This window comes from Haliotis cracherodii, unplaced genomic scaffold, assembly GCF_022045235.1.
Source record: "Haliotis cracherodii isolate W230 unplaced genomic scaffold, xgHalCrac1.p SCAF_4, whole genome shotgun sequence".
In the NCBI taxonomy this organism is placed as follows: domain Eukaryota; kingdom Metazoa; phylum Mollusca; class Gastropoda; order Lepetellida; family Haliotidae; genus Haliotis; species Haliotis cracherodii.
This window is the reverse complement of record NW_027266297.1, coordinates 17,436,150-17,508,238: the sequence shown is the minus strand read 5'-3', so window position 1 is coordinate 17,508,238 and position 72,089 is coordinate 17,436,150. Positions and strand designations below refer to the sequence as shown.

Sequence of the window (72,089 nt, the reverse complement as noted above, 5' to 3'; positions counted from 1 at the left end):
TTTTAATAAGCTCCTTACATCAATGCACTGTTTATTTGCTGAAAAAAGTATTACTTATTTTCCCAATGCAATGTGTTTCATGGTGTATGGGTGTTTAAACAAATATGGTTTCAAGTCATTTTGCACTGTATGATAAATGATACTTTCCACATTGTATTAATACGCTGTTCCTAAAGTAATTTCAGTGAGTGAAATTATACCATTAACATCGATTATTTAAGAACACATTTTATGAAAAAGAGATTATTAACCTCGTGATTTTTCCGATTTGCACATATCGTATATCAGGAATAAACGCCTTCTGAGTAATCTGGTTATTGCAACGAAACATGCGGATCCAGTATATTCACTCTCCAACATTTACTGTAATAAAGGTTACATGAGATGTGTAAGCGATACCCCAGCAAGTTGATGACATTTAGATTGGCATGAAAATCAAACCGTATCACTGTTGCGTCGTCAAATGTATCTTGGGATTGACGTCAGAGTATTGTTCTTTGCATGGAGTGGTCAAAATCCAATTATTGTGCTGCCCGTGTGGCCTTTTACATGAAAATGAGACATGTTTCGAAAACGTAACCCAAAGCGTAAACGCGGCATGAGACTTCCTTTCTGAGCGTACTCCGAAATGTATTCCTTCGTATAGTAAGACCACGTTATATTGTTTTAATATAGTTGTCAATTCTGTCAGCTTCAGAAAGGAAACTTGATTCATTGGCGAGAGCTGTTCTCAGGCCCTAACTAAATACCCTATCACTCATGCCATCGCCTATTGTTATAATATTACTGACACTACTGACATTGCTGACGATTTCAAAACTGTGCTCATATGACAAATGATGCAAAACGCTCCCTTCGTTTTGAACAATATGATATTACTATTGTTGGGAAAAGAAGGGACCCCCTCCTTGGTCTAGTGGTAGAGCGTCCGCCTGCAGATCGGATCGAAGGTCCGGGTCTCGATCCCCGGCTGCGTCATACCAAAAGACGTTAAAATATGGTACTTGTTGTTAGTTGGCGCTCGGCATCAAGGGGCTAAAACAAAGGCTGGTCGTTTCGGAGTCAGTATACTGAGTGGGGTATTCGTGTTAAACTGCGGCATAGTATCTCAGTGAACTTGCACTATAAATCGGCATCAGTCGGGACTAGTACAAGCACACATGTGCATGCACGTCGCTATATAACTGCAATAATTTTAGACGCGACGTTTAACTCAATTTCACTTCACCTCACTTGTGAAGAGAAGGTTTGCAAAGTGTGTATATTACGTTCGAGAAAGATACTTAACCACAGAAACATACAGGGTAACCAAAATCCAAAACCGCAGTACATGATAAACGACCTGTCGCAAACTAATCAATATACTCTCCGATATGTTAAAACGTGAAAGTTTTGACCTTTCTGATGGATCCTGGCTCTGCGGGAGGATAACTGTGTGTACATTTTAGCGTAGCTTTCTTGTGGTTATCGAAATGGTTTTGATGTTTTTGCTGTTATATTATATGCTATGCCTCGTAGATCATTATTAGTGTTGATACTCCAAAGCGATTTCATGATCACACAGCCTAACCAGCACTTTAAAGAAGTAACATAAATAAGTGTTCATGGTTGTTTGTTTCGAAGAGCAATTCTGTGTGTATGACAGGACACAAAAACATCATGTATCATGGCGTTTCATAGGCCATGATATTTTATTCATTTTCGAGTTCCAGGCTAGAAATGCGTTAGGTATAGAAATGGCACGTTGTTGATGTTTTATAGCTCAACTTTGATAACGGCATCAACATTCTGTTTCTAATGAAACGAAATAAGTAAATTTAACATTACATTTCTACACAGGACACGCGATCCAAAGTGATAAACGAAAATAATAACAACTTATTTTTGCACTTTAACAGACACTCAAATTCTGCCGTTTTAAGTACTGTTACAAAAAACATAACATTTGACATTTGGAGTTCCTTTCAGTAAACTTAATTATCTGCAATCATGTACATTAAGCGATAACTGAAAATTAATTATGATGGTACCCCGATGGACTCTATGGTTACAATATTCCTCTGTGTGTGTAAACAGCAGACCATCTGTCAAAGTGAGGAGAGGTGGAAAGGGGATTAGCATCGTCCCGTTCAAGAACTTTGCACTTATATAGCGACATGCATACATGTACATGTATGAATGTGAGTGTGAGTGTGAGTGTGAGTGTGTGTCTTGCTAAAAATCATAAAGTGATAACTGATCAATGACCATATTTCACTTATACAACACTAGCTGACCATCGTAACAGTTTCTGAACGTTTGTAAACTAGGGCCTACATAATACCCTTCCTTTCATATGTGTGTGTGTTGCTTCACATTTGCTATTCGCTTCTGCAATACACAATGTGACCGAGCTAAGCAACAAAGACGTTGACTGCCAAGCGCAGTTGCTCCGAGAGGATCATAATGATTACATTTTCTGTTCAAGTCACAGCGCTTGTTATGGGTTGCAGCTTTCCAAATAAATCACCTACACGGTTAAACTGACAGTGACCTCATGGCTGTGAACGAAAATGCCATGATAACGCTGTGCTCAAGGTAACAACATTCAAGGCCTCAGCGAAGCTTTCAAAAAGTTTTATGGTAGACATGTGAGGATAATTTCCAAATTTGACGCATCAGTGACAAAAATGATGTCCGATGCAATTCCCAATTTTGACTTGTACCAAATGATCCCGTGTTTTTTCAGGGGAACAATTGATTTGCCTTTGCATGTGTTTCTGACGGGTCCCACCGGTGGGGAAGGATACGCTCACTTTTTTTGCGAATACCTAGTATCATCACTATTTGATAGAGATTCATTAGCAAATGGTCATGATATAGTCGGAATCGTATTTTTACTTTCATTTTTACTCTGTATGTTAGCACGTATGAACGATAATTTCAGATCAAAACTTTTAGCTCCAATAGTTCCGGTAATTCCCGCAGAACGAATTCTTCTTTCATATGTCAACAGTTCTTAACTGTCTAATCCTCCTCTATACAACCTTACTCACCAGGACCATCTACTGAGTGAATGAGTGAGTACAACAGATTCAGGAGATGTTTTATTCTTATCTGCAGTGTAGGTAAACTAATCTCAGTTCAGACCTTGGGATCTTCGTTTGGAATGCCTCATCGTCATGGCAATAATATGACTCGGCTCGTAATATGGTGCTGTTGGACTTACCAATGTTAAAGTCTGAGAAAGGCACTTACCAGTCTGAAAAGTTATGACATTAAAACTTGACGAGTGTTAATTTTTATATATTCAATATATAAGGCTACATCAATTAAGGAAAACATAATAGGGTGAGATTAACAAGAATGACAAGACATAAACAAAGTGTTTTCTAAAGGTAAAAAGTTCAATATAAGCTAAATTATAGGGCAAAAGGGTATGAATTATTACACATGTTTCGTAACAAAGTTGGAATTATTTTTATTTATTATTATAAAGCGACAAACCCTTTCAATGTCCAATAGAAATCACATTTCATACCATAATGTGGTAATTAACCAAATAAAAGCCACCCAGCTTCCATAATGATAAGAAATATCCTCTTTAACAGAGTCCATTGTACGATTCCGACTATATCCAGCCACCAATGGAGAAGGAGACACTCCCCTTTCCGCGAATACCTGGTGTCATCGTTATTTGATAGAGAATCAAAACCACATGCTCATGATATACAGTCGGAATCGTACAATCGTCTCTGCCTTTTGACAAGCATTTCTTATGAATATGGAAAGGTTTTTGTAGCTTTTATTTACATATCTAACAACTTGGTCTATGTTGTGGTTATCGGCGAAACCGGATTATAGTGATATACTATATACTGATAATATGTATGTTATTCGTATCTTCCTGTTGGATTGCATAAACAGACAGGCCTTGTTCGCAACTTGATTCTTATTGTTAGAGAACGGCATTAAAAAGCCGCCAGATAAAAACCCCTTCTTTATCTGATCACACAGGTAGGAACTAGACCTGAGTGACAATCTGTGATTCTGTAATTGGGAATTCTTACTTCCGTCACTTACGGGCCTGACGGATGCGTCATTACCGTCTTAAGGAAGGTATTACGATATCGAGCATTTGACAGACGAGTGCTCAAGTTACTAGTCCCTTTCTGTCACAAGTTTGACCCTAATTGTGTCAATCGTGTCGTTGTACTAATATCCACACTTTTCTCACCCAGCATATGTAACCTTGACATTTAAGTTGTAAGTCTACGATGATAAATATCAATTCTATAATAAGTATATACTTTACTAAGGTATCAATATGCTAACTACATACCTATTCAAATATATAAAGGATCGCACGAGGGGCGAGTAGTGCCTCATTAATGCCTCACAATCACGAACAAGTCTTTGTCGCCATGCAAGAGGAATGGCTCTGAATCTCAAGAGATCTTCAACTACCACAGTCCATCCGACAACCATGCACTGGCTGCAGCAGTCCATTCGACTGTCATCCCTCTGAATGGGGCACTGGATGGGGCGCTGGATGGGGCGAAGCAATCCATCAGGCTGTCATCCTGTCTTCCTTGTGGAATTTGCCAGTCCAACCACCTGTGAACTGAAATAAAGTTCATGCAATTGACACAGTTACACATTACACAGAAGAGGTACACTGTTGTTACAATGAAACACACAATACATGCAATATATCTTGAAAACTACTTTCACATGTCAGCATGACAGGAAAACTTTACAAGTTCATGTTCAATTAATATGTTTAAATAATACTACGTCTATAATAAGCAACGGTAGCAGTGCATTTAAATATTTCCACTCACGTTCAAATTGTGATTATACCAGGTGTCAGTTGTTTACCTGAAAAAGACAGGTAGGCTATACTAGTGGTTACAGTTTTCACCCATCGAGCCGCAGGCCCGGATTCGATTCTCCACACGGGCACATTGTGAGAAACTCATTTCTGGTGTCTCTCACCGGGTAAATGCTTGATTATTAATGAAGGAGGAGAAAATTCAACTCACTCACTTACTCATCTAGTACAAATTCCAAGATTAAAAATAGTAGTGGTTACAGTTTTCACCCATCGAGCCGCAAGCCCGGGTTCGATTCTCCACACGGGCACATTGTGAGAAATTCATTTCTGGTGTCTCTCACCGGGTAAATGCTTGATTATTAATGAATGAGGAGAAAATTCAACTCACTCACTTACTCATCTAGTACAAATTCCAAGATTAAAAATAGTAGTGGTTACAGTTTTCACCCATCGAGCCGCAAGCCCGGGTTCGATTCTCCACACGGGCACATTGTGAGAAACTCATTTCTGGTGTCTCTCACCGGGTAAATGCTTGATTATTAATGAATGAGGAGAAAATTCAACTCACTCACTTACTCATCTAGTACAAATTCCAAGATAAAAAATACAATTTCTTATGAATATCTTTGGCATCGCGCGTATCCCTTTCACGGGAACATCCAACGATATCACGTGGTTCGTGCATGTGATATAAGGCTTTAAATCATATACCATTGCCATGGAATAGTTTTATCACAGATCAATAGCTTGACTAGCCAAAAGGTGATCATTTACACGGCTGGTGATAGCTAAATGTAATTCCCAGTGTCTAACAATGTACTGCAATTACAATGGCAATTCCATGAAGGAAATTAACTGTTGCATGCCGAAGCGCAGACACAATAACCAGTACGCCATGTGATGATTGTTTGTTTTCGAAAGTAGAAAAGGGAAAATGGATATGACAATGACAGGAAATGAACGAATGATCAAATACCAAAGTACTATAAGCGATAAGTGTTTTGTGAATACTGACCATAGAAAGATAAATGTTTTCCACATCCAAGGCACCACAGGCTAGTTTAGATGAGACCGACGTAGAGAGGTAAGTGTTGTAATATCCATGAAGCAAACGTGAAATAGAATAACATACTGTCGTTGCATTATTTAGAAAAAGTTTGCTGTTGGAAAATATATTGATTGGATTTTGCATTTTAATTTGGTTTCACTTAACAGGTCTGTCTGTTACCCAAACCTATTTTCAAATGTTTGTTAATGCTGATATACTAGCGGGAAAAATAAAGGTGCTTCAATATAAAGTGGTGTAAATGTCATGTTACTGTAAACTATCAGTATGGTATTTGGTCATATGTCTCATCAATGTTTTATCATAACAAATTCATTGACAAAACCCTTGCCTGGTAGCAGGAGACAGAGCGACACGACAAAGAGGGAGGCTGTAACTACTCATTTAACAATGTCAATATCGGCTGTGATCACTACTTTGGGTTGTCCATCGGCGGCGCAATGAAGACACCGGACGACTGAAAACTGCCCAGGAGACATTGTTCGAAATGCCAACCAAAGACCGGCCCGCTTGGGCTTGCGTTATTGGCTGATTCTGCTCCTGTCGTAGGCGTCCTTCCATCTCATCGGGGAGGGGTATGGAGGAACAGCCGACCATGGTAGTACAGCAATGTTATCCTGCCTCAAAAGAGTATGTTACGACACGTTCAACATGTGGGCGGGCATTATCCTGCTGCGACGTGACGCTAAGTCCCTGCATTGGCGCAAGGGTAGAACATGATCTCGAACGATGTCGTCCCATTAGCGTACGCCATTCAAAATGATATAAACAATGATGAGCTGTGTTTCCCCATGAGTTTTGATGCCGCCCTATACGTTTACACTTCCACCCCAAACCGACGACGTAAAGTAACACAAGCGTCACTGAAACGTTCATCTGGACGCCTGTAGACCCTTGCACAACCACCAGAGCTGTCCAGATGAAACCAAGACTCATCTGTGAACTGTATGCTGTCCCACTCCCTCAGATACTGACTACACCAACCTTGGCATGCCTGACGGTGACGTCGAAATAAAATTGGGCGTATCGCTGGACGTCGGGACTGGACGAGTTGTGCTCCCCAAACCGGTTGCATACAGTCTGCTACTAATTGTTCCGAGCTCTTGATGTGTCAGTTTGGTATCGATTCCGTAGATGCATCAACCGCAGATGGTTGTCTTGTTTTCGTGACGACATGAGTGTTGCCCTGCTGCTAGTGTCACAGCACCTGATAGCTAAACAATCAATGTGTGCTGTTCAAATTCAAAACCCACGTGTTTGAGAATCATGTTTCTAACAAACACGCATACGTCCAAATAATGCGCCCTGCATGAACATGTACGTGCACATTGTGAATAACTGGGAAAGTCGAGGAGATATCTTAAATATTTATTGAAAGATGCATTATTTAATTTCAGAATAAAATTATTTTTATTGCGTTTTATATCAAGCACAGTTACATTTTTGTATATATCATATTTTACGTTTGTAATGAAACGCTGTGTACACGACTGTAAATATAAAAAAGTCAACGCCAGAGAATGCCACTGGACGTAAAATGCAATATAGTGGTGAAAATGGATCATTGACAAATCAGTGAAAATAAGAGTTTGTTTGTTGTTTAACGCTGCACAGCGGTACTCCTGACATAAGACGGCGGCCTGTAAACGATCGAGTCAGGACCAGACAGTCAAGTGATGGATCAGGCAATCAAGTAAGACGATAACTCCTTCACTGACTCTGTTAAGACTTAAACCGATACGTTCATTTTGAATTACGTCTGCTGCGTAAAAGTGCAGAGATTCTGCTTACAGTAAAGAGAAACACTAAAGAAACATGTTTTGGAAACACAGTGATGGGAAGTAGGGGGTGGGGGCGTTTAATGTCTTGATCCATACATTTCTTTTGAAGTTGACATAATTGAGTTCATAATAGACCTTAGTCCAAAAGCAGAGACATCGACCCAGTTCAGGGAAATATATAACGTCAACGAAAGATAATGATCAGCCTTCACCATCTTCCGAAACCGATTCCACGGGGTAAGGTAAGGTAAGGCTCTTTGTGAATCTGATATACCGATTGATACGGCAGTAGATCTGCTGTTAACATAATTATCAACATTCTGTTCCTGCAATGGAATGCCAAAAGTAAATTTACTGCCAGTATGTTTTTGTGAACGTATTAAAGTTGTAAACACATTTAGATTATGAACATGTTTAGCTTTTGAACGTATTTACATTAATACGTATTTACATGGTTAGATTTTTTGGGTGCCATTTGTATGTCGTGAGACTGATGCCCATTTCACGTGGTCAGATTCGTAAGGCCTTTAAACATAATGGGCAAAAACGGTTGTTCCGTTTGAGATTTAACAAATCAGCAGAATTCTAAACACGTTTAGAGCTAAAAATGGCAAGCATATGACTAATTACTAAACGACCCTTGCTCAAACGTTGTGATAATCAAGGTTACAACATTCAAAGCCCAGGCAAAAGGTTTAATAATAGTTATGTTGAGGACATTTCCAAATCTGACACATCACTGACAAATCGTATGTCCGATGCAATTCCTTATGTTAACGTTACGTTCCCGTGTTTGTTCAGGTGATGGTGCCACTGGGAGCAAACAGTCCCCTTTTCCAGAGCCCCTTGTGTCATCACTTTTTGAGAGTGATTCAATAACATGCTTATGGCAGTCGGAATCGTTCAATAATTTTCTCATGCTTATGAAAATATGTTTGCTGTTTTTATTTAAACATAAACATATGCTTTAGGTTCGAACAGTGTATAGATTGTAGGTCCTACAAATATACGTCAACATAACATGTGTGAAAGCCATTGATTACCCAGACTGTTAAAGTACCGGACCATCATGCCATTGACTAGTGTTTGAGATCGGTGATCTGTAAACTATTTGTACAAGCCCCTAGTACTAATAGCACCAACAATAAATGTAAATTTGTGCAGAGCCTATTCCTCGTATGCAAAATGTGCGTACAATTATTGCTCCAGTCAACATATCAGTGTTAATTCAATTTGCGTTCTCAGCACCCTGGGAATCATTCAACCTGAGCTGCCTGTTTTGCCCACTGTGTATTGTTGCTCACCACAAAGGATGTAAGATGGTTTAAGGGCGGTTACATCCTGATCGGTCAAATTCCTAGAATGAATTTCAGCTGATCGGTCTATAAACGCTTGAGTGCATTCGATCCTAATCGGTCGTATCGGTGCAGCTGGCCAGGCATAACGGCCGTTTAGAATTTACTTAATATTTATTTTGTTGAGGGTGTAAAACAAAGGTGAATGGGTGGAGACTGGTGAATGTACATCTTTGCATATATTGTATTGTATGTATTATGTAATATATGCTGACATCCAAACACTATCTTCTTTTATCTTTACACCACTACAAGATAAATAGTGAACTGCTCTCCAGGTGCTGATCCATCGAATGTGCTTGAATAGACAGTGCTGGTCGGTCGAACACTCTTTTCTTCTTCTTAAACATATATTCGATCTGTCAGGATGACACCATCAGGAATGCTCAGTCTGATCTACTTAATGAAGAGAAACCCAACCGAATCGAAGTGACTTTGTGAGCGCATATGAACAGATTATTTAAGCTGTATCACCGTTACGATATGAAAGATACTTTAACTGGTTTTGTTGCGAAGTAGATGATGTGTTGCGAATAGAACAATCGTGTATGGTCACACGCGAAACGTCCATTAATAGCTTTGCCCCACGTGGAACCTCACCTTTGTTAACAATAATATATTACTCGCCGGTTGAATGTACAACTGTAAGTAAACTACCTTTTACCTGGGATTTTATCGAAGAAAATAAAATAGTCCTCGTAAATTCTTGAAAAAAATAATTATACTTCAAACTGTTGAAAACAAATTGCCTGGCACAAACTTTACATTGTTGCAAGGTGTATTTCGTTTTTAAAAATTAGGCTCTATCAAATTCTGTCCCCTTTATGCAAGTAACTGCCTACCTGAATTAATTCAATTTAATTCTAGCAGCCTTTTTAACGATGGAGATATGACAGACCACTGAAGGTATACAATACGCTAATTGCAATAAACTATTAAGTTTTCAATTCATCATAACACATGAGAGGATTTACTGTCTAGGGGATATCGAATCCATTATTCGGTGTTTTGTATTTTAGTAAGCACCAACCCTAGACGACTCAATGTTTTCTGTGTACATTCCCGTTGACAGAAATCGCACCACCTTATAAATCTATATGATGTTGTAGGGTCCCGGGACATATTACGAAGTCTGTAGTTGCAGCAGACAAATAAAATTATCGTATTTATTTGATGGTTCATCCACTGAGACCCAAACTGCTAATGGAAATCAGGCTTCTTCATCGTAAACAACCTATTCCTTTAATTTGTTTTTGCTCTCTTGCCTGTGTCTTGCTTGTGCTGGTATGAAATCAAACTGTACCCCGTGGACCGACAATAACTAATCTTGTCAGTCACCGTAGTACTAAATCTTAATTTAAATAAATTTATTGTAAACACAGGGCTAAATCATTCATTTACTTTTTATGCCTTTCTGTATTCATTCACATAGTTAAATCCATATTTTATGATTATTTTAGCATTTCCCCACATAGTAAATGCATAAAAAGAGAGCATGAAATAATCATAGTTTGATAGGTAATTTTAAAGGGGTACCAGCCAAGGATGATAATGGAGTTCAGTCTAAAGTTACAGTACAAAACTGAATAGTCAACCACTGACATGTAAGATATCACCTTGGACTGTTTACAGACAGTGTGGCTCGGACATCAGGAAGATCATCTGATATTTTCTGATTGGAGTCACGGGAGTTATGCACTTTACTTTTACGGATTTCAATTTCGAACTCACTTTACCAGCTTGAAACAAAGCTAGGCTATTGAGTTAGTCTCATTAGCCAACACTTTACCACGGGACCACGGCTATGACATAATAATCCGTGCTCGTTTAGAATGCGATTTTTCACCTTCATTATTTCTCCCCGAAACTCGAAACTTGATAAACATTGTTTGGATTTCACTCAATTATTTGGATTAGTACCTTAAAAGAGATAGCTAACCTGCATCCTTGCTAAACAACAAACCCCAAGAATCGTAAAGGGGTGTTTGATCGGAAAAGGTTTACCTTATTTATGATCGTAAAGAAGATACAAAAGCTTCAGATATTGTCGGGGTAACATATCTAACAACACTAACCATAAGGATCTATTAGGAACACGAGATCTGAGAAGAAAGAGTCACAACCGGCACCCTGAGCAAATTAGCGTTATACGCTGTACCTGGTAAATTGCAATGTTGCCGGAGTCAAACTTAATACCTAATATGTGGTTCGATGTTCGAGACTTGAGAACTGAAAAGTGATTATATATTTTGTTGCTAAAGATAGCTTTCAGATTTTGAACTTCGTTTGTATAATATAAAATATAATCCTTTCGGACTTATTAGAACGTGTTCTCTCTATTCTTTTGTATTGTTCCATGAGAAGTTCTTCTACTTTGGATGATAGCCAAGATGTGGAGTATAGTGATGGGTTTTTAAATATGTCCGAGAGCCAATTATTAATAATTATAATTATAATACAATTAATGCATGGATATGATTTCCAAGATCAAATTCTTTCAAAACAACATAATTTTGTAACTTGCTCATTACTTCAGTTTAGTTTATGCACAAATAATATACGAACAATCGAGGAACTTTTGCTTGTCACTCACGGTCTCACGAAACAGTGTCATCTGCATAGAGGAGCACAATAAGCGGTATCATACTTGGAATTCATTATCATCTACATATTCCATATTTACACCCACACATCCATTTCGGAGTAGATAAGATTCAATGAAATTGAGGAAAATGGACAGGACACAAGAACTGTGTTGATGCGCACAGCTGTTCATCTCCTGTTGTTGAACCAGAGCACCAGAGCAAAGTCAACTAGAGAAGGATATAATACTCTACAGACAATTATACTGCATTTAACACTCGCATCGTATACAGAATTATGTCATCCCAGATATATAATCCGTTACAGTATCAGTCGTGTTAAGCCATCCTTGAGCCGGAACCACATGCCGACGTCTAAATGTGAGGCATGCTTAATTGTATACTAAACCGCAAAAGAAACGTCACCATGGATAGATATATGAGAAACCTTATTTGTCTAAACACTGTAAATATACTTTGAGACATATTAAAAAGATGAAACTTGGCCAAAACTGATCATCAATGTTGAAATTAAAGTGTCAAATGTTCTCAAAGTGAAACACAACACTAGTCTCTGAGAAAATGGCATCACGAGTCAGTATCTCGTGTGTCGATGCAACGTCGGTACATGAAATGGATGAGGCGGTTGATGAAGGCCATAGGCACTTGAGCCCACACTCTGAGGAACGCCTGACGCAGTTCCGCTGCAGTTGTCGGCCTTGGTCGGACGTCATTCAGCCGTCTTTGAATCTCGTCCCACATGTGCTCAATGGGATTTGAATCGGGACTGAGGGCAGGCCGCTGCATGGTTCTTATGCCATTCTGCTGGAGGAAGTCTCTTGTTACTTTTGCAGTGTGGGCACGGGCGTTATCATGCTGAAACTCGTGGTTGCGGCGACGTGCCAAATGAGGTATGGCGTGTGTATTCAAGACTTGATCAATGTACCGAGCTGCCGTGACAGCATTGCCTCTCCCTGAACCCATTATCTGGAAGACCACAGGGCCGACCCTCTGTGCAAGACAAATTCCACCCAACAGGCATCGGAATAACGTTCCCCAGGGCGTCGCCAGACTCTCTCTCTCTCTCTCTCTCTCTCTCTCTCTCTCTCTGCCATCTGCTGTTGAGATACAGTAACGACTCTCGCCTGAGAAGAGGGCTCTTCTCCACTGCTGGTGGCACCAATGCTGGTGCTGTGTTCCCCACTGAAGACGGTCCCGGCGATGACGTGGTGTCAGAATGGGTCCTCAGTGTGGCCTGTGACAGTGGAGGTGTCTGCTGGTCAATAGTCGACGCACGGTGTCCGCACTTATGTGTCGTTTCCGCAGCAGTAACAAAGCAATCTTGAAGACCACGAAGTTTATGTTTTAACTTTGCCATTTAACCGTTTTTGACACCTTTTTTACAAGCTATGAACTATTCCTATCCACGAGTTCGCAGCCAACCACACCCTCCACTCAAAAGACAAGATTTAAGGGGTTTGACTGATAGAGGAGCGAAGGCGCACACCTTGTGAAGTCAACAGGCAGTACCTGGCTCAGCATCAAGCGATCCATTTAGTCGACGTAAACATAGTTTGTTCGGGATATATTCTAACGTAGAATGTTACATATGTTTGCTATTTCAGAAAGGAAACAGGCTTTTAGATTTGTATAATGTATCGTGAGACAAGCATTTGAAGTCATTTTCGTTGTATCTTCTGTACCACACAGTATTTCTAGAAAAGGTGTCCACCTATACCCTCCTGGATGTGACTGATTAACAAAATGATGTTCAATAGTCTACAGCAAAGATCAGTTTGCAATAAATCAGTACTTGGTTACATGTTGAGTGTAACTCAAACATTGCAACCAATTATGGAAATTGATCGTCATGGAAATACGTTCCTTTTATGTTTTCTATATCTATTAGAGAGGATTTCCTTGGCATTAGCTGTGGCATTTCAGCATGAGATTATTTTTGTATAATTGACTTTATATGAAGTCGCCTTTCATTAAATTATTCTCTTTCAAGATTGCAATTATTTTAGTTTTCATAATACGATGTCTAAAAAAGAAGTCATATTTTGAAACTTTCATGTTTCATCTTGGCAATAAATTGGACTGGAATAATTTCTCCAAACCATAAGAAATAGAGCCATTTCTTTTGTTTCAAAAGATCAAACGATTTGTTAAGTGTAACCCGTACTTATGGCATTCTGTCCAAAACAATTACAAACTTTGAGGAAATAATTATCCACTAGCATTCTTAATGTTCAGATTGGCACACAAAAACGGTAGGAAAGATCACCTGAGAAGTGAGGGTTGATCAGCGATCAGACAAATGTTTGTTTGTTTGTTTGTTTGTTTGTTTGTTTAACGACGCCGTCGACGAAAACCTAGCTTCATCATAGCGGCCTGTAGATCATAGAATCTGGACCAGATATTACTTGATACGTCCCACCACGTGAGCTTACAATGACACGCAATCAATCAAGTTACCAGTCCCTTAAGTCGTCTCAAATGACAAGCATAGGTTATTAGGGGACTTTTCAAACCCGGATTAACCAGGAGATATCTGCCCTACAGGAACTGTATCTTCGTATGGGCAAAACTCCATACCTTGATGATAATTATAAAGTGGACAATATATGTTGAAAGCCCAACTCCATACAGGAAATAATGCATACGGGTTTGTTTTATTTTGGCTTCAAGCGACTTCTAACTCCATATACCTGTAGTACAGATCTTACTGATCGCACCACTGGACAAACCGTTCACATATACATTGCAACACTTTTCCCCAAAATAAACTTTGTTAAACCTATCGCTTTTCAAATTGATGTGTGTGTATACGTCAACAATGACTTGTACCATGTCATATCAGACTTGCCAGAACATATCTGACGGTTCGAACTACAGTACAAAACGGAGGGACACCAGTAAAATTATTCTAAAACAGTACGGTCTGTACCAATACAAAAGCATGAAATAAATTAAATTTCCCACTAAATGATAGCTCTCAAGTCTGTTTAAGTAGTGCCATAACACATTATAACTTGATATCAATGGAAAGTATTTTGAAAACCTCACACGTATCTTTTGCCATTGGTCATTCATTTATTTAGTTTGGGACATTACATTTGTCATGTGGCTGTATGCATCTCTTCTTTAATGATTGTTGCTTTTGTCCTCAGTTAATCATTAAGTGAGAGTACGATACATTAAGGAATCGGTTTTCAACCGTATCCAATTATTTCCAATTTCATATAAATAAAAGCGACAAAAACATTTCCACATTCATATTCATAAGAAAACACTCTACGATTCCGTCTAGACCATGAGCATGTGCTTATGAATCAAATAGTGACGATACAAGGTGTAAAAGGTAAGCGTATCCTGCCCCACCGCCTACCGGTTGCACCAGTCACAAACACATGTAAGGAAAGCTAACTGTTCACCTAAAAAAACACGGGAACATAATGGATGATCATAATAAGTAAAATAATCGATTTTCTAACTTACTAACAAAAGTATGATCTCTTCCTACCTCTATTTTTTCGTAGTATTATTCTGTAAAGTCAACATATACTTCTTACACAATATTACTTACTAACAATGTTAAGTATGTATTTATGGTCACTTAAATGCTGCTTTGTACAATAATCACAGTTAACTGCATGCGTGAATACCATTTGTATTATCAGCGTAAGATAAATGCAGATGTCTTAATAGGATACCAAGCAAGAACACCCACACTTCAATTATACAATTTCTGGGGTTGAAAAACCCATAACCTTTGAAAATTAGATACCTGCCCTCATATAATTACATATAAAGTGCATGTAAATTACAAGTATGTTTAGAATTCCTGTTGATAGTTGTCAGGGCAATAAGGACATATATTACTATTGGCATTGCGTGTATGGCGCCAAAGTTCTATGAATGTTAGATCCGATCACTATGCTAAATTAGTTGCTGATATTTGGTGCTAGCGGCACTGGCATCAAATCTCGGATTTCCTTGGTAATTACAACGCCTTATTTTTTCGTCAGCCTTCAATTTCTCCAATGTGGTTTTGTCTATCTTATAACACCATGCAGAAAGGTAGTTAGTACTTCCAGCTTACGTGACTTATCAAGTCTGACTTGGCACATCAATTTAAGACTTTCAGCGTCAGATTTTGTTGTAATGAAAACCAAGTACAAACAAAATTCTCTTCCATCACACAAGAAAATTAGGCTCTCTTTACCACCCACACATTGAGTACTGAAGCCGCTGTCAGTCGTGCGCTGGAATTCGTGTTGAAAGACCATATGCTTGGTGTCCAAATACGCTGAAACTAGCATCAACTAATCGTCCTCATTGTTCAGTCTAGATGTCACTGACATCTACTTTTCCGGTGTTGACAAGAGACGAGTCGGTGATACGTAATCACCTCGTTGGATCAAATTCCATGTATATTCTGCAAAAACAGTTTACAAAAGTGATTTTAGATGTAGATTGTATATATACTGAACCGCAAAAGAAACGTCACCCCAAGTAACATTGCATGAAAAGCTGTCATTTAAATATCTGGGTTATTTTTGTCAAAGTTTCTAAAATTTAACATTACCTTGTCCGGAAAAATGAAATTTGATGATATAAAAAAGCAGATGACAATAAAAACAGATCGGATAACATTCATTCGTTATTGAATTGCTACCACATGCCAAGATTAACAAGAAATCGGCGACACCAAGCCCTTGGACGATTGCAAGCTGGACAAACCGCCCGACAAATAGCCAATGCATTTCAAGTCCACATAAGGACCATATACAGGCTCCAGCAACGGTACCAGACCACCAAAACTTCAGATGAACGACCACGTAGTGGAAGACCAAGGGTCACCACCTGACGTCAGGATCGTCAGATTGTGCGACAGCATCTTCAAGATCTCTTTGTTATTGCTGCGGAAACTGCTCGACAGACCATGGGAACACACCAGCGACACATTAGTGCGAACACCGTGCGTCGGCGAATGACAAGCAGAAACCAAGCCACACTGAGGACCCATTCTGACACCACGTCATCGCCGGACCGTCTTCAGTGGGTAACACAGCACCAGCAATGGCGCCACCAGCAGTGGAGAAAAGTCCTCTTCTCAGACGAGAGCCGTTATTATATCTCAACAGCAGATGGCAGAGAGAGAGTCCGGCGACGCCGTGGGAATCATTATTCGGATGCTTGTGTTGTTGAGAGAGACTCGTGGGGTGGTCCGAGCATCATGGTGTGGGGTGGAATTGGTCTTGCACAGAGGGTCGCCCCTGTGGTCTTCCAGAACATCGGTCCAGGGAGACGCAATGGTGTCACAGCAGCTCGGTACATTGATCAAGTCTTATGACCACACGCCGCAACCACGAATTTCAGCATGATAACGCCCGCAACAAGAGACTTCCGCCAGCAGAATAGCATGAGAATCATTTAGTGGCCTGCCCTCAGTCCCGATTTATATCCCATTGAGCACATGTGGGACGAGATTCAAAGACGGCTGAATGACGTCCCACCAAGGCCGACAACTGCAGCTGAACTGCGTCAGGCGTTTCTCAGAATGTGGGCTCAAGTGCATATGGCCTTCTCAACCGCCTCATCCATTCCATGTATCGACGTTGCACGGCAGTCATCAATGCACATGGCGGACACACGAAAAACTTACTTGTGGTGCCATTTTTTTAGACTAGTGTTGTGTTTCACTAGTCTTAAAGAACATTTGACACTTTAATTTCAACATTGATGATCAGTTTGGCCAAGTTTCATCTTTTTAATATGTCTCCAAGTATATTTACAGTGTTTGGACAAATAAGGTTTCTTATATATCTATCCATGGTGACGTTTCTTTTGCGGTTCAATATATTACATAAAAAATCAAACAGATGGTCATCGATTGTTCAAAATTGGCACACATCATTGTCATTGATCCAGGTTCCACATGACAAGCATGGAACAGTAGATTTTCAAGGTGAGGGTCATCTGTTCTCAATATCCGGTATGGCCACAATTAGAGCCCCCAAACTGACTGGCATGGTCGTCCCATGGAAGCAGTCACTTGCCGAATTGTGGCCTGGGAATGTTCACCACTTTGTCTGTAGTGCTTGTGCCAACTGTCGGAGGTTCTGTGTTTGTTGCTGACGTACACGCAGTCGTTGAGCCAGTGCATACATGTGCGATTGTGTTTAAATCTGGGGACCTGGATGGTCATGGCAGGACCTGGATGTTGTGACATCTGAAAAAGCCTGTTGTCAGTCTTACCGAGTGAGGTCGGGCGTTGTCTTGTTAGAAATGACGTTCGCTTGTTGCATAATGGGACGGACGTGTGGCCGAGAAATCTCAACTGTGTAACGTTGTGCCGTTAAATTCCAAAAGAAATTGCACCAAGTATGTTCTGCCAGTGAAGGAGATGGCAGCCCACATCATCACACTACACTACCAAATCTGTCCACTTTCTGTATGCAGTTTTGTGTATGACGTTCCGTGCGACGCCTGTAAACACGAGGTCTACCTTCCGTACGGTGAAGTATAAAGCGTGACTCGTCACAGAACCAAATTTGTCTCCATCGCAGTTGCGGCCATGCTTTGTTACCTTAACGCGATTGACGTCGCAGCCGACGATGCAGGTCCGTCAAAATGACACCACGATATGGCCGTTTAGCGTGAATATCTTCTTTTACGTGAGTAACGTAGCCTTATGAATCTGGCCTGTGCTCTAGACGTGATACGTGGTCGACCAGACTTGAGAAGGTCAAGTGTTGTCCCGCGTGTCTGATAACGGTTCCACAGTCTTGTAATTGAACTTGGTGCCGCGTGGAAAAAAGCTGGCTACGGTCAAAGATTATTCTCCTGTTTGCAGTCGGCCGATGGAGTCGTTTCGTTGGGCTTCCGTCAGTCGTGGCATGATTTCGCTGTCACTTGCTGTAAGCTTGAGATGACATGCATATGAAAATCCAATGTTTTTATAGCCCAACAAGTGATGTTGCACGTGCATGCCATGTTGGTGTTTTTCGGCGCCAGGCTCTCACGTGGTTGTTTTTGCGATTTTGCCATCTTTTCACCCAATGTCTGCAGTACCACGTTTCATTCTTTCCACACAAATCACTCCCATCCATGCAGGATTGACCAATTCATTTTGGTATTCATTTTGTATGGATGCCATAAGCAGATATTTACGATTTTACTACTTTAGTGTTTCTTTATTTTCTTGCAGGGTATAGTTTTAGAAGCCTCTGATTTACTTGAGACACTTATTTAAGACATATTAGATTAATACCACGTGGATTAAAACATGTCAAAGGATTTGTTTGATTTCTTTCCATCTCAAATTGGAAGTTAAATTATATCAAAACATTTGTTTTTCTATCACATATACAATTATCCCATGCGTCAGACTTAAGTGACAACATATTTTACTGATTCTTGCAGCATTTATCACAAAACGCTATGACAACAGATTACGTTTATACATGTATCTAAATTAAAACATTCGGGACATGTAAAAAATGACAACAAAAGTCATCAGAAGTTTACTGGCAAAACAGCATGTGAAATGTTGGAATTCCTCATGAATAAAATCTATGTGAAATTTAGGGAAGTACGATTTTGCTGATCTGTTTCTTTTTGCATATGAATCAGAATTTCTGCCCGGATTGGCAAAGTAAAAAACCCAACTAATTTGGTCAAGTGGTTTAACTTAAGCTTCAGGTATGTCGATGATCTGATATCGTTCAATATCCATCAAATAGCCAATTCCCTTTGACTGATTTACCACCCTTAGTTAGAACTATTAGAGCACCCAACATTACGATTCAGTGACAAAAATCTCTCCACGAGACTATATGATAATGGGATAATATATCAACTTTTACATCTTCTTCTTTATCTTCATTTAGAGCAATATTCCAGTTTTTGGAGTCTACATTTCCAAACTGTCAATGAAGCATGCTCTTTTGACAAAGGTCCCAAAGCTTATCGTAATACTCTTCCCAAACATTGTTTCAACATTCAGGGTCTTAGCAAAGCTTTCAAAATATTTCGGGGAAGACATGTGTGGGATATTTCCAAGTTTGAAATCAGTGTAAACTTGTATCATACGTGCCCGTTCTATGTACAGGTCAACAGTGTTTGTGACGGGTGCCACAGGTTAAGGGGAGGATACACCATACGCCATTTCGCGAACACGTGGTATGATCACTATTTGATAGTGATCACAACTAACTACCTACGATGGTGCCTGAGTTGTACAAAAGACATGTGTTGCGATTATGGAAAGCATTTGGTTGCATATATTTATGACAGTTGATATCCAACATTTTGCCCAATGCATGTACATATATTGTTCAGTCCAAAACATCTCAGTTGTAAATCATAACGCGTGTGGAGATGTAGATAAAGCCTTCACATAAACGTCTCTAACATTTGCACTGATGGAACTTCACTATCACAAGCAAAATCCGAATTATTAACAAAACGAAACAATGACTTTAACGTCCAAGAAGACTTTAATCGATATCCTAAAATTTATTTCAATAACCTCAAGCATATTATGAGTACTGGTGCACGCAAATAAGTTGAGGGCTTAACAGGAAGTAAAAACTATGTATATGGGAGTAACCAAGTACATTCAGATAATGGAGTCATTTCTTGACAACCTGGTGATTTTACAGCATGAATGTATTTGTTGAGTTCGTGGTCGTGAAAATCTTTCTGAGTGGGTACTTTGCTAAAATGCATATGGATGTCAGTGCATAACTCACAATCAATACTTTGGCAAAATCAGGTGTTAACAAAAGAAGTCTCCCTTCCTGTCGCATTTATAGATCTTTAGAAACAAAACAGACGTTCGCACGCGTGACTTGCAGGTCAACAAGAGTGAAGTCTTCGATTGACATTTGGAAGTTAGAAGAACATGAATATATGACACTTTTTGTGGATAACAACCTCTTTTATGCGCTTACTCAGTGTTCACTAGATGAGGGGGCATGGGTGGTCCAGTCGCCTGAGGCGCCGCGATTCGCTGTGCGGAGTTGCGTCCCCTGGGCACGCCAGAAACCTGGCGGTTTGTGGGTTCGAATCCCGGTTCGTCCGGATTATGTTTCTAGGTTTGTAAGCACCTTACCCGTGCTCGTGGGTTTCCCCGAAGTGGTAAACGTCTGAGACCTGCATCACCTCGGGCTTTCCTCCCACATTAAGCTGACACGCCGTAATACATTTTGAATAATGTTAAAAACGCGTTAATCTCAACTCACTCTCTCACTCACTAGATGAAGGAGCAAGAAGTAGCTCTGAAACGTCGTGACAAAGAATACGAGAAGTTGTCATGTATTCACGTCAACAAGAGTATTCCTATGTATCACAAGTTAACCAGACAGTGTTGTTTCTTGTTGCTCACTGCTATGCACTAGTCGGTGTAAACGTAAAAGCATGATTCTTATTTTCCGTGCCATACAGTTATTGAACATGCTACTTAAGTCTCTCTTAATGTTCGTCAAATGTTTCATTCATACTTTTGGTCAAACGTATGTTAACTGAAGCAATAAGAATTATTTCATGCATAACACATTCCCACGTGAACCTAGGGGTGTTGTATGCATGTAGTAGATGTAGGCATAGTCCTGGTGTGTCATATGGATGTTAATTTGCACAGTGAAGGGCTGTCATATATCTGCAGTTGTGCATGGTACGTATAAGCGACAAAACCCTTTACATATTCATATTCATAGATCTTAAGATGTGCTATGTGAATATAGTTGATGTGAACATAGTATAGGTGTGGCATATGGTTGTAGTTGATGTCGACTTAGTAAAGATGTCCTATGTGAATATAGTTGATATGGGCATAGTATAGGTGTGTCATATGGTTGTAGTTGCTTTAGACATAGTAATGGTCTGTAAAATGGCTGTAGTTACGGAAAATGACGTCAGTTTACGGAAATGGTGTTGTCGCTATTATTCCACTGACACTGTATCGCACGTACCAATACGTACTAAAGTGTATATTTTACGAATGTTTCAAATGATAGCTTGTGTGGACAGGTACCACAGCGTTGTTTCGTTCGTATGTGTGGCACATATGCCTGCGATTGATGCGACTGACACCACACTTGACATACTCCTCACACTCCTCACATCAACGTCATGTCTTCGATAACACCAGGTATCAGCTCTAAAATGATATAGTCGAAACCGTAAAATGAACTGGAATTGTCACGATGGTGTGGAAAGGGTTTCGACGCTTTTTTATAACACAAACATATGGCATAGGTATCCCCATGTAGGCATCACAATGAGCACTGGTTGTGCTCAACTTCTTGCTAATCGGTTTCGTTCTGCATTCAGGTTTGATTTTATTAATAGTCAAACAGCCAATTCCTCTGAATTACCCGCCTGATCCAGACGTAAAAGAAACCAGCGATACAGCCTTATCTGTTGCATGTTTAGATCTATGTTTAAACATTCAGAGAAAACAAGAAGCTATCCAGAAGACTGGATGACTTCTATTTCCATTAGTCAATTTTCCCTTCATATCGAGCAATATACTAACAGCTGAAGCCTTTGGTTGCATTTTACATTTGTCAATCGAACATGCTCTTTTGACGAAGATTTCAAATAACGTCGTTGTTTTGATAAGGGTTACGTCACTAAAGTACTTAGTAAAGCTTTCAAAAAGTCTCATGATAGACATGTGTTCCTGTCTTATTTCCTGAGCAGTTGACTTCCCTTTGCATGTGTTTGTGATGTGTCCCACCTGTGGGACAGGATACGCTCACCTTTTGGCGAACACTTAGTATCATCACTGTTTGATATTGATTCATTACCACATACTTATGATTTTTTCGGAATTGTACAAAAGACTCTGCTTTTGTACTGTTATGATTATGGAAAGCTTTTTTTCAAACAGTGTTGTGATTGCAGTACCTACAAATACATAATCATATAGCGTTTGTAAATGTAAATGATTACTCAGATTGTTACAGCACCGGACCATCAAGCCATAGAGTACTAATACAACTGAGAATGAAGTGTAATTTTGTACAGCGCCATTTTCACGCATGACCAAATGCGCGTAGAACTATCTGCAAAAAAGGAGTCCAGGGAAGTTGGTTTATTTATTGAATAATCCAAGACATCACAGGTGGGCCAGTCGTCTGAGGCGCCAGATTTCGCGTAAGGTTGCCTCCTTAGGCGTGCCAGAAACCTGTTACCGTGGGTTCGGTTTGTCCTCATTACATTTCAAGGTTGTTCAACACCATACCTTGCTTGTTTCGACAAGTGATAAAAGTCTTATCTACATCAGTTCGGGCTTTCTCCCCACATCTGGGGGCACGGGTGGCCCAGTCGTCTAAGGCGCCGCGATTCGCTGTGCAGAGTTGCGTCCCTTGGGCACGCCAGAAACCTATGATTGTGGGTTCGAATCCCGGTTCGCCCCGATTATGTTTTTAGGTTTGTCAGCACCCTACCCGTGCTCGCGGGTTTCACCGCAATATTATATGTCTGAGACCTGCATGCACTTCGGGCTTTCCTCCCACATTAAGCTGACACGCCGTGATATGACTGGAATACTGTTAAAAGCGGCGTTAAACCCAACTCACTCACTCACTCACTCTTCCCACATCTACATGTAGCTGACACGCTGAGATATAACTGTTCCGTTGTCGTAATCAGTAATCCAACCTGGTTAATTGAATTCGTCTGTTAAAACGGACAATGTTTCTTTTACATTTTCCCAAACGGTATACGTACACTTCAAAACCAGTTCAAGAGAAAAGAAGGATACTCATTTCGTTTCAACACAATAAGTTCTTAAATAAGCAGCAGTTTGCCTAAAAGATGAAATACAACTTAATTGTTCAGGTTCATATCAGTGCAGTACTACACACACACCCCTCCCTTCACTACATGGACTCTCCCGGTCATGGCCGGCTCATTTTCAGAGAAGTAGATGCTGAAGTTCACAGTTTGGAATTTGGAATGACGCGGGCGTGCCGGTTCGTCCATTTTGTATGAGACTGACCAGTTTGAGATTTCAAGTAACAGTGGAAGATATATGACTGAATGTCAAATATGAACCCTTTAGAATTCAAAACCGCTGATCGGCCGTGTCTTGTAATTCATCAAGAAAAGCTGATTTCTATTACCTGTGAGTTGATAATGTCACATACCTCTACCCCAGCAAATCTGAACCGTACATTTCGAAGGAATTGCCGATAACAATAAATCAGACATTTTTCATTTGTGTTTTGTTGTCATCCGCCATTTTTATGGTCAGTCGGATGTAATACACTGGTGTATCAACATGTCCAAATGCGTGGAGAAGGGGTAATCAAATCAGTAAATTCATCATCCTTGGTCAAAACAATTAGCCAAACAAGATCAAGTATTTAACTGAGTCATGAGCGACCGTCCATTTACTACCCACCTGGTCAGTGTATGAAATGTGTTCCAAAGCTCACAAGTCCCAAACACTTCCGATAAAATACGAAATAACAACGACTTGAAAACAAAATGACGCCAAAACTGACGTGATGGTTCGAAGAAATTATGATGTATCTAACTATTTGTAAAACGACATATTGATTAAGTTGTGAACTAACTGAATAGCAGGTACATATCACATTTATGAAATCCAGTCAAATGGATGGGCTGGCCTACACAACCAAACAAATTGATTCTCACACTTTCTTTAAGTTCATATCAGCTGAAATAATGTGCTTGTCAAAGGTGGCCGCAGGATCTACACCAACAGCATGAGGTAAAATCAACACCAGCGATACTTACCTATGCTCATTACTTTTCCTTAAATGTGCTTGTATGATATTTCAAAGTAATGCACTATGACATAATGGTGATATGAAGTGACACTGACTCACTATAGCTAGTACAACAGAGTGAGTGAGTGAGTATGTTTTCACGCCACTTTTAGCAATATTCCAGCAATATCTTATATCTAGTAAACCAGAAGTACCTTCGACGGCAAATCCAATTATTTAAGTCATTTCAAAGCAAAACGGTTTGTTTCATCAATGAAAGATAAGTACGAAGGGCTTCTGAAGAGTTCTGAACAGTTTGCATATATTAAGTACAATACTTTTCATGCTTACAGGGATGAATATGTTCCACATGCAGCACCAGTGTGCATCTTTCTGTTGTTTGCAAAGAAGTGCTTTGATTTTCCATGCTGATGCAAATGAATTACATTCCGCGCTGTCGTAAACTATCTCTAAATGAAAGGGCTACCTCGAACAGCAATTGACATAGTGTAAACTTCAGGGTACGATGATCCTTCCTTTGCCACTGTTAATAGGTGGGCATCGAAGAGAAAGGGGGAGAATGATTCAAGGTAAATTAGACCTTCAACTGCCACTACTGACGAAAATGTTGATAAAGTACATATATATAATATGATTATGAAAGGTTAACAACTCATGTGTGTGTGTGTGTGTGTGTGTGTGTGTGTGTGTGTGTGTGTGTGTGTGTGTGTGTGTGTGTGTGTGTGTGGCTGCTTGTACTAGTCAGGAATGATGCCGATTTATAGTGCTGGAACACTGAGATATCATGCCGCAATTTAAGCTGAATAACCCACTCAGACACAGTATACTGACTCTGAGCCGACCAGTCCTTGTTTTAGCCCCTTAATGCCAAACGCCAGACAGAGTAACAACAAGTACCATCTTTTGGTATGTTGCGGCTGGGGATCGAACCCCGGACTTCCGCTCTCCGGGCGGACGCTTTATAGAAAACTCACTCATGTGACTAAAGCTTGCCATAACGTTTGACTTCGCAAATAGCTGACCTGAACTCGCTTTTAGAGATGTTATGATATGAATTCCGTGATCTATGTTTACGTTTTGGCACACTTACTTTGTATTCATTATCCTTGCTCTCATTGTAAGAACACAGGGCCATTGCGTATTTTTGATAATTGATTGAGAATTTTCATATCAAGTTTATGTCATTCGTAAATTTTTGTAAATCTCTTTTCTTCGCTAATTTCGGAACAGGTACATGTTATTCTAGTCGGGAAATATGCTTGACATGGAATGCTAAGCTCGTGTATGTACGTAATAGATTTTTATACTTTCTATATGATCAACAACAGAAAAAAAATATGGAGCCAAAATGTGGAGAATAATAATCAGGCGGAAACTTCGTGATCAGAAGATCTTGACACGCCTGCCGAATGTACATATAGTATCTGTTTAGCAATTCACATGGGAGGGAATATTTTTGAATTTGTAACTCTGATCTGGCTTAACTATGCATTTGAACATACATATACGTAATATCAAGCTTTCAGTATCCCGGCCTTCTACAATCACCTGGGACCCTCTTTCATCTTAGCACTACATTGCTGTAACTGAATTAGACTACGACATCCTTACTAATTGCAATTTATCTGAAATTAACTTCTCTGTGAAAATTCGGATTTTGACACTTTGCTTCAATCTAAAAAGGGCGGTCGGGTAGTGGTTAAAGCCTTCGCTCGTCACGCCGAAGACCCGGGTTCGATTCCCGACATAGATATAATGTGTGGAGCCCATTTCTGGTGCCCCCGCCATGATATTGCTGGAATATTACTAAAAGCGGTATGACACCAAACTCACTCACTCAGTCTAAAAATCTCAACGACATTAAAAGAAACATGACAGCATATTCTTTTAATATGATCCAATATACGATACATTAACAATGGAGCACACAAAGATTTGTGAAGAAAACACATATCGACTACAGTGATTTGTACAGCAATAGGTTTTTAATATAATACAACAATTACTTAAATCTAAAAAGAAATAGGCCACGCCGACGATATGCGAGACGTGCTCGGCATTTTCAGCCCACGATATGCACAGCCTTCATTATAAATAAAATTGATGAAAGAAAACTTCTATTAATTTTTTTTACTTTATTTCACACACAATCATTCGATCGATTAAAATATACTTTACACACAAGAGCAAAATGAATTTTTCTAAAAAAAGAAATTTATCCCCGACTACAGTGTCTGTCGTCTAACACAGCTTTGTAATGGCCGATAAGGTAATATCTACGGCGATCATCATGAAAATGATATCATGAGTTTAGGAACTATGGATTTTAGCAGGCGCCAGGTTGTCGCCCAAATTTACGGCAGAAGCTACTCTCGAGCTTTCAAACTCGAACATGAACCACCAAAACTACAATCTCTACTCGCTCAAAGATTCAGAAAACTAACTGAAACTGATCAAAAAGATTTAGAGAACTATCGCCAATAGAAAGCAACCAAACAAAACACCAAATGGAGGGTTAAAGCGTTCCATAGGTACTGTAACGTTTGGTCAATTTTACAATTTCCCCGTGGCTGATATAAAGTGGAAGGTCAACTCGCAATTGCAAAATATGTTCCTATATATATGTTACACCCAACCTGTGAGACTGCCCATTGAGTGCATTGAATAGATAATGACGTAGTTTGTTTTTGACCTTGTCATTTTGACCCAGCTGTCATTCGATAACACTCAACAAAACGTTTTGTGGTCCAAGGGAGATAATTTCAAGTTATATACAAATAGGTGATCAATGGCCCAGTTCATTTGCACATCATGTTAGGGGAGTGACAGTTGTGCATAGTTTTGTTTGCGGACGAAGTAACACAAATATTGACTTATCACAAAGCATAATTTCACACGCTTATAAATCTGATTATCTCGAATATCCGACGAAACATATTCCATTTGGCGTAAAAGGCAAAATATCGATGAAAATCATATAAACGGATCTCTGATAATCAGGTGTTAGCGCGAAAACAGTAAGCACGACCTGCCCTACCGGTAGCACCCGCCACTTACATGCGATGGAGGAAGGTAAACAAACCAGACGTCTAGTCACATAATAGCGTAAGTATCGAACCAAACTAGGGTCCAAACTTCACTGGGTCTAATCAGCACTCAAATCACAATATTTGCAATTTTCAAGACTTGACACATATGTATGATGCATGTATTCGCAAAATTGATAGAGAATACATGCTCAAGAGATATGGGCGTGTTGACAAATATCATACGGAATGAAACGAGGGTAAGATTTACTCTACTGTCCCATACCATTCTGAAGCTTTAAGTTTGCAACCAATGTTATTAAGGGGAAAACCAAGTTGAAATTAATCGGCAGATAATATTACCATTTATCATATAATGGGTAGGTTTCTCGGCAGGATAAAGCCAACGGATAAAAACGATATCCGTTGGGGTCATATGCGGATAGAGATGCAAATATCAAAAGTCAAGTAGGGACTACTTTCAGTGTCTATGAACAAACATGGCGTCGCACTTGTCATTCGGCGATCGAGTCAGAATTAACCACCAGGAATCTGGATAAACTACAGGGATAATTGCTACAATTATCAAAAGAACAGTTTAATATACTGAAAATCAGTGTCTAACTGCGACGTAGCTAAGGCATTTTATAGGTTTGGGCAACTTTGGAGATATATTTTTTCGAAACAATTTTGCGAGGGCACTAGGCCTAGCCATGCGGAATCAGTAGCCATATCTGTGCTTGTAGACCTCTGTGGCTTGAAACCTTTTCCACAAATTAAAATAGTTGGATGTAGCCGAAATATGTTTGAATTGTTACCTTGTTTTTTTTTTGTCGCTGTGTGTACATCTGACTGCACTTCTTACGTTATGACAGGACAGGCCGACTGTCAACAACGTCTGAATTCGGCCGTGATGTCTCATAGACTAAGGTTAGAGTAGCTTCCCTTTGACAAAGGGCAGTTACTCTAGCGGACAGACCGATTGTTTGTCGCGAAAGACAAGTAAAAACAATAAATTATTGTTGTTTTGCGTATATGTTGCTTCGCTACTGTATAAAAAAACAGATTTCAGTTGGAACTATATTGGCTACTGTCACTGTCCGACTGACACATCACTTACCCTGTGACGTAATAAATATTAATGCGCGCATTCCAGGAAAACTCGCAATGTTTCGGGAATGTTTGTGAGAGAGGGGAAGCGATTTTCAAGCACAGAATTATAGAATGACATTATATGATAAAGAGGTTATCACGCTTGTATGTTTGGGGATGGTAAATATCCTGTATTAGGAATAAACACTATGTATTGGCGAGCTAAATACATAGTGTTTATTCCTAATGCAGGATATTTACCATCCCCAAACACACAAGCGTGACAACCTTTATGCACTTTTTTAGTAGTTTGATTCAAACGTTAATAGCCTTGAAACGTTTAGAAATCCATTCACTCCCCATCATTTCGATAAGTTGACGGTTATTAAGTGATATTCAAGCAATATTTTAAGTTCAATGTAGTCCAAAATATAATATCTATGTTCAAAATGTGAACATCAACATGTTAATAAGCCAAACTGTAATCAGGATGGCGATCAGGCAAACAATCAAAATTAGACAAATATAGCGAGAAATATGCAAATATTCTGTTGAAGACAGTATTTGATCACAGAGAGAGCTCGGAAGCGTTAAAGATGGCATACTTGGTCCCCAGATGAAATATGTACTGGACAATTTTCAGTAAATAACTTGGAATGGTAAGTTTAAAATAGAGGAGTGACTTCTTTTTGGTTAATGTTACTTGCATTTTTCATGTTTGTTTTGCGTACCTTATCTTGTTGATCTACTTGAATGGAGACTTCATTAAACAGAAATATTATGAACACGCTATGTTGCTGGAATATTCAATCGAATACCCCTTCCTTTTCTCTTAATATGGTAATTGTGTGTATATAGATAAGATCTCAATGATGTCGACGTACAACAGAAAGCGTACAGCTGATCAACAATACTTTTTTATATACATCAAATCAAGATAACATTACAATGTAGCAGTCTCAACAATAGGAACAAACTGATACTAATACTAATCCAACCTGAAAGCGTTTTCAAACAACTCTGATTTTGATATTCAAGCACTTTACAGATATTCGCCCTCCTGCCATTCAACTATAAATTGATACGTTAATCTCTAGCTAAAGATTGCAATGATATATTGAATTAAAACATGAACAACTATACAAAATGTACATAGGCGTGTATTTTAACCTGGAAAAACGTTGAGCACCCCCTGAAAAGGTTGCGCGACCTTGAATGTAATAATTATTGATAGAATCAATTTGGTAAGGACATGAACAATTCTCCATAGGTAAGTTGTGAAATCATGGAGGATATTGGGGGAGATTCACAAGTCGGATGAAATCAGGTTCTTCTTTTGTGCCACATATGAGCGTATTTGGGTCTGATGGCAAAGAAAGAAGACATACACGCCAAGGAACATTCTTCCAAAAGTACAATTTGGTTGACGATCAGTCATGATGTGGAACCGTCTGTCCTATTACTACAAGCTGGACATGGTCACTGCACAGGGACTCTGGTTGGTGACAGGTGACAAATCCTGTATCCGATAGTTCTAACAGATTTTGTACCCACCTTCTGGCTACCAGACCCGTGTGCATGGACGACAACGCGAGACCATACCATTAATTAAAAAATAATACTATAACTGAGTTTCTACCGCAAAACACTGTTACTACCATCCCCTTGACCTTCATGAGTCAACATCTAGACACATCTTGGAAATCCTCGGGCCAATACTGAAACTGGACCCATCAGTTGCAAATCTACAGGAATTGGCATTATTGCACCGGGAAAAGCAAACCCTGGCGGTTTTACGCGCTGTTGATAGTCTCGTCAAAGGAAGTCATGTTGGGGCCATTTTTAGCAACAACGTACCAGCTACAATTGTCTCCATACCGATTGTGGCAATAATACACACAGTGAAATGTCCACCATTATGAATACCATTTTCAAAACTTTCATGAAGGGTGCTTTAACAAGTGCTCTTTGTGAGTAAATTAACAAAGATTTAGTCTTTTAAGAAATAGAACATGTTCCAGCTTTTAATGCCACAGATTTGTTGCTAGCGCCAATCTGAAATCCTAGAGCCAAAGTAGCATGGGGCGCTTAACATTTTTCCAGGTATCTATATATAATGCTGATGAGCAGTGATATAGGAGTCAACATTAATCATCAGATTTCTACATTATTAGCTATCTTCATAAATATAGTATGCATAATAAGAGTTGTATTTAATAAGTGACATCAGGTGCTTACAGACTGATAAGAGATGTATCAATATTTTCATTGGAAATCAATTATAAAGGTTGTTAAAATGCAATAGCAGATGCATTCTCCTCCATTATTAGTTGTCGTAATGTGGACCAAAACTCAACTCCATCACTGACATCTATTATGTGCTCCTCTGGTACAACATTCAGCAACACCAGCGGTACTCTTGCCTTCACTTGAGGGGATACGTCTTTATACAGGAGAATAATCCGTCCTGTGATATCATTGTGGGCAGAAAAGAGTCTCACAGCAGAAATAATTGTGAAGTATGTCCACTCATCTGTGAAGGTCCTTTCGGAGATGACAATGGCAGCTTTCCAGCTGTCACTCAGGGCCTCGATGATAGCATCTGCCTTGGGCCATCCAAACGGCTCGTGAAGGTCAGGCAGATATAGTCTGATGTTATTCTCTCTCTCCTGTAGCCGCGAAAACAGACATAGACATGGCCATTGATACTCTGAACCCTCGTAGATGATGTAAGCATCAAACATGAAATCTTTTCTCTTCGGAGGCTCAGTACTGTTGTACCCAAATGTATTCAGCAGAAAGTATTCAATTTTAGGTGAATATTTTGTTAAAAGAAAAGCTGAAATAATTGATATGATCTGTAGAAGAAATAATCCAATGGAAACTGTAAACCAACGCTGTCCTATACATTTTCTCCAGTGGTACTAATAATGTATGTTGAGCAATCCAGTGCTTGATGCCAATCCTTCATTTGTCAGGCAGGAATAGTTGCCTCCATGGTCTAGATTCACTTTAGTGGTCTGTAGCCATTCTATAAATCCAAGAGAAAAGCAGGAAAAAAAGAATGTATTACCATTTAGGTGTAAATTGAAACCGTCTCTATTCTCAATGATATTATCAAAATAATGCATGTCCTCAGTTGACAATGAACTTAAAGCATTAAATGATAAATCAAGATGTTTTAATCTTTGCATGCTGTATATTTCCTCAGGTATGAAAGTAAAGGTGTTATCAGACAATATGAGCAATTCCAGTTTTGTGAAGCTTGTGAAAGTGTTCCTTGCTATGTGGAAAAGGCCTTGTCCGGAAAGATCAAGTATTTGGAGATGAGGAATATCCAAAAATGTCTTAGATGTAAGAAAATGCGGGCCAAAAGTAGTATAGTCAGCATATAGTTCTTCTAAGCTAGATCTGATATCTGTGTTCTCAAACAATGAAGGGTGAAATAATCCGTGAGATAAATACAACCGTCGTACATGACATAGACCTTTTACATAGCCCTGGATATATATCAAACCATTATGCGACAGGTCAAGTGTATGTAGATTTGTTGTATTCAGGAGCAAGACGTCACCATGAATATTGTTATGTCCTGCGGCATAAAGTTCAAATCTTTCCAACATAGGAGGCGTGAAAAGTGTTAGCCGCATACCCTTTCTTCTTGTTTCTGAAATAGTATCCAGTCGATGCAATTCACCAAACTAAACAACTTGTAGATTTGTGAAAATCTGAAGTTTAAAGACGATTGCAGTATCACCGTGGATTGGATTTTCTGTTAACTCCACACTTTTCAGGCAATTGAAAAATGTTGAAGAAAACACTGCATCCGTTCAAAATATCCGTAGTCTGTTAACAGACAAATCAAGGTTGTCCACACATATCTCAGACACATATAACATCATGGTTCTTGTTATTTCATCATTAGATCCTATACGCCACCGTGTATCCTGAATGCCGCGCAAATTGATTGTGGTCATATTCCTGCCAGAAAATGACTTTAAAGATTTCATTGCCTTCTTTAACGTTAATCGCCCGTTAAAGTCGTTCATGAGTAAAAGGGAGTTCAATTGTGAAAGTGGAGAAAATATATTTTCGTCCAAATAATCAATTTGGGCATAAAACATTAAATTTGTAAGGGGTGTGCTTTTCAGTGTCAAAAAGGTAGAATTGGATAACATCCCACCATACCAGTCGTCAGTATTTAGCAAACTTAACGATGACAAACTCTTTAAATGTTGAAAGAAAAGTGATTGATTTGGATTAGGCCAGTAGCTGAGTTGTAGGTGTTTTAGGTTAACTAAATGTTCAAAAGTATTGGATGGAAATTTTCCATAACTGTATTCTTTCATTACTGGTCTCAACATAAGGACTTGTAGATTCCACAAGTGTCCAAATATACCGTCAGGGTAGGTTTCTGTGTTCACATGTAAGTAGTTGTTACTTATATCCAAAGATGATAAATTCCACAATCCATTAAACGCTCTTGGTTCAAGTTTTGAAATTCGATTTGAAGACAAATTTAATACCGTTAAACAACTGTAACGAGAAAATGTATTGTCTTTCAGTTCAGTGAGGTAATTGCTCTCGAGATTAAGCGACTCAGTGTTTCTTGGGAGGTGCAGTGGAACCGTGTTTAGTTGTCGCTTGCTACAGTCAGCCAGGGTTCTGCCTGAAGCATCATGATAAACCTCACATGTTGCATGTGCTTTGCAGGCGTGAGTAAAGACGAGAAGTGAGAACACAAACATCGTGTTTGCTTTCTCCATAATGTCGAAGTTATTCCTTCTGGAACAAAACAAATAAAAGGTCAATATATATTAAACATATATAATTAAGTGAACATTTGTATTTCAAAGATGTGTGTCAAGTTACTAGAACTGATGCGTTTCAGTGCATTTGTCTCCGTATTTTACCTTATATTACTCATATTGACGTGACAAGTGCCAAACAAGTTAAAACATAAGAGATTCATACTATACTTCGCTACACAGAATAACAGTGGGACGATGCATACATTTCCAGATTTGGAAGTTTCATGTGACTTTTTAATTTTTTTTATATTTGCCTCTCTTAGTAAAAGGGTATTAAACCCAGTCTTGGCTCGAGATCCCAACTGCTTTACACCTGATACTACCCGTCCTTGGGATATCCCAATGCTTTACATCTGATACTACCCGTCAGTTCGAGATCCCAATGCTTTACATCTGATACTACCTGTCAGTTTGATATCCAAAATACTTTACACCTGATACTACCCGTCAGTTCGAGATCCCAACTGCTTTACACCTGATACTACCCGTCCTTGGGATATCCCAATGCTTTACATCTGATACTACCCGTCAGTTCGAGATCCCAATGCTTTGCACCTGATACTACCCGTCCTTGGGATATCCCAATGCTTTACATCTGATACTACACATCAGTTCGAGATCCCAACTGCTTTGCACCTGATACTACCCGTCCTTGGGATAGCCCAATGCTTTACATCTGATACTACCCCTCAGTTCGAGATCCCAACTGCTTTGCACCTGATACTACCCGTCCTTGGGAATTCCCAATGCCTTACATTTGATACTACACGTCAGTTCGATATCCTAACTGCATTACACCTGATACTACCATTCAGACGGAGATCCCAACTGCTTTGCACTTGATACTATCTGTCAGTGGGATATTCCAACTGTTTTTCACCCGATACCCCAGTCAATGGACATTCTCACAATGACAAGGATGTAAAACAAATATGTACTTACTAACTTGTACGGGAGAGTTTTTGTTGCCAAATGTGAGGTAAGGTGAAATGGAGTTACATATAGCGACGTGCTCGCACCCACGCGCGTGTCTGTATGTGTGTGTATGTGTGTGGCTGCATGTACTTGTCCGGATTAATGCCGATTTTATAGTGCCAGCCCACTCCGAGCCGACCAGTCTTAGGTTTAGGCCTGTGATGCAGAGAGCCAGACAGAGTGGTATGACGCGGCCGGGGATATAACTCCGGTCCTTCCACTTTCCGTGCGGACGATCCACCAGTAGACCACAGAGGCGATCTTTGTTTAAAAAGAAGAATTATACATCTTTGCGCATATGGAGAGCTCGCGTTGTCATTATAAGGGGCCCGTAAAATGCTTGCCGTAACATGTGACTGTGCTTGTCGTAGGGAGGCGACTAACGGCGACTAAGAGGCGACTAGCCATTATCTATTATTTCTAAAGTTCTTTTGATTCTAGGATGCTTCCTCGGGGAAATATGTCACGAAGTCTAATAAACGAGGTGGCACGGTGAGCGGAGTTAAATCCCCGACGAGAAGTGAGAACACAAACATATTTTTTGCTTTCCCCAGAAGGTCGAAGTAATTCCTCCTGAGACAAAAAAGGTAATAAAAAAATAAATTAAAATGATAAATGTCAATTGCAAGTTCCTACCACTGTGTTTTCATTTCATTATTTCCACTTGAATATTGTTAATATTGACGTTACAAGTGGTCAAACAAATTAAAATATGAGGATTATAGTATATTTCGTTGTGACACCCGCAGCAAAGCATTACTTGCCAAAGTTTTCAACAATAATGATTAACAGATATTGCGTTTGCCTATTTGAAAACGGCATTATAGCTAGGCTAGGCTAGACACCACATAGCATTTACATAAATAATAAGTATCAAAAGTACAGTTATTCCAGTGGAGGTTCTCGCTGTTCGTTCATCAGTGAATTTAGAATCTAAGACCTACTCACATTATAAGACAGCAAATACTTTCAAATGTCTTACCGACATTGCCCCACATGGAGCTGTAACATTTGTTTCTTGTTATATACTGGTTGCATGTCAGATGTAGAAATTGTTCCGTTAAGTGGTATTTCAGATTTGCAGGAATCTGATGACTGTGCCATGGTAGTTGTTGGCTTTATCATAGCTTGCAAATTAAGTTGGATTTAATAAACCACCATTCTAACATTCCCCTGGTCAATTCAGTGTGCGCGAAATAGAGAAGACAGAAAGAATTGCAACATTGCATTTACATGTTGAACGTGCTTTGCGCATAGAAAAACAAAATCATCTTCGACAGTATTGTTTAGAGCTGCATCATTTGAATCGCACATGGTATTAGCAAATACGGAAATCCTAACCAGTGACGATATGAGTGTTGCGGTATTATAGATTATGTTTCTAAAACTGTCAATATAAACATTTCAAATTTATTATAAACTTAATAACATAGATCGTTTTCTCGACAAGGAAAACGTCTCTGCGGCGGCAAGCTTGCCATGGGCCTTGTACATGGGCCATGTAGATCTTTTCGGCAAACCCAATCTTTGACCAATTTTGGTCCAGTGAATTGCGATTACATAATGGATGTGATATGTCCAACAAATATGCTCAAACCAGCAGACGAACTGTTTCAGATATCGTTTATGAGAGGTTTTATCAACTTGACAGTCGTTATTTTATATATGTTGACAATATTGAAGCCAGAGATGAGACCGTTAGAATGTTTGTTTCACTGGAATATTTCATGAATACCAACACATGGATTGCGTATCTCAGAGATAGCGAACTACCGTATAAACACCTAAAAAATAGGTGCGGTGTTTGGGAGAATATATGGAACCAGTCTGCATGTGCGATGTACATATCCTTTCCTATTAACCCTTTGTTTCAGCAATTAGCGTTCACATACTCCTCGACATAGGCACATGTAAGCTTTGGAACACGACACAGATCGGTGGTTGTTTCTGAAGAGCGCGTCATTTCGACTCAATCACTACCGATTTATTTTTCCGAGTCAGCCTCGTTTTGAATCTCGTAATGATTTTCATAAGTAATATTAAGAGTCCCCTATTGTACATTCATTGATACACAGCCAAGATATGGAAGGTAGTGAAAGGGACATTTAACGTCAACTCGTTTTAATTTACATCCGCTACTCACACGAGCAATAACGTTGGTTGCAATTGCATACGTATTTAAGCCTAATCAATATTTCTTGTTATCCAACAATGTTACAACCGGGCCAGAGTTTTTTTCCTGTTTTTTTCTCTTGTGCCTGATTGGTTGAGGTCTAAATCTTCTTTTTTGACTCATTAATACAAGTTGGGTAGGAGTATACAACTTTATCAGGCTCTCTCCGATGTATCGAATTGGAGATTATTGGTATGCCTTTCACCATGTTTACCTTCCCATAAGTCTGTTGGTGTTCCAAGAAGAGCGATCACACAACACACCAATACTACTATATGGAGGGATGATAGACCTCGGTTAATTGCCATCAGTTTGCGTCAGTCTCGTAAACCAGCAAACCTTCCATATGTTAGCTGTCACGCCATCAATCAAAATCAAGCCATGATTATGTATATGATACTTTAGGGCACAGGCTCTACATCGGTAACACACACAACGATAGTAAACCTTGGGGGGCCATGGATGATATGGACATATGGTTTTTTTTAACAATATAAACTCTGGTAAACAGATAAGAGGATTCAAAGAAACATTTTACATTTATTCATATTTTTAACACAAAAGATTGTTCTAATTGTTTTTGTCATGTGGTGCTTGCTTTTCCATGTCAGATACATATTAGTACACTACAAAAATTATCTCATACCTAGCTATATTCTCTAATTACGTTTACTCAAACTGAGCGTCAATACCGTCAAACACATGCATTTTCTGGAATTTTTCTCTTTCCAATTTTCCAGTGGAAAAATAAACGAAACTGAAACAGTTGCATGCTTTTTACCAATTGGAGATAACAGGTAGTTAATGTGCTGTGCACTCAATCAGCAATTTGTTGTTTTGAGCTCTCTGATAACTGTCTGTCCTACAAATGGAAGGTTACCGTTATAAATTTACAATGAACTTTACCAACTAAAGAACATGTCATACATTATTCTTCCATGAATTGGTTGTAACATATAAGCCTGAAAGTATTAGTATTGTGTAGGTGGTATTTGTATCTGGTTTGGTGTAAACACAATAGAAAATGAGGACGTTTGGATGGTTAGTGACGGTACTAAAACCGATTTTGTATAAGTTTTCTCAATGACAATTAGCTTGTTGTACGCCAAATTACACCAAACATTAAACCGAATTCGTGTGAGTTACAGAAGATATGCGAGCTGTACCGCTTTAAAGCTGCAACCGGTTAACCAGCGTAAAAACCTCAGGGGACATAAACGTTCGCGCTGGCTGAACGATATGAATTAAGGCTATTATCATGAAACTATGATCACAACAAACGATGACTGTACCCTATAATACCATATTGATTCAATCATGGTTGATATAACATCAAAGAAGGCACTGAGATGGGGTCGTATTTTCCTGGCTGTTTTTGTAACGATCCTTTAACTTAGTGTTCGGTGTCATTATAACATACAGGAAAGTTTTGTCTGCACATGGTTAAACATTATTATTTGCAATGGATACTATTTCCTTATAATCCCAAATTCCCTAAACCGAGCCAGTTGGATACTTATTCATTAACACACACTTATGTGGCTTTGACGTTTTATATTGTCTCGAGAAAGACTTGCATCATAAGTTGCTATCGAAGTAAACACGTGAGATCTATACAAGTAACGCTTACATGGAAGAACGTGTTCCATACCTAACGTGCAATCAGCTTTCTCTCATTGACAAGAGTGTAATCCTAATGTAAATTCATTTAAATACAGGAGAGTGCTCACGAGCAGTGCTTGGTAAGAAGAAGTAACATTCAGTCGTGCCCATTATGAGAGTGCGTATTGTCAGCATAAGGGGCTATTCGAGCATGCATCCGGGGACTACTTGATTTTGATCAGAGGTTTCAGATCACAATAACCACTTCGGAAACTGGTTTAACTGACGCCCGCATAACGACAGAAGCTAATATTTAAAGGCAATAAATCAGGTGTGGTTATAAAGCCTCAATCTGCCAGGGACTTGAACGAGAGAGGTCAAGTCGACTTAGTTGACATGCAAACCAACAAGGATGGCGTCTACCGATTCATTCTACATTAACAAGAATATCTCACCAAGTTTCATGTTATTCGACCTTTGCCAGATGCCAGATTTTGTTGACGCCACCGTTGTTGTATCTGCTTATGTTAATGGTATAGATGTCGTTCCCGATGTTGACGCTCCTGTTAAGGTCATGCCAAATGTTGTCGTTGTTGTATCTGCTGATGTTAATGCTATAGATGTCGTGCCCGATGTTGACGCTCCTGATGAGGTCATCCCAGATGTTGTTGACGCCACCGTTGTTGTATCTGCTAATGTTAATGCTAAAGATGTCGTGCCCGATGTTGACACACCTGATGAGGTCATCCCAGATGTTGTTGACGCCACCGTTGTTGTATCTGCTGATGTTAATGCTACATATGTCGTGCCTGATGTTGACGCTCCTGTTGAGGTCATGCCAGATGTTGTTGACGCCACCGTTGTTGTATCTGCTGATGCTAATGCTCCATATGTCGTGCCTGATGTTAGCGCGCCTGGTGAGATTATGCGAGATACTGCTGACGCCACTGTTATTGATGTTGATGCTACAAAAGTTGATGCGTCCGATGTAGCACATGCTGTTGACTTTGATGTAGATGCTTTACACCATGCAAAGCCTGCCAGGAAGATGAAGCTACTCGTATGATTGACAGGAGCAACAGGTCACTGCGTGCCGTGCGTATTGGGGACAATGTTGCAGTTCCCGTCTCTCGTTTGACAGGAGCGAGGGTGACTCGCCAAATGTAACTGGCGTAGTCATGGACATAGACAATGCCATGCACAGAATAGGAACTCATAGGGAAACAATAAGTTGGCGACTAGCAAGATATCAATTTAAGTTTGTGAGATATTCTGGACCGAAACCCGCAGATGTCGTTGAAACAACATTATCTGTTCGTGAAATCGTGAGAGGACAGGGTTACTGGAGGTGCCAATGCCGAAGCAACTGCTTGACAAACAGGTGTTCCTGTTTGAAATCGGGTTTGAGATGCAATAGTGCATGCCATAGCCACACATCCTGTGCAAACTGATGTGATTCAGAGACTCTTTATCTGCGGATAACACTACTTGATATGTGTTTGTTTCTTAAGATCACATATTTGTGTGGTTGTATTACAGTTTATTCACTTAATGATAGAGTTAACTTTATCAAAACACATATATAACAAATTCATGTGTTAATCTTAAATCATATTTTGATAAGAATATTTAAAAAACACAGTTTCTTTCAGGGCTTAACAATGTTGTTTATACAAATTGTAATTTTAATATACTACAAGATTAGTCGCTACTCATTTCTCTAAAGGTTGAGTAGAAGATAGAAGTCATGATCTGGCTAAGCTCATCCAATCCAAAGTCTATAATTAGGGGTGACAAGCATCTGTTAAATAATCAACTTCACTTCTTGGGCTGCCTTTCTTGAGGTATGCGTTGTGGTAGGAAACCTTCACACGCATTGCTACATATTCTTGATAGACCCTTCATGGTCAAGTTGATCAACTGTGACATTGTGGATCCATTAGTCTTCTGCATTTTAGTAACACTTTAGAGTATATATCTTGTGTAAAACGCGAATACATTTCTGTGACTTCAGGATCTTATGTAATGTCAGTACTGTGACAAACGTGCAATCGCCTCAAAATAAAAATACTGGTGAAACCATGCTATTAACTTATTAACAGCCATATGGCACATATCATAAGCGAGTTATAAATGCAAAATAAGCCTAAATACCCCAATATGCCATGCAAGTGAAACTTATTTTCCTGGCGATCGTCTGAAAAACGTGATCTAAACCATTTTATATTAATACTTTATTAGTTTGCTATTTAACATTGACGATTATGTTTCATGTGATAAATAAATGTACAATGATACCAGTGTGATGGTGGAGGGTGTGATGTCGACGGTAAGAAGACGAACATGCGCCACACCAGTATTGAAAACATAACTGTTGTCAGTATTCACCAAGAAGCCATTGTACTCATTCAGTCTATACACCGATTATTGAAATAAACGTGTTATGTCTTGCGAATGTTTGAAAACTGTAGTTTCAATCATATTATAACTCTGCTATTTTTCGGGAAAATACGTTTTTAGAAGATATATACAAGCAATACTTACAATGACGACCGCTCATACCCCGTACGATGTAGAACCTCTACTTGACAAGGAAGTAATATAAACACAAATCTATTGATTTATTCCGGAAAGTCGTGGTTGACAGAGAGAACTGTTATTCAGTGAGGCGTTTCTCAAGAGCGCGCACTGTTGTAAGAGACGTTTGAATTACAAAAGCATTGGTAACTAAAAAAATAAACCGGATCATTACTCACGTATTTATCCGTATCGTAAATATAATGTATTTAGATTACAAAAATTAGGCTTTTATTCCTAATATATGATAGCATTTTGCTTGGGGACCTTGGGCACAATGTGACTCCATCATCCCCAATTTTCGTCGTAAGAGGCGACTAAATGTTGTTGTTTTTTAATTTCAGTCACTGAAGAAACGTTAGAATAAGGGAATCTAAGATCAGGGAAACGCTAATCTAAAGTATTAAGAATATTAGGCAACACGTACAGTCTTCTTAGCAAGTAAACATTGCATCGATTGATAGACCATAATAAAATTATTTCCATCTCGGTGACCTCATTAGCATATTTATAATCGGATTATTAATCTATCGCAACAACCATCAAATATGTGATAAACGATGTCACAGTGTCTTAAGGCTTACACGCGTGGGTGTGTTTTCATCACATCCTGCATGACAACCTACATGATCCTGAAAAAACAGGACACTCTCTTTACTCAATGCACTTACGGCACAGTCTGACAGTTTGACTTCCTGTTAGACAACATGGTTTCTAAAGTCACAGTGCACTAAACTTTATCGGTCAAGTTATGTGTGACGGTAATGTTATAGTGTGTGATGGTAATGTAAAGTGTGTTGCGGTAATGAAAAGCGTGTTACGGCTATGTATAGTGTGTAACGGTAATGAATAGTGTGCTGCGGTAACGTTTGGTGTATAACGGCTATGTATGGTGTGTTACGGTAATGTATAGTGTGTTACGCTTATGTATGGTGTGTTACGGTAATATATAGCGTGTTACGGTAATACGTAGCGTGTTACGGTAACGTATGGTGCTACGGTAATATATAGTGTGTTACGGTAATGCATAGTATGCTATGGTAATGTGTGTTACGGTAATGTATGGTGTTTTAGTGTATTATGGTAACGTATGGCGTGTTACGGTAATGTATAGTGTGTTACGGTAATGTATGATGTGATACGGTAATGCATAGTATGCTATGGTAATGTGTGTTACGGTAATGTATGGTGTTTTAGTGTATTATGGTAACGTATGGCGTATTACGATAATGTATAGTATGTTACGGTAGTATATAGTGTGTTACGGTAATGCATAGTATGCTATGGTAATGTGTGTTACGGTAATGTATGGTGTTTTAGTGTATTATGGTAACGTATGTCGTGTTACGGTAATGTATAGTGTGTTACGGTTATGTATAGTGTGTTACAGTGATGTTTAGTGTGTTATGGCTATGTATGGCTGTGGCGGTAATGTATGATGTGTTAGGGTAACATATAGTATGTTATGGTGACGTATGGCGTGTTACAGTAATGTATAGTGTGTTACGGTAATGTATAGTATATTACGGATATGTATGGTGTGTTACGTAAATGTGTGTTGTGTGACGGTAGCGTATGGTTTGTTACGGTAATGTATAGTGTCTTACGGTAATATATAGCGTGTTACGGTAATACGTAGCATGTTACGGTAACGTATGGTGTGTTACGGTAATATATGGTGTGCTACGGTAATGCATACTATGTTACGGTAATGTATAATGTCATACGGTAATGTACGGTATGCTACGGTAACGTATAGTGTGTTACGGTTTACTTATGTATAGTGAGTTATGGTAATGTATAGTGTGTTACGGCAATGTATAGTGTGTTACGGTAAGGCATCGTGTGTTACGGTAATGTATAATGTGATACGGTAATATATGGTATGTTACGGTAATGTATAGTGTGTTACGGTTTCGTACAGCGTGTTTCAGTAATGTATAGTGTGTTACGGCTATGTATGGTGTGTGGCGGTAATGTATAATGTGTTACGGTAATGAATCGTGTGTTACGATAATGTATGATGTAATACGGTAATATATGGTATGTTACGGTAATGTATAGTGTGTTACGGTTTCGTACAGTGTGTTTCAGTAATGTATAGTGTGTTACGGCTTTGTATGGTGTGTGGTGGTAATGTACAATTTGTTACGGTAATGCATAGTATGTTACGGTAATGTAAAGTGTGTTACGGTAATGTACAGTGTGTTATGGTAATGTGTGTTACCGTAATGTATAGTGTGTTATTGTAATGTATGGTGTGTGGCGGTAATGTATAGTGTGTTACGGTAATGTATTGTATGTTACGGTCATGTATAGTGTGTTACGGTAATGTATAGTGTGTAACGGTAATGTATGGTGTGTTACGGTTATGTATGGTATGTTTCGGAAATGTATAGTGTGTTACGGTAATGTATAATGTGATACGGTAATGTAGGATATGTTACGGTAACGTATAGTGTGTTACAGTGATGTATAGTGTGTTACGGCTATGCATGGAAATGGCGGTAACGTATGGCGTGTTACAGTAATGTATAGTGTGTTACGGTTATGTATACTGTGCTACAGTTATGTATAGTGCGTTACGGTAATGAATAGTATATAACGGATATGTATGGTCTGTTACGGTGGTGTCAATAAAAGCGATAAAAACCTTTCCATATTTATAATTAATCTGTTCTAAAAGCAGATCAAATAGTGATGGTACCAGGTGTTCGCGAAAAGGTGAGCGTATTCTGCCCTACCGGTGGCACGGGTCATAAACAAAAGAAAGTAAATTGTTCACCTTACAAGACTCAAGGTATGTTACACTCCAGAACTATTTCCTAGGGTGTTATGTGACACGATACACCGATGTATCATTTGTCACACATGTTCTGTTCCAAGCACCAATTTTTTAATCACTCATCGTGATTATTCACTCCGACAAAGCTTTTCACCATACCTCGACAACATGATCGTTGAAACCGGCGATGCATGACGTGATTTAACACAAACTCAGATTGGATGTTAGGAGGAATGATTGATTAAAATCGTAACATACTAGTCCCTTTGTACATATTCTGTCACTCGTTCTCTCAAGCAATTAACGTTTCATTTCCCGTTACATATTTATCATACCCAATCGGTATAACGTGGCCCTGTGATATACAGCGACGTACGAATACCAAGTCGTTTGTAATGAAGTGCAGTTTCCTGTACATCAAACTGATAGGCATCAACAGTGTCACCAGAGGGTGTCATTTACGAGACTTTGTCATGATGTGCAAAAATAGGTCGGTTCGACATCTCACTATGGGGGCCTGAGTTTGCTGACAGTATCTCTGACGATCTGGCATAAACTTTTTATTTGAATTCATTTACAGGGTAACCTTCATCCCCACGCGGCGTGCCTCTGGCGTTACCAGGCAATAACTTTATATCGATTGCAGCACTGGAGCGAGGACTAAGCCTTATTTCGTACGAAGTACCTCAGGCATTGAACACGGGAACAAATACACAGGCCATTTCTCAAACTGTCACACACATGCAAATCGGCATGTGTTAGTTGCTGTGGAACTTGCGGATGTTTGAGACTGATTACAAAGCGTGACGGTTTGTTTGTGTCCATGACTTCCTGCTGAGAAGTCCAGACGGAATGCTCAGCCTGGTTGTACCGCTAGACATGAGTGGTTTGATTTAATAGTTTTCCTGGCGGAATTAAATGTGGATAGTCCAACATGGCTGACAGTATGATTCAGCGTTTCCAACTAGATCCAGCAGTTTCAAACAGGGACAGTTAACAGAATGTCAACACACTTTAAACTTGTTTATGTGCTGGTGAGTCTGTGCGTGTTGGTTCTGGCGTTGGTTTCAGCAAACAAGAATACGACCGACAGTGATGATGATTTGACAGCTTTGTCATCAACGTTGGCGACTACGACATTGAGGCCTATGTCTCAACGCCAATGTTTTCACGGCTTCGTATGTGTTCACGGCATTTGTTCGGCAACAAAAAGCAGTTGTAACTGCGATAGTGGATGGTCTGGGATATTTTGTCAAACACCCTGTGGGTTAGATTGTGGTTCGAATGGAGTTTGTGACGTCTTTGTCAACGGTACAACACTTTGCAGCTGCAACTTTGACTACACTGGTTCACGATGTGAAAAGCGCCGAGAGTTAAACCCAACAAAACATCCAGGTAATCTATTACATATGCACTTCTTTCAGGTTTCACAGTCCAGTGGAGATTCTTGGTAAGAATAGATCCCCACCAAATAAAGCTGGTCGTAGGATGCGACTTAATGGATACGTTCATTGCAATACTGCATTAATCGCCACATGCTATATCATGACTGGAGGGTAACATAGTGTACATAGCCTTAACACACCGTACATAACCGTAATACACCGTACATATAAGCAACACACCACACGTGACGGATTCAGCTTACCCCATTGTGATACTTGTTGATTCTGGGTTAGAATATTTATTGACCATTAGCAACCTATGCTGACAGTAAGATTGGTTAGTTGGATGGTTTGTTGTTTAACGCCACACTCTGTAAATAATCGAGTCTGGACCTGACAATCCAGTGATTAATATCACGCAATTGGGATCGATGACATGCTTCAACTAAGTCAGCGAGCCTGACCACCCGATCCGGTTAGTCGCCTTATACGACAAAAACAGTCGCCTTTTACGTCAAGCATGGGTTGCTGAAGACCTATTCTACCCCGGATCTTCACGGGTGGATGGCCGTAAGAGGCGAGTTAATGGTCAAGCTTGGTGACTTATTTGGCTGAGTGTTATCGTACCCTGACGGAGTGTGTCGACGTCATTGTTCACCATATTAATAAAATGTGATCAATTCTAAATAAAATCAATTAATGTGTGTGGTGTCGTCCACGAAGAAAATTCACTCGTCCTGTCAGGGGCGGTCGGGTAGCCTAGTTGTTAAAGCGTTCGCTCTTCACGCCGAAGACCCGGGTTCGATTCCCGACATGGGTACAATGTGTGAAGCCCATTTCTGGTATCCCCCGCCATAAATGTTTAGTAATTAGTAGGAATCATGTATTCAATTTAATTATATGTGACACTTTTACGTGACACTAATTTGTATATTTATTCCCGAACTGAACTAACACAAACGTCGTATGAGAAATAGCGCACATCAGCTGTGATGAAGTGGTATCTGTTTACAGGGAGTGTATATCAAACGTAGTCTTTAACCTTTACAACCATTTATACCGAGAAAATACACGGTAATTTCCAAAGCTTATTTTTTTAGTTGCCCTTTAATGTCTATGCTCTGACGTTGACGAATGTCTTGTGTGCAGTGTGAATCGAATAACGTTTAAGTGAGGAAATACACACCTTTGTCTATGACATCAGCACCTTTGATACATTTTTGGTTTGGGATGGTTTGTTGTTTAACGCCGCTTTCAGCAATATTCCAGCTTTCTTGCGGCGGTCTGTAAATAATCGAGTCTAGTCCAGACAAACCAGTGATTGATATCATGAGCATCGATCCACGCAATTGCATTCTTCAACCAAATCAGCGAGACTGACCACCCGATCCCGTTAGTCGCTTCTTTCGACAAGCAAAGTCGCCTTTTACGGCAAGCATTGGTTGATGAAGACCTTTTCTACCCCGGATCTTCACGGGTCCATTTGATACATACATAGTCTGCATATTTACATTATAACTTCTGAACATTTATCATTAATTCTATCTCTTTTTATATTTCTTTTTATATTCTTTTATATTTGCTGACTCAGAGTTTATTCATTGCATAAGGTCAATTGTAAAGTAATGGTTGACAGCCGGTTTGCCAGGATATGCTCATCCGGTGTCCCTCTCCTGCTTTGCAAACGCTTGCTTGTTATAAGGAATCCCCCCGAAGCAATACTACCAAAATGACGTTAGATTGTAAACATGTACCCGTTTGATCTTCAGCCGAAGTGATATTCTCAAGCTGTTCACCCTAGCGCTTGTTGATATTATCATCCGGTTTTAGAGATGTACGGAAATTATTGTATGATATGACCTTCAGTGCATTTAATCAGGGGTAAATTATTGTATGATATGGCCTTCAGTGCATTTCATCAGGTGTAAATTATTGTATGATATGACCTTCAGTGCATTTCATCAGGTGTAAATTATTGTATGATATGGCCTTCCGTGTCAAGGTCAGCCGTAAAGGTATGCCATTTAATGGTCTAACCTCCTTACCATAACGATGTTACCTGCATGCTTCACTGACTGATGGTATATTCAAACTAACGTCAGCGGAACGTGAAAGCATAAGGCTATGTGGTTATATTGTTGATCTCTGGGTCATCATGTGACTTTCATGTGAAGAGTGTCTTGTAATCTGACAATTGTTTGAAACCTTTCGGCGCCAAGGGATTGTTTTTGCATTGTTCCATATCTTTGTGATTTCAAGATGACGTCCAAATATGATTATGGGTTAAAACAAAGTTATTTCGAATGTGTTTTCTATTATGTTGCTTTAAAATTAATGTCATGTCGACACATCTTAGTATTGTGTATTTTATTGTAAAATCGTCTTACGTTATACAATATGTATTCAATTAGTATACATGTATGTATATAATGTACCTTTGGTTTTTTTCGGTATATGACATGTGCCCAGTCCATTTCAAGTTTAATGTATTATCTGAATATTGTGAAATGAATGGAACGTGTATACGTTGATGAGGACCATGTCGAAGTTGACATGGCGATGAGGATAACGCATCCATTATACACTACTTTTAAGTTTAATATATATCAGAAAAACTTCGATGTGGTTGACTTTTCTCTACATTCTACTAACCAGGCGGATTCAGTTGTTATTGGCGTGGTGCTGTTTAGATGGTACATGTAGAAAAAGGTAACAATTTGTATTAACGATGTAGGTAAACAATGTGTTTTCAGAATTGCGGGTGTTATTGAGCACAAGTATTCGATGCGTGGATATATGTTGATATCCGAATTAGGACATGACTCATATTATCCACTGGTTGGTTGACTTGCTATTCAACACAAGTGTGTTATGTTTATGTACGTGGATAGAGCGATAGATTGCAGACCAACTGCTGACTTGTCATGACGGCTTCTCAAATTATAAATGCATACATGTATGATGTATTTGAAAAGAAACCTGGGTGTTCCTGAACATTCATCACAAAACAATTTCTTCTTGGGCCATATTTTATATATTTTTTAATACTTATATTTGAGAAGGAGAAATATGGGGGAGGGGGCATATGTTGAATCTTCATCAACTACCTTGAGTTCTATTCTGATAGATGCCGAACATTTACCTGCATGTTGTTTCATTTCTGCAGATGTCGCCCAACCCACCACCACGGTAGGCAGCAACTGTGTTGCAGGATTCCCCTGTAGGAATGGACACTGCCCGGCTGGTCAGCTGACGTGTGTTTGTGACAAAGGCTGGTCTGGGACTTTCTGTGGGACCCCGTGCTCACTGGATTGTGGGGAGAAGGGCATCTGTAGTGTTATTGGGGGTCAGTTGGTGTGTGTCTGTGACAGAGGCTGGTCTGGGACTTTCTGTGGGACCCCGTGCTCACTGGATTGTGGGGAGAAGGGCATCTGTAGTGTTATTGGGGGTCAGTTGGTGTGTGTCTGTGAGTGGGGATACACGGGTCAGCGGTGTGGCGAGAAGCTAACTTCGACACCTGGGTCAGGTTGGTACATTTATACCTTGTATACCAATCCTGTACATAATTACTGAACGAAGTCATTACTACCAGTTGTTTTATCAACAGGGACAAGGCTAAAAAGGGACACTGGTGAAACAAGCTAACGTATTAAATAGGAATACAAATAAATAAGATATACAATGTAATTGACTGAATAAGACATAATCCAAATATACATTTATGCTAATAAGAAGAAAATCACCCATTGTTACCATAGCATCATTCACCCATGAATCCGCGTGTTTGTGTACATGAAGGCATTGCACTGTTGCTACGTGCATTTTTTAACGTGTCAAGAGCTATGCAACGAGGCACAACACGCATAACCTGTCGGCTGTAACCTGACACAACACACAGTTACATGTTACATGCATTTTTGCTATTCACAATATGGCTGAAATACTTCTCACTGACTGACTCACTCACTCACTCAATGTATATTTATGTATGTTCTATGCTTGGTCAAATGTGTAATATTTGATATTTGCATATAATTATACCAGTCAAAATGTTTAAATAATAAAATCAAAGGCCTAAAATTAATAATTAAAAAATCCAAAAGTATTTGAAAATATGCATATGTAAGGTGTTATATAAGGATTCATATTTACATTGTACAGATATCAGGAATGACAACAAGTCATCCCAATACTCAAACCCGATTACCAAAGAAACAAGCTCCCTCCCATCAGCAGCCTTCTCTTCAACGTTTGCAACCTCTACAACATCCTTCCTCTCTACCACAACGGTAACATCCACGCTTCGTCCACTATCCCAGCGTCGGTGTCTCGTAGGGTTTACCTGTCAGAATGGTTACTGCAAGCCAGGGCAGCTCAAGTGTTTCTGTGACGCAGGATGGGTGGGGATATTCTGCCAGACACCCTGCAACCTGGACTGTGGAACACGCGGACAATGTAGAGCCACCCCGGCTGGTCAAATATGTGAATGCAGCTTTGGATATACTGGAGACCGATGCAAGGATATCATCAGTGTTGTTATACCCCAATCAACATTGCCTTTAGGTATGCTTGATTGTGTAGGAATAAGGCCAGCGAGGTTGTTTGGTTTTATGCCGTTTTATTCCTTTCTAGAGAGGTAAATCATACTTACGAAATATAAATGAAAAGTCTGGAACTCAGTTTTGTGGCGTGCCAAGTGAACGGTTTAACAAAATTGCTAACCAACAACCAATTTATGAATGCTTTCTACCGAAACTAGTGATTAAATGCTGTCTTAAGTGACGTTAACATTGCAGTATCTGATAGTGACATGTAATTTAGATAATTGGCAATGAGAAAACCTTTGGGCAGCGATAATCCTAGATCGACAAGACACTACTGTGATCACCTGATGCCCGTTTTAGCGGATATCTTCAGGATATCATTTCAATCATTCAAGATATCATTTGATATATGTGCATGCCATACGTGTTATGTTTGTGTGTTGTTTAAAGTCGCACTCAGCAGTATTCCTGCTGTATAACGGAGGTCTGTAAATAATCGAGTCTGGATCAGACCATCCAGTGATTGACATCATGAGCATCGATCTAAGCAATTGGGATACGATTACCAAAACAGCTAGCCTACCACCATATCCCGCTAGTTGCCTCTTACGACAAGCATGGTCGACGGGTACATATCTATAAGTCATTTGTTTGTATTTCAGGATCAACACAGCCCCAGACGGTACGTCCATCAACATCTTTAGTTATGTCCACAGCACCTTCAACAACGATTCTCCCTCCTTTATCGGCGCGTCAGTGCGTCCCGGGATCTTCTGCCTTTGTCTGCAAACACGGCACTTGCTATAAAGAAGCCACAAACAGGACCACGATTGTTGGGTTTGCTCTGAAGTGCATCTGTGAACGTGGATGGATTGGAGTATTCTGTCACGAACCGTGCCCACTTGATTGTGGGACATACGGACGTTGTGATATCTTCAAGAATGGCACCTTGTACTGCAGCTGCGCCCCGGAATACATGGGTCCGACGTGTGCAACTCTACGACCAAAACCACAACCAGGTAAACTGGTGTTTTGGACGTATCTACATGATCTGTCTCGAGGCTTTCATATACAAAGACATGTCGTGATTCGCGATCGTAATTTCTAATTCATAAATACAGAGCAAAATTGTTGTTAGGGGGATATCTTAAATAACCATTTAATTAATGACGTTATTTTTAATCACATGTGGGTTTAACTTTATTCACATAGGCAATCTTGAAAACTGTTTCATTTCTTGCATGTGACCATATCGTGCCACCCAAAAAGCCACGGTTTGCTGTGCAGAGAATCGTGTGCCGGAAACCCAAAATCTGGGTTCGAATCCCAGAATCGCCCTGAATATGTTGCCAGGTTTATCAGCACTACAACCGTGCTCGTTTGCATCATTTTGGGCTTTCCTCCTACATGAAGCTGACACGACGTGATATAACTGAAATAATGTTCAAAACGGCCTTAAACCCAACTTACCCACTCACTCACTGTTAATAGTCTCTTGTAATGTATCAGAACTACGAAACAGATTGCATTGTGGAACGCTCAATTTCAGGGGAACAGTTACTCTTTTGCCTTTGAACATGTGGTAGTCTAAGTTATATATGCATTTAATCATTTTGAAACCATTAATCAAAACTACATGCGTTATTTTGATATTTACAGTCTTGGTTAAACAATATTACGACTATAGTGCTATAATGTCTTTTAACTTTCTTAATAAAAGATATACAAATTTATGTGTTTTCATTTATGCTTTCATCCATGAATGTATGGATTATAATCACCAATCGTGTTTGGCGTGTTTGGTGGTAGGGACTACGAATAACAAGGAATCTATTTTATCTGTCAATATGTTTGTCAGGATGTTGTTACATCAGCTTATTTCCTATCCGTAATATGTATTCAACACGAGGTATGTTCAGATCTGCATTTCTGTGTAAACGAGTACGCCAGGAATAAAGGTTTTCGCTCATCACTTTGCACTCTGTCTGATGCGTGCATTATGTTAAAGAGGGATGCGGGTGACCTAGTCGACTATGTAGTTACAATTCGCTGTGCAGAGACGCATACTCGTGGGTTTCACCGAAGTGGTAAACGTCTGAGACCTGCATCACTTTAGGCTTTTCTCTCACATTAAGCTGACACGCCTTGATGTAACTAGAATGATGTTAAAAGCGGCGTTAAAACCAAACTCACTCACTCACTCATTTTGCAGAGTGAGTCCCTTGCGTTTCCAGGATCCCAGACCCGCCCTGATTATGTTTGTCAGCTTTTGTTCACCACTATACGTGTTTTCACCAAAGATGTTAACGTCTGGGACTTCGGGTTTTCCTCACACATGAAGCTGACACGCAGGGCTATAGCTGGACTTTTGTTCAAAGAGGCGTAAACCATACTCTTTTGTAAATGTCGTATCAAGTCTAGCGATTTCAGAACAAGCCATACACAACCTTACACTACCAGCTGTTGGACCTCCTGACCTACACCCTTAGATGTCTACTTGTGTCTACATGTCTCTGTCCAAAGTGCCTCATCACTCATTAGTCACGTGATGTCAAGAGGAAGACTTCCTCTCCACACGTTAACGCATCAGTCACTGGAAGATTCAGACCTTCACTGCATTGTACGGTGGACGAGTTGTGACGTCGTTTTCACTTTGTGCTTTATATGTACACCCGTGAGGAATCAGGCGTAATTGCGTCTTAAGATTCTTACACTACACGCACATACTTGACACGACACGTGGTAACACAACCGTGTTGCATGTTTTACTTAACACTGTCTCATAGAGGGTCAGGGTTCAAGGATGTCCTGACGTTTTCCAATTTTATGCACTAATATATGTGCAGTGTAAACATTACAAATGATCACCATGCCCACATCTACCACCACATCTCCACGCCCACGCCCACGCCCACGCCCACGCCCACGCCCACGCCAACGCCCACGCCAACGCCCTTGTGAGGTGTGTAACCGTTCCACGAAGCGATCGTAGCGCTACGACGGTCGTAAGCCTATGTTAAGGTATGGGAGTTACGATCATCTTAGCGCTACGATCGCTTTGTGGAACAGGGCCTTGAGGGCCACTGGCCTTTATTCGCATATGTGTATTACGTGTCTATCCAGGCAAACTCCCTGTTGAGGGACATGTAAGGTCGTAGGAACAACCCTGATCAAAACTAACCTTTATTCGTATATTAAGTGCATTATATACAGGATCACGTCTTGTTAAAATCAGTCTGATATGCTCTCTGTCTAACTCTACGTGCTATGTTCACGTTGTAGAGGTGCAGGCGCCGTCGTGGTACTGGTGGGTTGTGGGTAGCTGTGTGGTTCTACTGGTCATCCTGCTCATCCTCTTGGTCATCCTGCCCTACATCCTGTGGAAGAGGAGGTACATCTTCATCATGAAGATAGTCTACATGTTCCAACCCTTTGAAGAGGATGGTGAGTTTATATGTACTAAATTTCATTGCCAAAACTTAGCAGTATCCAAATCTGACAAGCGTCGACTGCGTACTGCAAGGACAACTGACATGATTGCGAGTCACATGACCTGTATGATCTATATTTTTCAAAAACATAAACAACAAACCAACTAAAAATGAACAAATATACGTATCTCCCTCAGCTACTACACAACCAGTCTGTATCTACGCGTTTTATATCGCTATAGTACCAGATCCTTGTCTTCTCGAAACAACCCGATTGGTCAGTGCCTGGCGCTCCTAATGACGATAGTTCCAGGACGTCCTGTCACCATCAAACTCATTTGCCTCATGCCCAGTGCACGCAGATATGCTTGTCCATAAGCCCATCCGTGCCTGGGTGTGCAATGTTGTGACAGATTTATTCCGACTACTGATATGGTTAACAATAAACGCATCATAAACTGTGTCACCTTGAAATAACACAGCGTGAAGTTTGTGGATGTGTGGCTTAATGGGGCTTTGTGGTTACATCGGACGCATAACAATAAACTATTATACGTACTGCCGTGAATTGCACCATCTCAGCCTACATTCTTAACGTGCAGAGATGGTTGTCTGGGGAATTATAGGCCCCTCGACTGTAAACGACATTTAACGTTGAACGATAATCTCGTTATTAATTTTCCTTAAACAGGTATGCGGCTTTTTCATTTTCGAACTTGATGTAAAAGATGTGATTAGGTAAACTACTTTCATGGGGTTTACTTCACGGAACTAAAATATGAATTTGAATTTGAAAGCGACATATTCTATACCAAAGCGGCACAAACATTTTAGTAAAATAAAGAATTAATCCTTACAAATCGTAAAGAAGGTAACATTGGAGTCGCATGATATAGGCGTTGCCATTTTTTTATAACAGAAAAAACGTCCTTGTCTTTGTCGTATTCATAGTCTTGCTACTGAAACAAGAAAATGAACACAAAATAGGCGCATGATTGATAAAACCCTTTGAGTTTTGTTATTAGATACATGTTCAGGTTTGAACGGTGGTTGATTGGTACGTTCAAAGCTGTTCCTCAAGTTTCCATTCCCTAAAGGTTACATACCTTTGCTTATTTTACTAACATGTCACAGCGAAACAATTTGCTCAGATCTTGTGGATATACCTTTATGCCCTCATGTGCTGTCAAAAGGTTTCACTCTTATGAAATTCCTTCTATGTCAGGCTTGGAACTTATCAATCGTCCCTCGTATGTACATCTAATGTAAGGTGCAGAACTCCAGGTGGTGGTTCAAGCTGTGCCACGGACATGCTTAGTGCGTTACTTCAATTTAGCAAACATAATACCCATATGGGCACCAATATATGGTGCGTGAGTTAAGTTTAATCCCGCTTCAATCAGTAATTAACTTATAAAACGGCATGTCAGTTTGACGACGACGACGACGACGACGACGATGATGATGATGATGATGATGATGGTGGTGGTGGTGGTGGTGGTGGTGGTGGTGGTGGTGGTGGTGGTGGTGGTGATGTGATGATGATAATGATTATGATGGTGATGTGGTGATCTATATATATTTTGTTTATTTGATTAAACCAGAAATGTTTCACAATAGTGTTTGCTGTGTATTATTAAATGAGTATTCAATTCCTATTATCTTCCCCTTGTTCCGTTCAACTTTAATAAAAAATATATCACTTTAAATTCCAGATGATAAACTCTTTGATGCATTCGTGTCCTACAAGTCAACAAAACTGGATGAGGATTTTGTTGTCCACACGCTGTATCCTAAACTGGAGAAAAATCTCAATTTTAAACTCTGTCTACACTTCAGAGACTTTATGCCGGGAGAAAGTAAGTACAATTGAGTAAAAAGTCAGTCTAACCTGCCACTCAGAGATAGAGGTCGTGATCAGCCTATGGGTTTTATGCATACGCGACTAGGTATGCGATAACTTGAAATTGGTTTGCTTTCGCTTTAGAATTAAGACAAATTTACAACCACTACGACCTTCACATAACACGTGTCTCACAGACAACAGGGGCGGGTTACACATGTTCGTAGCGTTACATCCTGCACATGTACATCCGTATTCTGTATAACACGATTGTGTTCAGGATCAGGAGCGGCCTTTGATGGACAAAAGCCATAAGGAGACTTTCCCCATTTAAAGTAATGTAAAGACATATATCCCTCATCCTGCGTATTATACACGATAGAATACGGAACATAACATCACACAGTGTTTTGAACCCGTGGAGATCCGGGTTAGAACTGGTCTTCAGCAACCAATGCTTGTCGTAAGGAGTGACTAACGGCTTCCTGACTTTGTTCATGAAAGTCATTGTATCCTAATCGCGTTTCCGGATGATCACGATGTCAATCGCTGGATTGTCTGGTCCAGGCTCGATTATTTACAGAGCGTCCTCAAAAAGCTGGAATATTGTCGAGACCGGTATTAAACAACACACAAACACACGACGTTTCGTGTGGAGTTGTTAGATAAGAATGTGCATGGAATAGTGGTAATTCATATATAATTCATGTATAATATCTCTCTGGCACTTCTTTTGCAGCAATTGCAAATAATATCATTGAAGCAGTTGAGAACAGTCGTCGGACAATCATGATATTGACGCCTAGTTACATCCAGAGTGAGTTTTGCAGATTCGAGTACCAGAGAGCGCAGCACGAAATGCTGAAGCGGAAGCAGCGAATAATACCCATAGTGCTTCAGGACATTTCGGAAGACCGGGTTTATATGGACGACACTCTTAGTACCATTTTGGATACAATCACATATATTGAATGGCCGAAGGACGGAAATGATAAAAGAGTTGAGAAATTCTGGAAAAGGGTGGAATTGTCAATGCCTAAAAGGAGATCAAGAAGTTCCAGTAAATGCGCCGAGACATCAAATGGCCAAAGCACTGAGGTCTCTTCTGTAGCCTTGGATATGCTCCCCGAAACGCATTCAAGTTCCTGGCCTGAGTTTCGTCAAACGAATAATGCATGTCATGGTGTGGATTCCAGTATATTTGATTCTATTGATATCAATGATTGTACGCAGTCCCAGAGAGTCACAAATGACATTTGGACGTCTAATAATTTCAACAGTGACATAAATTGCGACACCCTGCTGGATTAAACACCAGTAAGTTATTTATTTCTTGTGCATACTGGAATCGTGACGCCATATCACGATATATATTGAGAACCTTCAGGCGATTTTGTGGCGTTTATGGTCGCTGTTGATTTTGCAAGTTGTTGAAAGGAGTTCAGTTAAGTCTAGTATGTAAGTCATATGTAATGACATGCTAGTCTCTACATAACATACTGTTCAGAATCTGCATAACTATATTATTATATATTTAAATTGTGAGGCATATGCATACACACGCACATACTGACACTAACAAACACTAGCACTAACAAAACAAATCGGTCTCCCATATTGAATTTCGCTCTCCTGAAAACAGTTATCATGTCAGTTACTCTAGGTTTTAAAAAAATCAGATCAATGTGAGTGTAGGTGACATCCTTGATAGCAATACCAATCATCCGAAAAGAAGCCATGATAATGACTACAACTTTATATATGTTCTTTGTGAGTCACTGGTGTCTTATTCTGCACTGAGATTGTATCGTGTTACTCTTTAATATCTTCAAGAAACACTGAGCACTTTACGTTTACCGTGTTTGGGCGATTGTTTTCAGCCTAGTAAAGTTTTAATATCGCTTGTAATTTGTTTTGTCAAATCCAATTTTCAAGTAAAGGCATTATTTTGTCCGGCAGTTTCTATCTCACGCACACTTTTTTCAAACTAAAGCAGGCTAAATATACAACAAACATCGACACACGGACAGTAATCAATCACGCTTGATTCAGTGTCAAGCTCATTGCTTGACTCACTGTACCGCTAATCCGTAACAACAGGACAGATATGTTTACAGCTCATGCTGGCTTTTATACAAAGTCCCTGACGAATAAATCTAGTCAATCCAATCATTTGTTTTTTCGGGTTGTTTCATTTTGTTCATTTTATACATATGGATCATGTCTGGAACCAATACAACAAAATTTCGTCATGTTGTTTTCAATGTGTATTCTTATAGTGCGATCTGACTACTTTATTAGAATGGACCTATTTCGGTAAATGCCGGTGGCGGTGTTTTCAGTTTGACACTTGTCACTTGTTCATTGAAATAACCGCGACAACACCCTTTCAATAACCATTATGTATTCCCGATACAAAGCAGAGCCCATTCCGACTATTTAACCAGCAAGTGTTTATGAATCTCTCTCAATTAGTGATGATACCTGGTGTTCGAGAAAAGCGTAATCCTGCCCAACTGGCGTCCCCCATTACAGGCACAAGGCAAGGCAAGTGCTCACCTAAGTAAACACGGGAACATATAGTAAAAGTCAAAATACGGAATCGCAATAGGCATTATTTTGGTCACTGATTTGAAAATGTCCTACACAAAAGAATGTCATGAAAGAAACGTCATAGAATACATTTCTACAGAAATATACAATCCAGACGTACGAATAATTCAGAACAGGACATATGTCCTACGTCATCATTAATAGGACACTGGGAGGAACTGCGTCAGACAAACAACGAACTAAAGCTGCTTGACACCAGGTGACATATATTTCAAGTACGCACCCTCATACTCAGAATCCATTAGGTTTCACACAGCTATGTGAAATAAAATCAACCTTGCATAGTATCATAAAGGTAGTTTTATCCACAGAGATTAACGAATGGAAAGTGCTTGATATTGATGAATGACCTGTCAAGATTCAATGCCCAAAGGACCTTTTATATAACATCACAATTATTGAGAGTGAGAGACTTCCTCTTATTGCTGGATACAATAACCGTTAAAGCGTTTCGACGTTAACAGCACATGTATCTAACATGGCTATACACCCGTGCCTCGATTCACGACAGAAACGATCCACCAGATTCGATATCATAAATGGACTCTGCTTTTTGCGCACATTTATTTTCATCATGGAAAGGGTTTTGTCGCTTTTATTTAAATGCGTATGACACATGCATGTACTCTTATGAAATAATATCTTCATTATCTTGACATATTTTAATCACTTTATAGAATATACACTGTATATGTTAAAGTCTTCGGTAAATAACTAAAACTTTCAGTCATTTCGTGAAATGACCAGTAGGATTAGTCATATCATAAAATGACTGAAAAGTGACTGTTTTAATCAACGTAAGTGATGCAAGCAGTCAAATAGCGAAATCCATCTACGATCAAACAACACTCACCAATTACTTCAATAAACTGCCCTAAGGTCAAACTGATGTGCAACGGCAGCTGTCACCATAGTTTAAATTCTCACAACACAAATAATCAGTCACATGAGTGACAATCAGCCCTTGACATGATTGTGCCTAAGTGTGAGGTATTGGGTTGTTAGTTGTTTTACGCCTCACTCAGCAATATTCCAGCTATGTGACGGCGGTCTGTAAATAATCGAGTCTGGACCACATAATTCAGTGATTGATATCATGAGCATCGATCCACGCAATTGGGATCGATGACATGCTTCAACCAATTCAGCGAGCCTGACCACCCGATCCCGTTAGTCGCCTCTTACGACATGCATAGTCGCCTTTTACGGCAAGAACGGGTTGCTGAAGACCTATTCTACCCCGGATCTTCACGGGTCAAGTGTCAGGTAGGTGTGTATTCATTACGCATTCAAATTTTAGTGAAGCAAGAAACCATCGCTGTAAGCCTTCTAAATGAGTAAATGAAATACGTGAATTAGAATTACTTTTTCTTACTTAATTAATCCTTTTTGAAACTCTTTGATTATTTCATGAAATATCTGGCAATTAATTTCAGTCCTTTCATGAAATGACTAGAAAAATTAGTCATTTAATAAAATGACTGAAACAAATTAGTCCTTTCATGAAATGACTAACCCTACAAGTAATTTCACAATGTGACTGAACGTTTTAGTCTTTTCATGATATGACTGATTTCACAGGCTGACTGAAACATGTATACGCATTTTGTAAATTATCATATTTTATGAACGCTTAAATGTCAAATTCATATTTAGCTGGGAGTTGTTGTATTGAAATATTAGAAATGAGAGCAAGAGAAATTATCTGTTGATCTAGCAAAATGATCCTAGGAAAGATCAAATGGCTGAGAACTGCATACCACACAATGTACACAGACATAAACTAACAGCAGGTGGCGGGTGTTTATCATTTATCTAATGGTGGTTTGGAAAGTCTCTACACAACGACAGCAACGTGTGTTAAACTCACCCATCCATAACCACGGCAGTAACTTGTATATCCTTTGTATATCCTGAGATCACATTGTAGCCATACGGGCGTATCTGCCTTGTGAAATCAAACATACAGAATATCGTCTATTTTTCATTCCCTAATTTGTGTTTACCTAAATGCTTGTAATCACACGAAACTTCTTTTGTTCTAAAAAGGCAACCAGCCGGATAATCCTTTTATGCACCACCCGCTTTGTTATTTTTAACATCACAAAGGTTGATCTCACTGTTATGAGCCTGCCATCTGCAAAACACCCTCTGTTGACACTTGATCTGACGAAACAAGTTTGTGTCAAGTTGTTAAAGACCCGCGTCGTTCATATAAACTTTATGAAACACTTTGAAACAGCGTTCACGGGTTTGAGTTCGGATTTTAAGGTGTTCTTGTGAGCCAACTACTATTTCATAAGGTAAATCAATCATTTAACCCGAATCTCTAATCACGGACCTGTTTATAACAGCAAAGGGGATGACTGAACGTATGACGTGTAGGCTGTACTCTGCACAGTTTAAATATTATACATGCGCATTCACCTCGATAACACATTTTAAAGAATCATGTGGCCCTTGTTTCCGTCCACATTTGATTGTGTCATAGACGAAATGTACGATGCTTCAATTTATTAATATCATAGCTAAATCACAGAAGCTATTTCGTCCAAGTTAAACTTGTGTATTACCAAAATATACTTGGCGGAATAGAAGAATGTGTTGCGTTTATCACCATAATCCTTTTTCTTTCCCTGAACATGAAATTGTTTACCATTATCGGCGTAGTGGGTTTTTTTAAGAACTGGGGTGCATTACACAAATAACACAACCTCTTGAAGGTTTAAAAAAGCCTTGTAAGAACTAAATGTAACGAACAATACCATTTGCAGTTTGAAAACATGCACGCCACAACGCCATGTTGTCAAACGTTTAATATCTACACGCCCATGTCTAAACTAGTTTGTACAAAACCACAGAAAACTTGGCTGATTGCCCAATGATCTGCGGTTCAATTTAATAAATGTATTAATGACAAATTACTGGAATCACATAAGTTCAAGTGCGGTTGGGGAGCTTAGAGGAGGACCTAGCTTACATTCTAACCATGGCAGCGATGTCTGGTGTCCATCGCCGTGAAGCGTACTTACCAAATTCGCCCATTCACTTGTATTTAAGTTCCACGAGTTGTCTCCCTTATTTGATATCCGCATACACGGGAACATCGTTTTCCTTTAAAGCTTCCTACAAAAAGTATCACATTTTGCAAACTAACACAACATACAATCTGGAGATTCGAACATGCACTCGCAACTTGATGACGTCGTAAACTGGACGACTTTATTTTTAAGAGGGGCGTGTCCAGTGAGTTGTTTCCCATAGATGTACATGTAACTGGGCAAAGCAGATAAACACAGTGACCGAACGATAGCATCCACAGACGGGAGAGATATGACAATAGGTGTATTGTGAGAAAAAGTGCAGATAATCGACGCCCAAATTGTAAGAATATATATACGGGAAATATCAAACTTAACCTCCCTGGTCATAAAATGGACTTGTCCGACATTACCTTGGTAGGATGTTAAATGCTTGTACATTTTAGATTTAAATCCTTAAGGAAGCTTTACATAATGTTGATATCTCATATAAGAAATATACGCGCACGACCCCTGGCCGTTGTTCATTGTACACTAAACACCACTAAAACTACTCGTGGCGCAAGCAAGACTGTAAACGTAGCTCATATGGTGATATACTTTAATTGAAATAACACGACAGTGAAACATTGTACGTGACCACACAATGCACCCTCCTTTTCCAAAAAGCAAATCTGTGCTGGAGGTAAATAACATTTTTTAGGACCATCAGACCAACAAGTGAGTGAGTATGGTTTTACGCCGCCGCTTTTGGCAATATTCCAGCAATATCACGACGGGGGACACCAGAAATGGGCTTCACACATCGTACCCATGTCGGGAATCGAAACCGGGTCTTCGGCGTGACGAGCGAACCCTTTAACTACTAGGCTACCTGACCACTCAGACCAAATACCAAACATAAGATATAAGTATATTTAAAATCGAGATGAGTATATCAATTATTGCAAAACAAATATGAAAAAAGTCTGAACATAATTAATGGAATTTAAAGTTACACGAGAATCGAAAATAGCGTTCGTAAAATATCCTAGTTGTGACACGTTCTGTGTCAGCTCCGAAATGAACCACAGTAAACAGGTGATACATTTGGCAGTTTTACATATCATCTGTACTAAGTATGTTCATTCAGTAACTTGCTTCGCTGATTATTTGTATTCATAACACGTGTATGTTACATTTGTGGTTAAACAATGCGACGCTCCTTTCCAAAAAGCTGTATCCGTGTACAACACTCAACGCTTCAGTTCACGTTAGCAGCGTATTAATCACTCAGGGCTCTGATTGGTTGCGCATTTGTTTGTCATACGGTCCCTCTTCCATGATCCAGGAAATACTTGCTAGGTTTTTAAGGCTTCATCCCAGAGAAAAATATAAAGCGAAATATGCAGTTGGATTCGTTGGATTTCGAAAATACAAGAAACACATGGTTCATACCTACAAACTATCGCCAATTTCACGTGTTCAATCAAAGAGCCAAATTGTATGTGCTATAATTGTCGAAATTATTAATTGTTTGTTTCTTGTTAAACTCCGTATACTTCAATATTCCAGCTATATGACAATCCAGTGATCGATTATGTGAGCATCGATCCAACAATGATTCATGGTGGCAAGATATAGGAGGTCATGAACCACAATGATGTGGCACGAATAAGAAATATATATCAATGCATTGCGATACACCTACAGAACATCTAGAGTGGTTATTCTCCTACATTGACCATTTCTATTTGACTAAAATATAGTTTAGTTTAAAAATGAACAACAGGAAATAGAATCTTTACGTCCACAATCTTTACATTGTTTACATAATGAAAGTGTAGCTTTGGCGTATTAGTATGAACGTACACTTACACTTTTACAGGATAATGTATCTGCCTCTAAAGCTGAAGTTTGAACAAAAGAAAAAACATTATCGATAAGTATTATTACAGTCACATGGGATAAAGGTTTTATATGTCTTACAAAGGCATAGCTTATAATTACCTCTCCCAATATGGTGATATCAAAGTCATACTTTCAAATGTATTTTTCTAACATACAATTTCATGTTACAATTGCATCATACTATTCCATCATACTATTTCACACACTTTTCCTGTGTACTATTTAATCATACAATCCAACCTAATATTCCTACATAATATTCAATAATGTTATCTCGTACAATATGATATTCAAATATACTACCCAACATATTATCAAACATAATATTCCTACACGATTTTCAATAATACGATATCACATACTATTCCCAATATACTATTTCATCAAACTATCCAACATACTATTTCATCAGACAAGTCCAACATGCTATATCAGTATACTATTCCTACATACCATCTCACATTTTATCCAACATACTATTCCATCATGCAGTACCATCGCATAAACTATTCCAACGTACCTTTCCAAAATACTATTCAAGTATAATATTTCAATATCCTACTTCTTCATAGCATTCCAATATCCTCATACTATTCTATAATACTGTTCTATCATGTTACTATTCCAACAAACCATATCATCATACTTTTCAATCATGTAAATCAATCGCCTTCACATCTCACCCTTACAGTGCCCGGATGGGTAGAATTGCAAGCATTACATTGTGGCATTATTCAATATACTTTAAGTGGTAATCCATTCACATGTCTACATAAGCCACAATAAACAAAAGAGACAAAACCCCTTCCATATTCATGTTTTGGAATGTTTAAAGCACGACTTTTGAACTATGGTTTTAAATAGAATAAAATAAAATCCTTTCCAGAGTCAAAGAATCCTTCCCAGAGCCACAAGAAATTGATTGTACGATTCCGACCATACATGTATCATAAGCAAGAGTAAACGAATCACAATCAAAGAGTGTTGATATAAGATGTCGCGAAAAGGTGAGCGTATCGTGCCCCATTTGTGGCTCCCGTCACAAACACATGCACAAGCAAGTCAATTGTTCCTGTGAAAAATCACACGATACAAGTCAAAATAGGGAATCGCATTGAACATAATTTTTGTTACTGATGTGTCATATTTAACAAATGAACAATGAGCAAGTTTGGCCTTTGTCGCGTGGCACACCTTGGGACATGCGCCCAGGTCGCCCGTGCTGAATGGCGATGACGTACATCACACACATATGTTACGTCTGTCGGAATGCGAGGCGTGAGGTCAGCCCGGCGTCTGACCTGGACAATGTTCTCATATCCACACCTACGGTCATAATACTGTGTTTTTGTCCTGGGGACATAAAAGATTAGCCATCACCTTGGACCTACACGGTGTACTTGTAATGCTACCGTGAAAAATGTTGTAATAAAACAGGGCTTGACTAAGGCAATAGTGAAGTAGGCCTTCTTTCCCAGAATTTCTAACAAACGGTCCATGGCGTGTACACATTTAGTTACCGCGTGAGAGGATATTGTTTTGCCGCGTTGTCAGGACTCTGGACCCGACGAACCAGTGGCTGATACATTATGAAACAATGACCCACACCTGGCAGAGACAGATAACATAGGGTAACATAAGTGTACTGAGGAACTACATGCAACCTTAGAGTAATGAGTAATGGGAGCCTACATGTAACCTTAGTGTAATGAGAAATGGGAGCCTACATGTAACCTTAGTGTAATGAGTAATGGGAGCCTACATGTAACCTTAGTGTAATGAGCCATGGAGACCTACATGTAACCTTAGTGTAATGAGTAATGGGAGCCTACATGTAACCTTAGTTTAGTGAGTAATCGGGACCTACATGTACATGTAACCTTAGTGTAATGAGTAATGGAGACCTACATGTAACCTTAGTGTAATGAGTAATGGAGACCTACATGTAACCTTAGTGAAATGAGTAATCGGGACCTACATGTAACCTTAGTTTAGTGAGTAATCGGGACCTACATGTAACCTTAGTGTAATGAGTAATGGGGACCTACATGTAACTTTAGTGAAATGAGTAATCGGGACCTACATGTAACCTTAGTTTAGTGAGTAATCGGGACCTACATGTAACCTTAGTGTAATGAGAAATGGGGACCTACATGTAACCTTAGTGTAATGAGTAATGGGGACCTACATGCTACCTTAGTTTAATGAGTAATGGGAGCCTACATGTAACCTTAGTTTAATGAATTATGGGGACCTACACGTAACCTTAGTGTAATGAGTAATCGGGACCTACATGTAACCTTAATGAAATGAGTAATGGGGACCTACATGTTACCTTAGTTTAATGAGTAATGGGAGCCTACATGTAACCTTAGTTTAATGAGTTATGGGGACCTACATGTAACCTTAGTGTAATGAGCAATAGGGACCTACATGTAACCTTAGTTTAGTGAGTAATCGGGACCTACATGTAACCTTAGTTTAGTGCGTTATGATAACCTACATGTAACCTTAGTGTAATGAGCCATGGAGACCTACATGTAACCTTAGTGTAATGAGTAATTGGAGCCTACATGTAACCTTAGTTTAATGAGTTATAGGGACCTACATGTAACCTTAGTGTAATGAGGAATGGTGACCTACATGTAATCTTCGTTTAACGTTTAATATAAGATAGCTGCAATAACACAATGTTCTATCATGACGTTATTTCTGATATATTTCTCGGATATGTGCTCGCATAGCTAGGCAATGTAAATAAACGCTGTGGCCGAACGATAGCACCCAAAAATGGTAGAGATATGACGATTGGTTTAGGGAGATAATCGAAGCCAACATGTACCAGAAATACCAAACTTGCCATGCTTTAACAGATGGTATATGTCACACCTTCTTTACAGTACCAGCAGCCCATGCGATTTTGAAGATGGTGAGTGAGTGAGTGACACTAACTTGTAATAGACCAATTAAACATATCATTTCTATATCCGTGAAGGTGCATCCTTACTACACCCACGCCCTCCGGGGCTGCCTTTAATGTGACGGCACGTACACGCTGACCTCCGAGTGTGCACATTCTGTAAAGGAGGCATGTAGACTGGCTGCCAACACTTGTCATACCGACGCGAGCCCCAGTTGCAGAAATACTGCAGCAGTGAAAGGTTTACGACACCACCTAGTGGCTAGACGTTATGATAGGAGGACTACGAAGAGGGTGTTCCCTGGTAGGTTTTTCCAACTGCTTATATCATGGTAAGAACGATCAACATAAAATAGCATTGTTTCTTTCTGTGTGTATGTATACATTTCAAATACCAAGTTTGTATGTCGTTGCTGTTGTTGTTGGTGGTGTTTTTTTTGGGGGGTTCATTTAAACATTAGATAGTATATAAAATGTAAACTGCCAGGTTGGAATTAAACATGATGTGTAATACAATTTGATGAAACTATTAATTAACTAAGTTAAATAAGTGCCATATAAAATCAGCCCAGACTCAGTTTTTCAAGGAGAGGCTATCTGAACGACCACTGCATCGAGTAAATGTGCAGTGTGTTGAGAAGTTCGGCAACCCTGCAGAGTTCTGGCCTGAATCTGTTTGCTGCTCAGGACCATTCACCGTCAATATGTGATTTTGCATCAAAATGTAAACATGAAATGTAGGTTATGCAATGAATTTAATGAGAGTATCCAACACGTTGTCAGTGTTTGCCCAACTTTCGCACAAACGTAGTATCTTAAGTGACATGATCTTTTTATTACCGTCTGCGTCATGCGTTTTGTTTTGACTCCATCCAGAGGTCCATCCATGGTACGACCAAAAATATGAAGAGGTCGTTATTGAAAATGATTAATACAAAACACCTTGGAACAAGCCCGTGTACAGTCTATGATATACCCAGGACAACAAACTCGATCTTGTCCTTTTGAGAAAGTCCAATGAAATCCTTTATATCATTGCATTTTCTTCCCTTTTGACACTAATGTGATTGACAAGTTTAAGGAAAACAAGACAAATATGCGGACCTCGCTCTCTAAATGTCACGCTTGCATCCCAAGTACCAAGTGGTCCTACTCCTCATTTTTTTCGGTCCCTTACATGTAAGTTTGGTACCCCCCCGACCCCCCCCCCCCCCCCCCCCCCCAATGTGTTGACTGACATTAGGAGAGTACCCGGGTTTGTTGCTTTGAACACAGCCAGTATGACAATCTGGGTAATGCAGAAGACAGCAGTGTTGGGGAGTCTTCACATTCTCCGAAAAGTTCTGGATGGGTTCGACTAGGCAGCGCTTCCTAGGAGAAGTTCCATTTGATGTCTGGGCTGCGACCCTGAGCTGATGATGATTCCTACCAGCCTGATTGTGCTAGCATCACCCAAACCCTCGTTGCTTCATTTGATATTTTAATCTGTAAATAATAATAATAATAATAATGATAATATATTATTATTACGGTATAACCACGCACGCATGAACACACATGCGTGTGAACAAACCTGCGCAAGCTCAAAATGAACATAACGACGCATGATTACAGCAGTATGAATGTTGCCATTTTGATATGTTTCTCACAGATTTGTATATGAAGTTGGTTACTATAATGATAACATATTATTACAAGATGTCAAAAGAAACAGAAACACTTTTATGTGAAAAATTGCCACGAATGACATTTTAGGCCAAACCCATCTCAGATATGGCTGAGATTGCAGCTAAGGACCTGTATACAAACCAAAAATACATTCTATTTTACAATAACAACAATAACGTTTACTCTCTCAAATCACAACCGACGCCATTACGTAATGTTAGCATTTTGTTAAGCGATGACGTCATTCGTATTAGCAACGAACACAATTCAAGCTGTCAGAGGAAATTTAGAGCACAGAGCGAGACTAGATTTATGACTTGACGTCAGGTCATAGACACCACAGTAGCCGCTGATGCTCCTGTCGCCTGAGAAACACTACTCGGTTTTTGGGTGTGGACAGATAAACTCGGTTTATGGTGTATGTATACCATCACCACTTGGAACATTCTTCATCAACAACCACAAGCACTGCCGCTGACGCGCTTGGTTAAAATATAGAAGGTATTTACACATTTTCCCTGCTGTATGTTTTGAATTATGTAAATTGACTTCACGACCTGTCTATTTTAATCCCTGTCATGCTGTTTGTATTGAAAGTGAAACGTGTTTGAGAACATGATGTACATGGTGTTGTTTCCGCGAGTTCATGTTGAATGGAGTACTAGGTTGCATTGTGTACAAGGATACTTGTGCTTGGGGCGCATGCAGGAAATATGTGCCTGCTGTGACACTCTGAGTGTCACTTCACTGAGGAGGACAGGTACGGCATTCCATCATGGCATGTTGAAGATTTTGATTATAATCTCACTTGCTGGTATACTTTAAATGATACGCGCTGTCTCTTTGTATCATGTTTATACGTACTGTGTAGAATATACAGGTGCCCTTGTGTTTAAATGTTTTTATTGCACCTTGAAGAAAACATTTAAGTTTCAATAGAGGTTGATGGGGACATACGATGCAACCCAATTAGGTTAACTTCCATGTTATTATGTAGATTCAGAACATATTAATCACTTCATCTGATATTTTATATAGGACCTTTGGCTTGGGATGTTATTTCTAGCTATCGATTTTAAACGAGTCGTGGACGTCATTGTCATCTTCAGCAGGTAGCATAGAATTGTAATATTTACTCATTACGATTATGATTTGTTAAAACGTGTTTAAAAATTAGTAAAATATATATATATATATATATATATATCTGTGTGTGTGTGTGTGTGTGTGTGTGTGTGTGTGTGTGTGTGTGTGTGATACTCATTGATATTTTAGTTTACAAGTTAAGCCTTACATGTGAGTTCTTCATATGAATAAGTAAGATAGCAAACTCATTGACGCCATAATGATCTACTTATCTGTCTCAGTCTTGAGAGATCCATCACTGCGCTGATTGACAGCATAATTGTCTACTCATTCACTGATGACGTAAGACGCGAGAAACCTCAAGGCAAGTTGTCACTATCTTATAAAATATTATACATAAAGTGAGGCTTCGGTATACAAACAACAAATCTGCCATTAATCATGTAAATCAACACACTGAACTTTATGTATCGGCCTTTTTTAAAGCAACTTCAACTGCGGGGTTCTACATTCCTATTGATAATAACCTCATATATTCGTTTAGTAACATAGGGATGGAATGATCATGTGATATTTAATGAAACCAAAAAAGCTCAATTGGGCAATCAAGGAAATATATGTCAAATAATTATAAAAACAACAACGTGATTTGGTCTGATTGTGTTGTGGACTTAGGGGGGAGGTGTTTCAATGGATTGGCTGGTGTATCGTTTTTGTGCACAAACCTTGAATGTTAGGTGCATATATAATGTTATATAATCTAGCTATTCTTACAGTTTTGTGCCTTGTGTTTACATGTTTTTGAAAGTACAGAAATCTATGCGTTTACCTCGGAGATCATTTTTATCCTTGAGATTCTTCATACGCTATCACCGAATAACTCAAATTGAATGTTCCTTTAGCTGGATACGATTGCAGTTTAATTGTAACTTAAAATCACCATTTCCGATTGATGATATTATAAGTTATGTAAATCCAAAATATTTTTCACATTATAACGTTAATACGCATTACTGCGAGACTTTAGATCTTGACATCAATTTACGTTTTGCTGGTTCTCTGTATTTATGCGTTTCAAACTTATTGTCGACTAACACAGACTCCACCTATGTTTACATCAAACGTGTTACAAAAAAGATGCAAGATGTAAACGTGATAAAATGCGTAAAATATGCAAGGAGCCTGTCTGTACACTTTCTGTCCAGTTTGATACATATTCACGCTAGATGAACATTTTGTGTGTTAATATAAACATTCTTATGTTAGAACGCAATACGACCTAAGCACCTAGGTCATATCCGCACTGGTGTGAAACTGAACGAGTAACGAAACCGTAGATATCTGGTGTGTTGAAAGTTACAGCTTGAGAGTGTATGGTTCTACGCCGCTTTCGGTGATATTCCAGTTATATCATCGCGAGATGATCGCTTGACACATTGTACGCATGTTGGGAATCAACACTTACAACACTACCAGCTGTGTATCGGTGTTTCCAGTCTTGTTGGTTACATCCCACGGACTCCCAATTAACATAACACGAAAATCGCACACATATATTGCATATTCATTAGAGTGAGGGTTTTGTTTAGTTGAGACAAATAGTGAATGGATGAGTAGGATTTTAATCTGATTTTGTTACCATTCCATCAATATTACTGCGAGGATGAACTGGGTATGCGGTAACCATTAGGCTCCCCGACCACCCCAGTGAGTGAGTGAGTGAGTTGGGTTTAACGCCGCTTTTAACAGTATTCCAGTCATATCACGGCGTGTCAGCATAATGTGGGAGGAAAGCCCGAAATGATGCAGGTCTCTGACGTTTACCACTTCGTTGAAACCCACGAGCACGGGTATGGTGCTGACAAACCTAGATACATAATCGGGGCGAACCGGGATTAGAACCCAAAATCATAGGTTTCTGGCGTGCCCAAGGGACGCAACTCTGCGCAACGCTGCGACTGGGCCACCCGTGCCGCCTGACCACCCAAAGCAATGGATGAAATAAAAAAGTACATTGACAGAATCTATGTTTTCATCCACTTTTCAAGATATCAAACGACATGACAATATCTGCCATTTCGTTTTTGCCAGAGATAATCTTCTTTCTGTCAAAACGATTTGTGATCGGCTGTGTAGTTAACGATAAGAAAAATGAATATGAGAAATGTTTTTACCGATATTTTTGTATAAGTTATTACATCTGTACATGTGTTAAGGAAACCTCATGTTATCACATCTGTACATGTGTTAAGTAAACCTCATGTTATTACATCTGTACATGTGTTAAGTAAACCTCATGTTATTACATCTGTACATGTGTTAAGTAAACCTTATGTTATTACATCTGTACATGTGTTAAGTATACTTCATGTTAGTTATTCTCATAGTATCATTATGGTATATTCGAAATCGTACAATCGACTCTGATTTTAGCAGAGATTTCTTATGATTATGGAAAGGTTTGTCGTTTTTATATCCATTTTGTGTTCATGTTATCCATTGAATTTATCCATTACACCATTTAAGCAAAAAGACATGTCATCTTGGTCAGTATGCCATTTTTTTCTAATTCTAATGTAACAGTCGTCTTATGTAGCAGAATAATCTCCTCCTCTGTGAAAGTTAATGTAAGCTTCAACGTGTTGATATTTTGTTAGCTTCAGCCATAATTCGCAAAGCATAGAAGTCGTAGTTACTCATGATCACATTATGAACAGATACGTGAAACTTTATTTTAGTACAATAATCCTAGTACTTACATGGCGTTGTGTTTCCTAAACCTTGAAATGAGTTTCATATCAAGCATTTCTCCTTCATCTAAAGATAAATCTTGTCTTCATTCATACTATAGCAAATTCATACCAACCCATAGATAAAGAAAAAATTAATTATTCATGAAGAAGCCACACCTTGATGAATATGACAAATGACAACGTTGTTAATAAATGTAACGAATAATTGGCAGTAGGTACAAAGAGAGGACGGATATAAACATATCACTGCACTTTATCTATTTTCGCACGCCCGACATAAATTTGGTAACAATCAACTAAAAATATCGTCTATCATATCTATACATGACTGTACGTTGACATTTATGATGCAGTGTGATTGATACGATGCATATAACAGTCAGGAAACCTCGAAATAATCCTAGGAGTGTCATTAAAGAGGCAGCTTGACAGCCACAAGGCCCCATTGTATTCATATGTAATTAACATTTTCTGACATACATGCCTGTAGAATATGTAAAGCTGATGTACATGTCAAAAACGTCTTGTAGAGTAATTGAGCATAACTTTTTCAACACGAATCTAAATGTTAATGAAAAAAATATCATTCCCTTATTTTTATGCTATATTTTACAGGCAAAGGACCTTAGCACCCTTACATGGAATTCGCATAAGAGGACTCTGAAAAATGCCTTGAGTTGTGGAGGAAATCTTCTGAGCGATACTTCTGGATGTGACATAAGCATATAGTGATATTGGATCTTTCTAAATTTGCCGGATGACTCATTCAAACATGGTTCATCGCCTTTTGCCAAAGGTTGTTATATTGATGTGCGTTATGCGCGTATTCAGAGCTGCACCTGCGACAAGAATAGATTCAATATGGCCTGACAACGAACCCAGTCCCCCTGTTGTTGATACCAATGGAGGTTGCTCCGATCGGGGATTAAGTGATGCCTGCAGCCTTTTAAGTAATGTGTGTAATACAGGAACATGTAAATCTAAAGGCTGTACCTATGTTTGTGTTTGCCCTGATGGTTATGGAGGCAGTTTCTGTGAAACACTTCTATCGTCCCAACAGTCAAATGGCAATGGAAACGGTCACAGTAATGGAAACGGTAATGGAAACGGAAATGGAAATGGAAACGGAAAAAGCAAAATAATTGCTGCCATTGATTCTTTGGATTTCTTGGATCTTGCTCTGTTTTCGTTTACATCAAAAGCAACGACAAGTGCGACAACAACTTCCCAACGCCCAACAACAACCACAACAGTTGCAACTACGACGACCCGGGCGACAACTACTCCAGTCCTTTCGGATGCAACATCAAGCATGACAACAACACAAGCATTGGAACCCACACCAGCGGACGCCTCTACCACAGTAGGAATTGTGTCTTCAAATGGTACAACGCCAAGAGTTTTCACAAGCACTCGTCTTACAAGTTCTTCTACAATCTCGCCACCGACATCAGTGATGCCTACATCAATCACGACAACAAAAGACACAGACACGTCA

At 39.3% G+C, this 72,089-nt stretch overlaps 3 protein-coding genes and 1 pseudogene across 3 annotated transcripts in view; 3 read left to right on the top strand and 1 right to left on the bottom strand.

Moving 5' to 3' along the window:
- Positions 1-30,785: 30,785 nt before the first annotated feature.
- Positions 30,786-33,260, bottom strand: LOC139480481 (insulin-like growth factor-binding protein complex acid labile subunit; annotated as a pseudogene).
- A 5,207-nt stretch (positions 33,261-38,467) lies between these two features.
- Positions 38,468-39,121, top strand: LOC139479303 (zinc finger X-chromosomal protein-like). The gene has a single exon (XM_071262164.1). The coding sequence runs from the start codon at positions 38,468-38,470 to the stop codon at positions 39,119-39,121; it is 654 nt and encodes a 217-aa protein (XP_071118265.1).
- A 5,297-nt stretch (positions 39,122-44,418) lies between these two features.
- On the top strand, positions 44,419-55,931 carry LOC139480219 (neurogenic locus notch homolog protein 3-like). Its single transcript, XM_071263249.1, has 8 exons — positions 44,419-44,812; positions 47,969-48,073; positions 48,176-48,328; positions 48,964-49,365; positions 50,009-50,365; positions 52,629-52,790; positions 54,493-54,636; positions 55,360-55,931. The coding sequence occupies exons 1-8, from the start codon at positions 44,419-44,421 to the stop codon at positions 55,929-55,931; spliced, it is 2,289 nt and encodes a 762-aa protein (XP_071119350.1).
- A 15,301-nt stretch (positions 55,932-71,232) lies between these two features.
- LOC139479256 (uncharacterized) overlaps positions 71,233-72,089 on the top strand; it is a 4,761-nt gene continuing 3,904 nt past the window's right edge. Inside the window, exon 1 of the mRNA XM_071262117.1 lies at positions 71,233-72,089. This exon is cut by the window's right edge and continues 3,904 nt beyond it. Coding sequence (XP_071118218.1) covers positions 71,349-72,089 — 741 coding nt within the window. The 5' untranslated portion in view covers positions 71,233-71,348.

Coding starts and splice junctions, on each gene's coding strand:
- LOC139479303 (XM_071262164.1), top strand. CDS start 38,468: ATGGCGTCTACCGATTCATTCTACATTAACAAGAATATCTCACCAAGT.
- LOC139480219 (XM_071263249.1), top strand. CDS start 44,419: ATGTCAACACACTTTAAACTTGTTTATGTGCTGGTGAGTCTGTGCGTG. Junction 48,329..48,963: donor AACTTCGACACCTGGGTCAG/GTTGGTACATTT, acceptor TACATTGTACAG/ATATCAGGAATGACAACAAG. Junction 54,637..55,359: donor AGACTTTATGCCGGGAGAAA/GTAAGTACAATT, acceptor CTTCTTTTGCAG/CAATTGCAAATAATATCATT.